This window comes from Canis lupus, chromosome 18 (assembly GCF_011100685.1).
Source record: "Canis lupus familiaris isolate Mischka breed German Shepherd chromosome 18, alternate assembly UU_Cfam_GSD_1.0, whole genome shotgun sequence".
Lineage (NCBI taxonomy): Eukaryota > Metazoa > Chordata > Mammalia > Carnivora > Canidae > Canis > Canis lupus.
The window spans coordinates 52,209,335-52,279,743 of record NC_049239.1 but is presented as its reverse complement, the minus strand read 5'-3'; the positions used below and the strand labels follow the sequence as shown (position 1 = coordinate 52,279,743).

Genomic DNA, 70,409 nt, shown 5'->3' with positions numbered 1-70,409 from the left:
TAGGGAGGTTGAGGAAGTTTGGGGGCTACTGGTAGGACACAGCTGGGGTCAAAAGAAACAAGGCTTATGGGATCAGGTCTCTAGATCCATAGGATTTCCCTCTGCTGGGGGCTGAGGAGTGATGACACAGGTGCTCAGATTTGGGGGGGGTAAGGGGGATGGGGAACCCTTGGGGGCAGTGGCTGCAGAACACAAGGAGGTGACAGTGAGCCAGAGAAAGAGTTGGCAGGAGAAGGGCAGGGCAAGTTCTAGGCAGCAAGTCAGCTTAGGCAAGACTCAGGGAAAGCTGGAAGTGGTCAGCAGGACTGGGCCACCAGGGCCCTGATGCCAGGAGTCTCGGGTGTATGTGGCGGCGTATCCAGGAGCTCCAGAGGCAGGAGACTAAGTCTCATCCTCCAAGTTGTTTCCCCAGAGGCACAGCCAAGGCATAAGTAAAGTCTGGCTCTAGCAGCAGGGAGGCCTCAGGAAAGAGCATCAGGGACTGAGAGCCCACAGGCCCCATGCCCCGACCAGACACAAGGGTCAAGTATGGGGATCCCTGGGTGGCGCAGCGGTTTGGCGCCTGCCTTTGGCCCAGGGCGCGATCCTGGAGACCCGGGATCGAATCCCACGTCGGGCTCCCGGTGCATGGAGCCTGCTTCTCCCTCTGCCTGTGTCTCTGCGCCTCTCTCTCTCTCTCTCTGTGACTATCATAAATAAATAAAAATTAAAAAAAAAAATAAATAAAGCCGAAAAACCTCTTTAAAAAAAAAAAAAAAAAGGGTCAAGTATGTAAGGACTTCTCCCCTAACCCCTCCCCTAACCTCCCTGCTCCCCCCACTGGCTGCCTGCCTTTTGGTCCATGTGGGCTTAGAAAGTTCAAGCATGGGGATGCCTGGGTGGCTCAGTGGTTGAGCATCCGTCTTTGGCTCAGGTCATGATCCTAGGGTCCAGGGCTCCCCAAAGGGAGCCTGCCTCTCCCTATGCTTATGTTTCTGCCTCTCTCTCATGAATAAATAAGTAAAATCTTAGAAAGAAAAACAAAAGAAAAAAAAGGAAAAAGGAAAGGAAAGGAAAGGAAAGGAAAGGAAAGGAAAGGAAAGGAAAGGAAAGGAAAGGAAGGAAGGAAAGGAAAGGAAAGGAAAGGAAAGGAAAGGAAAGGAAAGGAAGAAAAAGTTAGTTCGAGCATGAGATGTAGGTGGGTATGTCCAACTCCTCTCCCTCATGAGCCAGGGTCTGGGGAGTCCGAACCCTGACACTCTCTCCCTCAAATGCCTTCTGCCAGCACCAGCAGACAGGGACCCTCTCAGTTGGGCCCAGGCGTTCAGGGTGAGAAGCTGGGCCCCGCCCACAGGGAGCACCCCTGATGCTTTCTCCTCATCTCCTGACCTGGGCATCCAGGCTGGACAGGCCCCTAAATCTGGGTCTGTCATTGAGTTTGTGGGACTGCTGCTGACCTGGGCACTTGTTTCCTTCCTTCTATCCACCAATATCACAAATATTTGTTGAGAGCCTCACAGTGAACAGTGACCTTTATAAAAACATAGACTGCTTTCTTCAACACACTGAGGTCTGCTGTGTGCCAGGGACCAGGGAGCCAGCGGAGGGCAGAACAAACAGAAACCACCACCCCCTCAAGGAGCCGAAGCCCCAGTGCGGTCCACGACCCACTGTGGACGTGACCTCCAGGCAGAGGCCTGAGCCCCTGAGGGACGGCTGGCCCAGATGGGCACTGGGCGAAGAGCCTTCCAGGCAGAACCGTAATAGGTCAGAATTACCTAAGTGGAAATGAGAAAAGAATGTCTGGGAGGGGTTAAGAGCCGGCCAGGCCCACACTGTGAGATGGGGGCTGCCGTCCTGAGCCCGGGCTGCTGGGGGTGGGGGTGGGGTGTGTGGAGGTTGTTGATTCTGCTTGGGCTGCTGCGAGGCGGGGCCTGGCAGGGCAGTCAGGGCTCCCGGCCAGCACACGGTGACTGTGCAGCTTCCTCCTGGGCTGAGACAAGAGGCCTCATGGCTCAGAGGGTAAAGGGCCCAACTGATAGGTTCTTGTGAGCAGACGGCCAAGGTGACCCAGGAGGCCACAGCCCTGGAACTGGACCTGTGGGGAGTGGGAGCAGAGTCTGGCACATTCTCTGGTCGCCTGCCCGTGGCGTGAACCTGAAGTACAACCCCTTTTTCTCCCCTCTTCTGTTTTCCAGTGGCTCCTGCAGGAAATCTGGGTGCTTTCCTAGGCTGGTGTGTGTTTGGAAGCAGAGCTGAGCTGGCTTCAGAACAAGGTGGGGGGACAGCCATGGGTGTATGAAAGGACTTGGAACCGCGGCCCTGACCCTGAAAAACCCAGATGTTGCCCAATGGGTCCTTTCCTGTTCTCCTTTCCCCTCCAACCCTAAGCTCACAAGTGGGCTCCCGAGGGAGGAAAGAACTTCACTCCGGTTGGGTGGATCCCTCACCAGCCCCACTGAGTTCCTGTTTACGGCTGTTTCCTGGAACAGCTTGTTTTGATCCAAAGAAATCTGCTGACGCACTGCCTGCTCTCTTCCTCCCTCAGGGTGGAGGTATTTTTAGCCTTATTTACAGAAAAAGAGGCAGAACCCAAGCACCACATTTGTCCACCTCATCGTAAGACTATCTTGGCCTTCCCTAAGGCAGGACAGAGATGCCCCTTTGTGGTTTTCTACTGTTAAAAAAACACACACACACAAAATTCAACTGAGTAAATGTAAAGACCTAACTGGCTGTATTCAATGATTCATGAATTGGGTGTTCCATCCGATAAATGGAAAGGAGCTGCAGAAAATAGAAGGTATTTCTATTTGACAAGGAGGTATGACAAGGAGGATCTTAGCAAAAGAAAAATAGTTCTTTTTCAAGGTCACCTTACTTTAGGTGGAAGAGCAGGGGCCTTCTAATGCAGGCTGCCTCACTAGAGTGAATCAGGAAATTCCAGACTGATTGGTCTGACACTGCAATTAAGTTAGGCATTAAGTTTTGGTGGGGTTTAGCACACATGACTCAGTTTTAGATACGTCATTTCTTTTTAACACTATCCTCCACTCCTCTCAGTAAGTACATTCCTTTCCCAAAGAACACCAGCTGTATAGAACTGGAGGCCAGGAGAGCTTCTAAACAAGACCCCCTGAAACTGCCATTTTGTCCTTGCAAATGGAGTCAGTGGCCAGAGCAGCTCCAGACACCAGGGCACACAGGGCTTTAGGGCCTTTTGTGATGGAGAATCCTAAGCTTTGTAGAATCCTAATGTTTTATGTTGCTAATTCCACCTACTACTACTTTTTTGGGGAAAAAAAAATCTAAGGAAGTTTGTTTCTGGAACTTGGGAATGATAACGTTGAAGGACGATTTTTAAACTACAGGTAGAGAAAAGCAAGGTAAGACTTCAAGTGGGCCCAGGAAGCAGCCACAGAGCCATGGAGACTACCGCCTCTCTGGCGCCTTGTAGATAAATATAGGGCTGACTCCACAGCCTGGCACTGTGACGCAGCAGGAAAGGAACTTGCTGAGTATTATACACACCTCAGAGCTTCTAGAACATTCTGATGAATCCCTCTTCTCACATTGTTCTTCCACGCCAAGTCTCACCAACCGACCCCTGGAAACATTGTCAGAACAAGACTGAGGGAGCAGATCTAGATGAGGGTGTGCTGCAGGAATCTTTCTTGGCAGAAGAGCAGCTGCTAGAGGACAAGCCTGGACTTGCCACAAATTCTGTTTTCAGTGCTGAGGGTCACATGAGAGTCATCAGTTTTGTAAGAACCACAAGGAGGGGCCCAGCCCCACCTGCCCACGCCTTGTTGCAGAGGCTGGGGAATAGTTCTCTCCCAGTTTCCTCTCAGTTGCTAAGGGAACCTATTGTCAGGGAACGTTTTGTTTTGGGGCATGGGTGGTTACTTTTGGAGGAGACTTTCTGGCAGAGAGTTGGTCAAGTCCTCCTCACTTCTGGTTAATCTGACCACAGTCCCCCTCCGCCCTATACTTCAGGGGGCCAGGGCTGAATGGAGGCCACATGGTCTCAAGCTGTGGTTCTCCCCTCACCCTGACAAGGAGATGCTAACTGCCCTTTGCAAAAGCCTCACCAAGCACTCAGGCCTGGCCTTGGTGGAGGGGCTGAGTCTGAGGATTTGCTTTTACCACTGCTTTAGAAGATCCACACAGCGGGCACCTGGGTTGCTGAGTCGGTTAAGTCCCACTCCTGGTTTCTGCTTAGGTGGTGCTCTCAGGGTCATGGGATGGAGACCCGAGTCAAGCTCCATGTTCAAGGAGGACCCAGCTTGAGATTCTCTCTCCCTCTCCCTTGATTTGTGCTCTTTCTCAAATAAAAAAAAATTTTGTTAAAAATAAGGATTTTATTTATTTATTCATAGAGACACAGAGTGAGAGGGGCAGAGGCACAGGCAGAGGGAGAAGCAGGCTCCATGCAGGGAGCCCAGCGTGGGACTCTATCCAGGGTCCTCAGGACCACACCCCAGGCTGCAGGCACCCACCAAGGGCCGCCCTCAAATAAAAATCTTAAAGAATAAAAGACCCAGTTTGGAGGCCTGCTGTACGTGAGCAGCCAGCAGGCAGTGCCCCCACGTCCTGTTTGATGACTCAGAGTCCTGAGGCCCAATCACAGGCTGTAAACTGCCCTGGACAAATTCAGTCGTTAATTTTTTGTCTCCCTTTTCCCCCACCTCCCAATGCAAACGTAGAACGAGCTGGTTATCTACACCCTTTTGATCTTACAGCCATGCAGTTCTGCAGTTTTCCCCCATAAACAAGACTTTGATTTCATTATTTTGCCAACTACTTATTTCCACTTAATACATCACGAAAAGTCATTAAGTAGCCTATTCCAGGAGGGGGTTTTGCTATGAAAGACTTCAAACCTTCAGGCCCCCGGCCACGGAGCACAACAAAACCATAAACACATTCCCCAGGAGCCACCAGGCAGCAACGTCACGGGGCTCAACGTTCGGATCAACTTGCCCGCAGCCATTTCTAGCAGCACAAAATGACAGTTTCTGAAGCGGAGGCGCTTCACAGAGGACATCGTGCGGACAGTCCCCTCCTTCCGGGGGACGGTCGTGACTCCCGCCGCGCGGGCCCGCCCCGCCCCCCACGCGCGCCTGGGCGCTGACGTCACCGGCGCTCACGAGGCCGAGCCGCCGCCCGCGGAGTCACGCGGACGCGCCCCGCCCCCACCCGCCGCCGCGGGGAGTGATGCGCCCCCTGCAGAGATCCCTCCGCCGCCGCCTGGAATTTTCCAGACGCCGCGCCGGCCCTTCTTTCGGACTCGCGCGGGGCGGGGTGACCTGAGGCGACCCCGGCGTCTCCTCCGGGCCCCTCGAGAGGGCGAGCCCCAGCCGGCCTCCCCCACGCTGCCCCGCTCCGTCTCGGGGAGCGCTGCTTCCACCCCCTGCCCCTCCCCCGCCCGGAATGAAACCGGTTTCTCGCTCACGGAAATCGCATCCCAAATAGAACTTAGAAATATTTTCCCCGGGTCACGAAGCGCTGCTGAGGGGGAGGCGTGGGTAACCCGGGAATCCGCGGGACGGCCGCCCCGAGACCCGCCCGGGTCGCTCCTAGGAGGGCTGGGGGAGGGACTTTTTTCCCCGGCGGCGGTGGAGGAATCGTCCCGCTGAGCAGTGCCCCAGTGATGCGGCCGTCGGCTATAAAAGCAAAAGTTGTGGCCTGTCCGTCAGGAGTTAGCGACAAGGAGGGCCGCGGCCTTGGGTTCAGTGGCGGGGCGGAAGCGGCCAGTTCAGGGCCTCAGGGGACAGTGGGGGAAATGGCAGAGGAGACTCCAGGGGGTGGGGATGCCAATGCCAGGACGAGGAGGGTTAAAGAGGAGCCTAGGTCTGGGGGGAGCTGTGGTGGGGACAGTTGCCCTGAGGGTTCCCGCGGTGACCCCGGGGAGGACGGCCCTTCAGCCGCTGCCTTCTGGGGAAGGGGAACTTGACCTCTGGGAGGGCGCTGCTCTGCGTGGCCCCCGGGGCCCCAGCGCCTTGGTTTGTGTGGCAGGAGGAAGGCGGGTAGAAGCCAGGGGAGACGGGATCTCGCCGCTCTTCTGTGGAGGAAGCAGCATTGGGCAGTTGATGCCCCGGGAATGAGGAGGAGGAAGGAAGGCAGTGGGGTGCAGGGCTGCAGGTGGGCTGCTGGCATGGCAGACCTTGAACTTGCCAATGCCAGCAGCCACCCCCCCCCCCCTTTTTTTTCAGAGGGTTGCGAACCCGCGAGGGGATGAGGCCTGGTCTTGTGGAAACTGAACTTAGCTTCGCGGGCCGACAGCTCTGGCCTAGGGTAGTGTGTAATGTTGGTTCGGCTTGGGACAGAGTCCAGGCCATGCCCAGCCTGGTGGAACCCAGGTCTGGGTGTGAGGCCAGACCCCTCATTGGAGGGGAGGGTGGTCTCAAGAGTGATTGAGGAGGTAAGGTGCCACCTAAGCGTTATTGATGTGGTGCCGCATGTGACAGGCTGGGGATTGCCGAGGCAGGATGTTGGTGTGTCTGTGGACAAAATTGACCCACGCTTTATTTTCCAGGTGCCAGTGTTCCCATTTGGACTTTTCTCTCTAGCTTCGGTGCTAACTTCTGTGAGCTCACTCTGCCCCTCCTCCTCCCTTTAGCTTTCTCAAGGTTATCCATTCACTTAAAGCATTGCTTCTGGTAACCTGGTAAGCCTGGGAACGTTGCAGAAGGCCCCGAACAACTTGGTTGGTAATCGTGAAGGAGGGAAGGCCCTCCTTGCTGAGACCCAGGGTGGGGTGGGGTGGTGTTGCTTGCCTGCGGAGAGGGTGGGGATCGAATGTATACCTTGGGCGGGCCTGCAGCAGTGGCCCCCGCTGACGGTTACCAAATGCCTCATGGACCATGGTTTGTTACTGTAGTGTTCATCGTGGTGATCAGATGGCACCAGGAGAATTGGAGCCCTTGGCCAGTGTGAGTCGTAGCAGTGCAGGAGGGGAGACCCTGAAGGAGAGATCCCGCCTAAGTGGATGTCTGCAGATTGAATTTCCAGAGTCTTAAGAGGTGGAAGTTCTCCTGTGTCCCGTTTCCAGGCCTTGCTCAGGAAGCCCTATATTCAGGAGGCCATTTAAGGTTTTCAGATGAGCTTATGAGGGGGCAGTCCTTCAAGGTCCAAAGCAGATGTGTCCGGCCACCCGCAGATGTGTTTGATTGATCCAGGAGCATCAACTTCCAGGCTCATGAATGCCAGCAGACACCCCTCCTTTTTTCTGAGGTGGAGGTTTTCAGATGCTGCATCTTCTAAATTGAGCCCCCAGTCATAACTAGTTCTGGGCTACGAAATTTGAGCTTCAAGAAGAATCTTAAAAGCTGTAGGACATTCTAACATGCCTCAACGCAGAGTGATGCCTTGTAGGTGAATCTTGCAGATGGAGCCCAGTGACCCTCTCACCTACCCTGCTTCTCGCCTGCCTACCTGCCCTGCCCGCCTGTGCATTGTTTGGAGGAATTAGTGTTCTAGTCTAACCTGTATTTTGGGAACGTGTTCACATTTGAAATGCTTTAGGCAATACTTATGCATACTGGCAAATTGGGGGAGGGGAATCGTGTTTTGCTGCTACAGTCTTGGGTATAAGTTGGTTGTGGCCAAATTGTTAGAAATGACAGGTCTATTTTGGGCATTCCAATTGCATTGCAGATAATAAGCAAAGGGAATGGTTGGGGTACTACCAGTGATCTTTAGTTCTATGTATTTTGTAATGTGAATTTAATTTCTAGGTAATCTTAATGGAGAACTCCGAGGTGAGGGTTGGGCTGCCATTGGTGCTGGGAGGGGTGGGGGTGAGGAAAGGGAGAGGGTTGGTTTGGTTAGCTGTGCTGCAGAGGGTGGGGGTGGTAGGACATGTGGATTGAAGGGAATTCTTGCGAAAAGGTCAAGTAGAGCTCTGGGCATTTGAATGTAATAGACAACTGGGCAAAGAAAAGTAGTTAATGCTAGTTGTCTCTTGGAAGCATAAAAATTGCTTAGAAACTTAAGTCCTTTGGAAATCTGCTAAATGCAGGTAAAGAAGCAAAGTTGTTTTGCTGTAAAGTAGGGAAGACTGAAAAAAATGTAACCGAACAGGAATGCCAGTCATTAAAGGCGGGGTGCAGAAATTCCCATCAGCTGAGTAATAGCCTTCACTGCTTCGTTAGGTTCTTCAGTGGTTTATGTGAAGGTGTGCAGTACTGGGGAGCAGCTAGAGGTCTTAGGGAAAGACTTCACAATTGGGTATTTAAAGTATTTAAAACAAAAAAATATTTAAAACAGTTCAAATTTTTGGTGTGCACTTGAGATTAGATGTACTTGTGGGTCTGTAACATTTCTATTTACTCAAGATTTTGTGATTGAAAATTCTGAACAACGTGAAAATGCAATGACTTTTAAAGGAATCTTACACATCTCATCTTTGGTCTGTATTGGCAGCAGTAAAAAAAAGTCTTGCTATTCTTGTAATGGTTTCTGTAAAATTACTGTAATATTTGGTAGCAAACCATGTGCCCTTGTGATGGTTGGAGTTAATTATATATTGTGCCTTTTAAATTGATTCAGTGTTTGAGGGGCAACTCAATTTGGGGAATTAGCAAAGTGGAGGGGGACCTGTACTCAGATGTGGTCTGTTAAAAATTCAGAGAAAAACCTGAAAACCATTTATGATGACTTTTATTTCCGAGATGCATCTATTGAATTGGTAAAGTAATACTGGTAACTTTTTTTTTTTTAATAATGTTTATCATTGCAGTGCTGCATTTTTTTTAAGTTTTTATTTATTCATGAGAGACAGAGAGAGGGGGGTGGGCAGAGGGAGAAGCAGGCTCCATGCAGGGAGCCCAACCTGGGACTCCGTCCAGGGTCCCTAGGATCAAACGCCGGGCTGCAGGCGGCGCCAAACCGCTGCGCCATTGGGGCTGCCCCAATACTGGTAGCTTTTAATTCTGTGCCTCTTCCCTTAAATTTAATTTTAAAATCCCCAATACTTGTTGCCTCTGGGATTTGTCTTCTGGGTTATTTTTAATGTTTAAAAACATGTTGGTATTGTCCAGTTTTTAATCAGTGACTTAGTATGATGTAATTGCTGTTACACGAATTTAAAGAGTAGGAGTCCTGCATGTATGGGGCAATGTGTTTGGGTGTGCTGTTGTGAAATTGAAGCTATGGTTAAAGTATTTGTGTTGCTCTGTGGTAAGAACTAGCCCTGTTGCATCATGTACATTACTAATCATTTTTCCTCCCTCTTTACAGCACAAATAAAGGCTTGAGTTCTAAACTCATAATTGTTGTATTGCTATGTTATGATTTCTGACTTTTATTTTTTGTGTAAATGAGGTGTTCTTGATAATGCAATTGGTTACATTACTGTAGATTTAGACTGAGATTTGCTCTTCAGTAGTTTTAAATGATTGAGGTCGTTTAATGGAGCTTGGTGATCTTAAATAGAACTGGTAGGGCCTGAATGGCCTGCAGCCTGGTGGATGGGAATGGGGGCTCTCCTCCCTGTAGTGTCTAATGGTTGTGCAAAATATGATACTGAAACCATCCAGCTGAGGAAGGTCAGTGTCAAGGTACTGGGGGAGTACTTTGTAATATCCTTGAACTTTAACTGGTTAGGTTTCCAAACCGTACTGTCGAAAAGGGGGCGTATCATTCTCTTTGCTTAGAGGAAACCGTCTAAAGCATACAGCACATGTAATCTGTTTTCCGTATTTGTGGTTTTGAGGAGGCTGGAGTGTATCTGGGATTTGGGTCTAACCACATAATTCTCTCCAGTACTAAAGAGTTTGGCTTTATTGGGTGACCAAGAGTTTGGGCTCAGGTGTCTCTGCCGCGAGAACCAGGTCAAGGTTATGCAGAGGGCATGAATCCCGTTTGCCTCATGGCTCTTAAGTTGATCATGTATCCTGGGTGGGGATGTGGCAGTGGCTTCATCCTGGGAGAGAAGCTCTGCTGCTGCTGCTCATAGGCGTTTACTCTTCAGCCCTACAGGAGACAAACTGGGCTCAGAAACTGCTGCCAGCCTCTTAAGGCTTTTGTTTTCAAGGGAGCTGAAAGGGAAGCTTGTCTCTGAAGGAAAGGTTAAGATGTGGAATGGGGATGGATGAGTGCCTTGACCTGAACAAGGGTGTGGGAGAGCCTGGCCTAAGGAATTCCTTCAAGAGCATAGCTGTGGGGCCTCAGGAGCCTTTAATATCTGCTACTGAAAAACTGGTGCCAGGCAGGAGGAGGTGGCCGGTTGGGGGGGGGGGGGAGGTCATGGATCTGCTGTGAGTGGGTGCCACTGCTTGCTCCCCCAGAACAATTCAGACTTTCCTACGTAGTCCTTCTCTACTTTTTTTACCCAAGCCTTCCATCCGCCCTGCCCTTTCCAAACTTATTTTTTATATGGTGATTATAAAACTTACTTCCAGTCTTAAGGGTAACTGCTATAAATGTCTCTCTGAATGTCACTGTTTCCTAACAACTATGTTGGGCTGATAAAGAATTTCCATGAGGGTGTAATGTTTGGTGTGGGCTGAGAGCAGGCAGCTGGGGCTGAGCCCATGCCTCCTAGCCTCCACCCAATCCAAGGGCTCCTGAGATGGTGAAAGAGATTCCTACCTGTTCTGCACCTGCGCCCAAGTGGGGTGGGTTGCAGGTGTTGATGGCAGTGTTGGTGATTTTTGCTAATCAGTTTGCAGTCACCCTTCTCTGAACTCCCACAGGTAGTGGATGATACAATGAAATCCATTAAGTAGAAAATGGTGATGTGCAAATTAAAGGATTGGGGCATAAGGACAGCAAAATGCGCATTTGGAAGTCCCATTCAAAAGGAAAAATAGGGCAGCCCAGGTGGCTCACCGGTTTAGTGCCACTTTTGGCCTGGGGCGTGATCCTGGAAACCTGGGATGAGGGTCCCACACCAGGCTCCCTACATGGAACCTGCTTCTGCCTCTGCCTCTGTCTCTGTGTCTCATGAATAAGTAAAATCTTAAAAAAAAAGAAAGAAAGAAAAAATAGCCTGAGAGTGAGTATGGGTGGAGGCTCCTCTAGGAGCCCAGGTTGGACCTAGAACTGCAGAAGTGGCTGGCCCTACAAAAGGCATCGGACAGTAACGCCCTCCTCCCCCACCATCAGCTGCCCTTGGTTTGTCTCATTGACCCTGAACAATCGCCTTTTATGCTGAACCCAGCATCTCTGTGGCTGTCCCTGGAAGAAATGTTAACTTCTGGTCTTGTACAATACTTTTATTGTGTGGTGCTGATATTAAATGAAATGCGAAACAGGCTTACAGATTCTTGTATGTATTAAGCATTCGTATGTAACAAAAATACGCTGATGCAGCCTGGAAGTGGCAAGAGGAAGGTAGCAAAACAATTAGAAATAAAGCCATGAAGGTGTATGTACCCAGGAGTATGGCCTTGACCTTGCTCTGGTGGGTGTCCCCTGTGGACCCCTCAGCTCTGTACCACCTTCCTTCTCTTTAATTCTTAACTGAGTTCTGCTGTATAAAGGTTTATTGTGGGGTTTACAAGTAAAATTGGGAAAAACCAAAATCCTCTGTTAATAATTGTTATTGACATTTGCGTCTAGAGTTTTTCTTCCTCCTATGCATTGAATATGCTTTTTTTTTTTTTTAAATACACTTAATGTATAATGAAACTCTTCCTGTTTGAAGAGCGTTTGGTGGTGACTGTAATCTATTGTATGGCTGTGTCGATTGAAACAATCTCATTTACATGGCATATTTTCCAGGGTTGTTTTTTTCTCTCTTGGGAAGTTGTGATGACCTGCCCCAAAGCGCACACTTTATCACATCTGATATGTTTTCTTTGGGATATATTAATATATGAAATGCCTATGTCAAACTTAAGACTTTAGGTTCATTAATGTGTTAAATAGCCCTCCCTGGGTGGTATTTTCTAAATTAGTTTTCTCACAATTGATGTAAACCTGGCTCTGTTTCCCTTCTCCACAGAACAATCTTGCCATGTTAAAAACCTTAGATCCTTGGGTGGATCCTTGCTGCTTTATTTACTAGGGCTATGAGCGTTGCTTTGCTGCTACTAAGACTAAACATCTGTGTGGATTGGTCATTTGTAGTGGTGTGTGTGCATGCGCGTGCGTGTGCACGCTTCAACTTCCTATTTTGTGAAAGCACATATGAAGGATATTAATAATCTGATGCAAAAAAAACTGATGCAAATATTTTTCCTGGTTTCTAGATTGCCTTTCATTTTGTTTATTGCTTTGGACATACAAAAGTGACATTGTTCTGAGGTCGTCACTCTTCAGTTTCTATACTTCGTTGTACTTAGATTTCTCCCATCTCAAAGGTATATAAATATTAATCTATATTATGACACTTATGGTTTGATTTTTTTTTTTTTTACACTTAAACATATACCACAGCTGGTGCTTATTGTGCCTCCTGTGGGCAGGGAGTGGGAGCTAATGCCCCCTCAGAGCCCCCAGAGCTTGCTCCCCTCCTGGTTCTGGCCCCCCTGGGGCTCCACAATGGAGTGACAGTCCTGTCAGCCATGAGGATTGTTGTCCCAATGGGACAGTTCACTAGAGAAGACCTTGGGGACAGGCAGGTATTGTCCCTACCAGAGTCCTGGTTGTCGCTCCTCCATGACTCCCCATTCCACCATCCTGTTTTGGACATAGCAACCCCCCCACGAGAGAGAGCATCAAAAGCAGGTACACAAAGATGGATCTGGGTTCTACCAGTGTGGTTCCTGGCAGCTTTATTTGAATTTGAATCAGAACTACCTAGCCCCACCCACCAGGCCTGCTTTCCCTCATCTGTGAGATGGCATAAAGGTATGTGTGTGTTGGGCACTAGCGTTTACAGTGCTACCTTCCTTTATTGCTGGGCCTCAGGTCCAACCCCTTGGTCCTGGTTCCCTCTCTTGCCCCTTAGGCACCTGCTTCCCTTGCTCTGAGCCTTTTATGTAATGACAATCAGTGTGTATATTCTGGTCTTGTTCTGGTTTTGCATTTAATTTTGTTTCCATCCACATCTCCCTGTATCAGCAGAGTCCACAAACACTTTGGAAATCAGTTTTTTTCGGGGTAGTTAATTCTACAGGAATGGCATGGATGGGCTTCTAGAAGTCTGAATGCTCAGAAACTGTATATTTTTCTGTGAAAAGCATAAACTTGCCAAAGAGCTCCAGGACCTCAAAAAAGATCAAACAACTGCATTATTTTATCCCAAAGTACTTATAGTATAAGATATTTAGTCAAGTCTCTTAAGTTGTAAGCAGTGTTTTGACTATTTTCGGTCACGCCTCTGTGAGCATCTCTTTGAATTTGGCGACTGCATTATATTCCCTGGAGGGGTGTTGCTTGGTCAGTGAGCATGCATGGTTTTACAACTTGTATCAGAGACTCAGATACTCTCTGGAAAGCTTACATTTCCTCTTGAGTCTATCCATTTCCCTACATAGTTGCTAATACCAGATTTTTTCAATTTTTATTGTAACTTTTTAAAAATGTAAAATACATGTAAAATGTATCTTCTTAATCATTTTTAGTGCACAGTTCAGTAGAGTTCAGTGTTGTGCAACCAAGCTCCAGAAGTTTTTCATCTTGCAAAACTGAAATTACATACCCAGAAAACTCCCCATTCCCTTATCCCTTTAGCCCATGGTAACCGTTATTGTATTTTTCTGTTTCTATGAGTTTGAGGTACCTCATGTTGAGTAGAATCCTAAAGCATTTGCCTTTTTGTGACTGGCTTATTTTCCTTGGCATTAGATCCTCTGGGTTTGTGTTACAGCATGTGTCAAAATTTTCATCCTCCTTAAAAGTTGAAACAAGTGCACCTGGCTGGCGCAGTCAGTACAACATGTAACTCTTGATTTCGGTGTCCTGAGTTTGAGCCCCATCTTGGGTGTAGAGATCAAGTAAGTGAGTGGAAACATTCCATGTTTGTATGTAACATTTTATTTATCATCTGTCTGTGATAAATGGATGGCTTCCACCTTTTGGTTATTATGAATAATGTTGCTATGAGAGGTGTACAAAAGCCTTTTGAAACCCTGTTTTCATTTCTTTTGGAGATACACCCAGAAGTGGGATTGCTGGATTATATGTATTTCTATTTTTAATTTTTTTGAGGAGCCTCACACTTTTCCAATAGCAGCTGTGCCACTCTAGAGCCTCAGCAGTTTGCAAGAATTCCAGTTTTTGAGGATGCCTGGGTGGCTCAGTGATTGAGTATCTGCCTTTGGCTCAAGGCATGATCCAGGTCTGGGGATTGAGTCCCACATCGGGCTCCTTGCGAGGAACATGCTTCTCCCTCTGTCTCTGCCTCTCTCTGTGTATCTCTCACGAATGAATATTAAATAAATCTCTTTCAAACATTTCAGTTTTCCATATGATCACCAACACTTGTTCTCTGTTGTTTGTTTGAAATAGCAGCCATCCAACTGGGTGTGAAGTGGCATCTCATTGTGGTTTTGATTTGCATTAACATAATAGTGATGTTAAGAAGCATCTTTCCCTAGAATTGCTGGCCATTTGTGTCTTGTTTGGAGAAATAGCTTTTCAAGTCCTTTATTCGTTTTTAAAACTGGGTTATTTTTTATTGCTATTTGTAGTTCTTCAAATATTTTAGATATTAACCATTTATCAGATCTGTGATTTACAAATATTTTCTCCCATTGTATAGGTTGCCTGTTCAGTCTGTTCATGGTGTCCTTTGATGCCCAGAAGTTTTTAATTCTTGTAGTCCAGGTCAGCTTTTTTTTTTTTTTTTTTAAACCTTTATTACTGTGCTTTTGGTGTCCTGTCCAAGAAATCCTTGCCAACTCCAATGTTCATGAAGTATTTGTTGCTACTTTTAAAAGTCCTTTGGTAATCTTAATCCGTGTTTTTGAATTTATTGGTTAGTCTTTTTTGCCACTTGATTTACCATCTGCCTCTTCCTCTGACCACTTACCATATGAAATTCCATATTGGTTTTCATAATGATCATATACTCTTCACTTTGGAAGATCAGCTTTTGCCAGTTATGATTGTCGAATTAACTGTTTTTTTTCCTTTTATTGTTGGTGCAAAAAGTATCTGTTACATGAGGACTTTTTAAAACATTTCGTCTACCAAGTCCAGCGGTAACTACTACTAAGTCTGTTAGGTTTGCTTCTGATTTACTTTTTCTTTGGTATCTAAACTCGTCACCATTTAAGGAGTTATGAATCCACCTTAGGAATGGGTTTAAATTATACTTACAACATTGAAATGTCAAACTTTTATTGAGGAACCCCTCTCTTTACTTTGCTCCAGGTCAGTGTTAGTGTCTGAGGATCATGTCCCTAAATCGCTAGAGTTTTTAGCCTCTAGTTTTTGTTGTTTCTAATCAAATACAGCAAATTTTAATGACTGTCACTGCTTATTATGTTTTAAAACCTAATAAGTGGAGGCTCTGCTACTTCTTAAAGTGCAAATATTCACTCCCTGTTGGAACTGAAGTACACAAAACTAGGTTAATCTTTGGTTGATGACATAACATGGCTCTCTTATTTGCTTCCTTGATGTTTTTAATAATGTGGTAAGCATTTCTGAATCTTCTGTATAGTATGAAAACTAGGGCTTTAGGCAGTAGCTTCCTCTACCCATGTGGTCGTCTTCCCTGCTCTCCCTCTGTTCCCACCACCACCACCCCCATCTCCCTGCCTCACTCTAGGCCAGCATATCTCATCCTGAATACAGGGTTTACCATTACTTGCTTTCTTTTCATAGAACTAAAAAAAAAAGAAAGAAAAATCTAAGTGTGTTTTTTAAGGAAGCTGCAGGCATTCACAGCCCCTCTGGGACAGTACAGCAGAGCAGCTCTACCTCTCTGTGCTATCTGGGTCTGGGACTCTCTGTTTAGCACAAAGCAAGAATGGCCTTAACAAGACTCAGTCTACTTCTGCTGTTCTTTCCCCTAAGCAGGTTGAAAAACAAACTATTCTAGGATAGCAGTTGTGACATTTGCAGAAAGCAGCATTTAATTATATTGTTTGTTTGTCTGGTCTGTTGAAATCTCATTGGGCTTCTGTCTATAGGCATTTCTAATCCTAAGTGGAAAAGGAGTGCGCTTCAGTGGCGCACAGTCCATTCCCTCTCCTGCTGTCCCGCTCAGCACCAGCTTGGCTGATTTAAGTACCTGCTGCCTCTCAGACTCCACCAAGTGCCAAGAGCACAGGTGTGAACCCGGCTCTGTCTCTTACTCACCTAATAGCGTCACAGAACGCTTAACATTGGGAACCCTGAGATTGGTTCTGACACCTCTGTTGATGTAATAGCTGTGTGACCAGCTGTCTGGGTGTCAGAGCAAGGCCCTGCCTCTGCCCTATGCTGACCTGACAGCAAGGCTCTGCTAGTTTTTTTCTAGTTCATTTAAAGGTGTAAAAATGTTCAAAGTGTAATAGCTGCAGATGTTAAAAATTGCCTCGGTTCCTATAGAGGCAACTATTGTGGCCAGTTGCTGGAGTTTTTCTGGAGAATCCTGTGTATATATTTCACTGTGGAGGTCCTGGTACACCACACACCCCGTCATGCACTTTGAATTGTTAAGTTAATGGTACATCAAGGTGCTCACTGCATCTTTTTTTTATGGTCTCCCTTGGGCTTTTCCACATCTGTGTCATAGTCCATGTTTGAATTACTCATTTCCCTTTTGGGGAACAATTTGTTTCTAGCAGCCTTTATTGTATAGGAGGCTATACTGAATATCCGCCTACATGGTTCTTTGTATGTGAGAAGTGACAATAGTATTTCACTGTAGTTTTGACTTCTTTTGGGCTGTGGGCTTATGGATTTTCAAAGAGCTCTTTATATACTGAAGAAATTAACCCTTTGTGATTTGTGCTACAAATACTTTCCTGTTATTGATCTTGATTGTACATTTCATGCTAAAATTTTGCTGGTCAGGATTTTAACCTTACTTATTTTTTATCACTGTTTTCTTTTATGGCTTCCGGGTTTTAAGACTCAAGTTGGAACGTACCCCCCTTAAAGATGGGCACACCTCAACCTTCCCCAACCCACCAGCAGCACAGGTTCCCCCAGCCCAGCCCTTGGCTGTTTTGGGTTTTATCTTTGCTAATAGGAAAATCCAGCTTCCCTGTGTTTCAGTTTGCAAACCTTTTGATCCTGTGAAGCTGAATGAACACTTTGTTGGCTGATGTGTGTGTTGCTTTGTGTTTCACTTACATTTTCACTTCCAGAGAATTCTTTACCCTTTGCCCTTGTATACTGCATTTACCCTTGTATATAACAAAACAGTTTTCAAGTTTATAGTTGCTTTTCTTTTTTCTTTGAGTATAGGGGACACACCACGTGGCACTGGTTTCAGATTGTAGTTTGCCTTTAAATTTACATGTCGGAGGGGTGCCTGGGTGGCTCAGCAGTTTGAGCATCTACCTTCAGCTCAAGGTGTATGTAATCTCATGGTCCCGGGATCGAGTCCCGCATTGGGCTCCCTGCATGGAGCTTGATTCGGTCTCTGTCTCTCATAAATGAATCTTTAAAAAAAATATTTTTAAAAATAAATTTACATGTTGGATCCTGCTGATGTAAGTTTTAAGTTTGGTCATCAAATCTCTTACTGTTATGGTTTCATACTTTGATATTATGCTATATTTTCCACTGGTTTCTTTGTGCTTTAGTTTTTTGACATTTGACATATTTATGGCTCTTTAACCTATCTAGAAGTTTTTTGGGTGTTTGTATAGTAGGAGGTAAGAATCTTAATTATTTCAAGATGGCTAGCTGATTTTCTAAGTACCACTTCCTGAATAATGCTTTCTCTGCTAATCTGAAATGGTGTGCACTTGTAAGTTATGGACTAAATACTTCAATATAATTGAGTCTATTTCTGAACTTTCTAGTCTTCCACCAATTTGTCTTTCCTCTGCTACCAGTGTTTCATTTTGTTAGCTTCATTGTATCTGATTATAATGTGTGTTAATACAAGCCTCTGGCATTCCTTTTTAAGGTATTCTGATTTTTACTGGAATTGCATTACATTTATCAATATATTATGATATTGAGACTTTGCATTTAGGAACTGGCCTCCCTGTTCAGGATAGGATGACTTTTATGTCCATCAGGAATTTCAGACTTCATGTGCAAGTTAGGTGCATTTATGAAGTTTGCTTCTAGAAATGTTATATTCAGTGTTGTGCTTAGAGCTATTTTTCCTATCAAAATTTCTGATGATGGTACCATGTGTTTAAGACTTTGTTTTGTTTATATACTTTCTTAAATTATTCATGAGAGGCACAGGCAGAGGGAAAAGCAGGCTCCTTGCAAGCAGCGTGATGCAGACCTTGATCCCAGATCCTGGGATCATGCTCTGAGCAGAAGGCAGACACTCAACCGCTGAGCCACCCAGACATCCCAGCAGATATTTAAATGTCAACATTTGCATATTTATTTTAACAGGTATTCAAAAATTGGTGATAATTACATATTTCCTCTTAAAAATATTTTTTTCTCTTAATTGAAATATCCCACACATACTATAAAATTCAGGCTTTTGAAGTATATAATTCAGTGGTTTTTAGTATATTTACTGTGTTTGCAACCATCACTACTATCCATTTCCAGAATTTTTCCATCTTCCCAAACAGATGTCTGGTACTTATCAAACAGTAACTTCCCATCCTGCCTTCCCGCTGGTCCCTGGTAACCTTTATTCTAGTCTCTATCTCTATAAATTTGCCTGTTCTTGGTCCCCATTCTAGGTACCTCATGTAAGTGAAATCCTAAGGTATTTGTCTCCATCTTTGTTCAGTTAGCATAATGTTTTCAAGGTTCATTCATGCCAGGGCGCATAACAGTTCCTTTGTGAGGCTGAATAATAGCTCATCGTGTGGCTAGACCACATTTTGTTTATCCAGTCAGCAGTTGGACATTTGGGTTATTTCCACATTTTGTGGGATTATGAATAATGCTGCTATGAACTTTTTATGTGAACATGTTTAAATTGTCTTCGGTATGTACCTAGGAGTGGGACTGCTTGCTGGGTCAAATGATAACTTTAACTTTTTGAGGAACTGCCAAACTGTTCTCCAGTGTAGCTGCACATTTTACATTCCTGCCAGTAACTTTTGAGAGTTCCAGTTTCTCCACATCTTCAACACTTGTTCTTATCTGTCTTTTTTTGTGGTTTTTATGTAAGCTCTAAGCCCATTGTGGGGCTTGACCTCATGACCCAGAGTCGCATACTCTTCCAACTGAGCCAGCGAGGCACCCCTCTGGCTTTTCAATTGTAACCATCCTAATTAGTGTGAAGGAGTATCTCATGTAATTTTGATTTGCTTTTTTCTGATGACTAATGACATGAAACACCTTTTCATGTGCTTGTTGACCCTGTGTAGATCTTTGGAGGAGTATCTACTGATCCATTTGTTCCCTTTTTATTGGGTGTTTATCTTATTGAATTGTAAAATTCTTTGCATATTTGGGATACTAGACCCCAATCAGATGATTTGCAAATAGGTTTTTCCCTTCTGGGGGTTATGTTTCTACTTTCTTGGTAGTGTTCTTTGACATAAATTTATTTTTTATTTTATTTATTTATTTATTTTATTTTATTTTAAAGTAACTTGATTAAGGGGAAAAAATAGGACTGGCCATATTCAGATGTGGCAAAAAATCTCCAGGTATTGTGTGAATGATTGATGTTTGGGAGCAGAGAATAGAGTGTGACCCAATCCTGTAGTGTGATGTGGGATTACTTACTCTGGTGTGACCTTTCACATACAGTGTCCCCAAATGTCGCCTGGTACTTGTGTTGGGATCATCTGTCAGTTTTGTTTTGTCTTTTAAGTCTGTAATAGATATGGAATTTATTCAACTGTCTTTCCTGCATCTTTTTAGATGAGCATCCAGTTTTTCTCTCACTTTCTCATGATTAATTGCATCATGGAATATTAAGCCTTCCTAGGATTTCTGAGACAAACCATTCCAGGCCTGGAACTTTATTCTGTCACCACAGAAATGAATCAGAAGGTCCACTGCAACTTAAGGGTGCTGTCAGGTAGGTGTTGGTATCAGGATGTTCAGAGAGGCATAGACACCATTAAGAGTGGTGGCTAAAAAAAAAAAATGAGTGGTGGCTAATGGGACGCCTGGGTGGCTCAGTGGTTGAGCATCTGCCTTCAGCCCAGGGCATGATCCTGGGGTCATGGGATCAAGTCCCACATCCGGGACTTGCATGGAGCCTGCTTCTCTCTCTGCCTGTGTCTCTGTGTCTCTCATGAATAAACAAATTAAATCTTTTAAAACAAAAAAGAACGGTAGCTAAGAGCAAGCTTTGAGCTGGACCACTGGGTTTCTGGTCCCTGCATTGCCACTTATTAGCACATGACTTTGGCAAATTTCTTAAATCCTTGAAGCCAGTTTCCTCAATAAGATGGGGACAAAAATAGAGCTAGAACATAAGTTGTGGTTTGTGTAAAGCTGGAATGAGGTTGTGTGGCCCAGGTGCTGGGAGTGAGGGGTGCTGCTGTCACTTGTCCTCTACAGGGCAGACTGAGCGAGTTCCCCCTTCACCCAGAACAGTGTTCTGTAACACCACCTGGGGCTATCCCTTCTCTTTGGAGATTCGGTGATCTCTAAAAACTTTCAGATTCTTCTGAGTTACATGCTAGTCCATATTTCATTATAAGTCAGTTTTTCAAAATTAAATTTTCTAAGAAAATTGCCATTCTCATAGGTATTAGTGGAGAGCATTTTTTAAAAAGATTTATTTATTCATTAGACACACAGAGCAAGGGGGGGCCGTGCAGAGACACAGGCAGAGGGAGAAGCAGGTTCCATGCAGGAAGCCCGATGTGGGTCTCAGATCCCAGGCCCCCAGGATCACACCCCGGGCTGAAGGTGGCACTAAACCACTGAGCCACCCGGATTGCCCCACATTTTTTTAATTATTTTTGGCATTTTAATATTTTTATCAAGAATTTCCACTTTTTATACCTGGATTTTATCTGAAACAGACTTTCAAGAAGCAGATTTAGATAGAATAAGCAGTTCTGCTCTCATGTTGTAATTTATCAGTTCTTCAGCTTTGCTTGGACATTGTTTTGTTACACTTTTTTTTTTTTTTTTTTTTGAGTCTTGCATTGCATGCCGAATTTCAGGCAACGTACAGTAATGGATGGAGGCTGTGGCAGGAAGCAGTCATTCCTGCTCCAGTCAGGCCACCACCCGCTGTGATTGTGGACAAGGGCCTCAGATACCAGGGTGTGGACTCTTTCTAAGGGAGACTACTGATACCACCTCAGAGGCTGTACAGGTGCCAGGTAGGAGCTGGAGCCTAGCAGGAGCACGGGAGGGAAGAGCTACCGGGAGTCTAACAGCTATTCCAACAACCTCCTCCATGTTGGCCAGATTCTGAGCTGGTCTCCACATGCACAGGGAAGTGAGATGAATGGCCTTGCCTTCCTCTGGCACCTCTGTTCCATGGAGGACAGGTCTCAGCTGGTGATTATACAGATCATGAGTGAACACAGTGCAGTAACAGCCACAGGGAGTACAGCCTGAGTGAAGAGAGAAAGCCCCAACCCAGGGAGGGGGCCTTTGAGCTCTCACTTGAAGGGTAGGTGAAGCTGTAAGGAAGAGCATTCCCAGCTGAGAGAAGGGCATGAGCAAAGCCTCTGAGCTGTGAAGGGAATTTGGCTCCCTTTCTTCATTGCTTAAGGTATGATTATTTTTATACATGTTCTGTGGCATTTGAGAAGGTATTCTTTGTCACGTTCTGTATTTTGGATCAGTCCCTCTAGATGGCTTTTGGTCCAATCCAAATCCCTACTATATATCCTTGTGTAATGAGAAGAAGGGTGATGACATTCCCCATGCACCCACCCAACTGCTTACCAATTTTGTTCTATGTGTTTTGCTGCAGTGTATTTGGTACTTGGAGATTCCAGGCGGCACAGGCCACCCCTGCTGTGGAGCACTTGATGTTGGCAGTGCCAATGGGAACCTACACCCTACCCTGTCCCCAACCTGTCTTCTCCTTTGCATTTGAATGAAGTGCCTGTGTGTTGGAATTTTCAGCTGGTGAATTTTGAAACTATTTTTACATCTCTTTTCTGTTTCCTGCTCATATACGTGTTTATCTCACAGTTGTGATTGGGAGTTATTTTGCTTCTTTCGCTTCAGCCTCTGTTACGGGCACAGTTCCCCATGCTGAAATAATCCACCTGTTCTAGTTGAGGCCTGCGGAGGGGGGCATTCCAGGTTGTGAGCCTGCCCCTGTCCACTTGTATTTTGTGGCTATAAATTACAGGGTCACAGACATCTTTGGGCAAATTCGACCTCAAGGCTGCTTTTTGTGTGTATTTCCCACCGGCCCAAGGGAAGGGGCAGGCAGTTGCCTGGTTCTCTGCTTACTGCTGTGTCCTCTAGGTGGTTCGAAAGGGCCAATTATGTGTTCTATTTACCCTGCCAACAGTTTTTGACTCTGAGTGTGTCATTTTAACATTTGCCAGCATCATGTTTCCCTGTGTAGACCACTCTGGGTTTTCAAGTACATATCTCGAGCGTTTTGTCACTAACATGTTGAATTCATTCTTTGCTCGTCTTACAGAATATGTTTTGACTACCACCCCTACCCCACCCCACCCCACCCCACCCCCATTTCTGAGGCCTTTTAAGGCCAGAGCCTTGTTGCTTCATCTCAGGTTGGGACTTAGATGGCTGTTTCCTCTCTCCTGCTGCAGTAAGTAAGTGCCTGTGCTCTGTGGTGTGTTTGGGGGCTGAAGCCTGAAGGGAGGCCACTGGGGAAGCTAGGAGGTGTCGGGGGGGGGGCACATAGGGAGATGGGGTGAGGGGGATAGAAGCCTGGCTCTGAGCCCACCCAGTGGCCCCCCAGACCTGGGGGTGTGAGAGAGAGAGAGAGTGTGTGTGTGTGTGTGTGTGTGTGTGTGTGTGTGTGTGTGTGAGAGAGAGAGAGAGAGAGAGAGAGAGAGAGAGAGAGAGAGAAAGGGGTGGTGGGACTGGCTCTGCTCTAGTTCCTTAGGACTGGTCCCAGAGGACCCTGTTCTCAGCCTGACCTGATGCACCTGTGTGACCCTGAGAACAGGTTGCAGGCCTCTCTGAGCCTCTCAGCTTCTCATCTGGACCCTGCTGTGGAGGGGCCACTGAACTCCTCAGGGTCAACAGGAGAGGTCCAGCCGCCTCCATCCCCTCCATGAGAGCCCAGGCCAGGACTCCTGGATGAGGACCGCAGAGCTTGTGAGGGTGCTTCCACTGGACCCGCTGTGGGCCTACTGGGGCAGAGCCTGGCCTGGGAGCGGCAGGTGCTGTGGGCAGCAGACTGGGAGGGTGGCCCGGGACGGGAAACTGACCAAGGGTCTAGGGTGGGCTTCCTGTTCCTCCTGTTCTTTTTTTTTTTTTTTTTTTTTTTCCTCCTGTCTCTTGGGGCCCAGGTGACTTGGACCCGTCCTCTCGGGAACTCGATGCCTCCTCCCCATGAGAGGCGGGTGGGGGTGCTGTGCTTCTAACTTCATTTTCAAGCAGTGGCAGTTCCCAGGAAGGACCCCACAGTGGGCAGTGGTGGAGAGATGGAGGATGGAAGGTGAGACAGGTGAGCTAGTCTGTGTGGCCCCACACAGTAGGGGCACAGCAGACTTGGAGGACCATTGGCATTTGAACTGGACCAGGGTACTTGAACTTTCCCCTAGTTCTTAGATTTCCTCTTCCAATGAAAAACTTGAGATTTTTGCCTTCAAATATAAAAGTGATCTGCATAGAGTTAAAAATTCAAGCCATGGAGAAGGTATAAAGTGGAACTTAAATCCCTCTCGCTTTATCCATCCCAGCACTACTACACAGAGGTGGCCTCTCGAGTTTCTTAGGATCTTTCTGGAAATTTCTATATACATACAAAGGCTTGCCACTGTCCTAGAGTAGGCAGGACCATAATTTGTGGTTCAGTTTTTCCTCTCACTTCCTGATCTGAAGCTGGGATATGCATCCAGCATAACAAGAAATCTGTAGCCATAAAGCCAGGGGATGCTCGTCCCCTTGGCTGCACCTTGAAAGGGCCCTCAGGGTAAGAAAGGCTGAGCCTGGGAGGGAAGGAGGGAGGTGTGGAGCCGCCGCAGGTGTTTCTTTTACTGGATGAGGCTCATGGCCACATTCAGGTTTTGCTTTTCACCTTTGAGTCTGTGCGAAAACAAGGAGGAAAAAGCAAAAGACGCTGGTGGTGGCACGCCCAGCACTGCTGGGCCAGGGTTCAAGTCCCTGTGGCGTCCCTGCTTCCTTCTTGCTCCCCGCTCTGTGGTCCTGAGGGAGGCATGAGGGCCAGGGCACCTGGGCCTCCCTCCACAGTCCCCTCGCTCACCCCTTTGGAGGGCTGGAGCCAACCTTCAGGGGGCTTCCCCTGCTCTCTCCCTGCCCTGAGCCACATGGAAAAGATGGATCAGTCCCTTTGAGAGGAAGTGAGCTTAGGGGCTCTGAACCACAAGGCTGAGGGGCCCACCTGGAGTGACCACATTCCTCAGGGTGTGCTCTCCACCTGGCCTCTTCCATCTGAGGCTCCCAGGACCAACTCACCACTGCCCTCCACCTCCAAGGACCAGGACAGCTCTTCTGGGAGGGCAGAGTGGATGAGGTCAGAGGCAGAGCTCTGGGCAGGCAGGTCAGGGTGTGGACTGGCCTTGGGGAAGCAGAAGGGAGGGGCCAACTACCTGACTCTGGTGCCAGGGTGGGCACTGAGGGGTATTAGACTGCACTCTCCAGGTGCCTGGGACCTGGAAGAGGGTCCCAGGAGACCCCCCCCCCCCCAGATCAGGACCCGGCAAGGGCAGTGTGCTATGATCCTAAGCAAGTTCCATGCAAGCTCACAGGAGCTGCCACCTCTCTGTCTCTGGGATTCCTTTTGCCTCTCTCCCAGCTTTGGCCAGCCTCCCCTATCTCTCCCCTACACCCCCAAAAAGGTCAGAAGATCACAACCCATTTCACTGGCCATGATGCTGATGCTGTCTGCACCATAGAACTGGGCTGCCTTGTCTCCAGCCTGAGCCCGTGTTTCCCGGGAACCCCTGCTGTCACTGAGATAATTTCTTCCTTCCACAGCCCATCTCATCAGGAACACTGGAAGCAGAAGGGGAGGTGAGCAAAGTTGACCTAGGAGGCAAGGCAGGCTGGGGGCTCCCCGACCTCTCAGAGCCGGTTTAGAGTACCACATCCTGGTCTCAGCCCAAACTCAGGTCACATGATAAGATAGGTCCTCTCCAGATATCTTGGATCCTATGAGCTGGAGGGGACACCAAACCTGGACAAGCCTGAGGGAAATACTGTGTGCACGGCAGAGGGAGGAGAATCGGGACCCACGGAAGGGCACGAAGCTGCTCAGCTTTGGTTAAGAGAACCTCTTAAGGGACCTTGCCAGGCACCGGGCTGGTTCAGTCGGTGGGACAGAGGACTCTTGATCTCAGAGTCGTGAGTTCGAGCTCCACACTGAGGGCAGAGTTTACTTTACTTAAAAATCTTAATTTTTTTTTTAATTATCTCTACACCCAGTATGAGGCTCAAACTCACAACCCTGAGATCAAGAGTTGTACCTTCCACCAACTGAGCCAGCTAGGCCCCTCCCAAAACATTTCTTAGAAAAAATAAGGGACCTTGACTTGGGCCCTTCCAAAGGAGAGTGATGGTGGGTTTGTCATCATCTGCAGTCCCGCGGCCCCGTGGCAGGTTTTGGTGGTGGAAAATTGTCCTCTGGATCTGCTGTTTCTGGCAGAGGTGGTGAGAGGAGGCAGCAAGAGGATGAAGTCTTTGTGGGTGGCCTGTTGTGTCCAGCTCAGCATAGCAGCCACGAATGTTTCCCAGGACCTGTGGGCTGGTGCCTGATACAGGGAAGATGAAGAGCAGTTCTGAGGGACCCAGTGCAAGCATGTTCCCCTTTCATAGCAGGAGCTCCACAAACTAGCACTCAGCCACAGACTCCAGCATGTTAGGGTAACTAGGCAGCCCTGGCTCTGTGTCTGAAGCAAAGAAACCACCATCTTCCTCGCAGCCACTGGATTCCAAGGTTGGGCAGAAACTCGACAAGTGAAAGAACATTCCAGGTAGGGAGCAAAGCAGAAGCAAAGACCAGGAGTCTAGACTACTGGGTTACAAGGCTGGAGGAGGGCTGGCTTCTGATGTGTCTGCTTCTATCTGTGAGGCTCAAGTGAGTTGTGTTTGAAGAGTTCATAGAGATTGTAAACCGTGGAGCTGGGCTGGTTCCAAAGTCTGAACCATTATACCAGGACAAGATCAAAAGTTTTCAATATTTAAAAAAGTCTACCTTTCTAATACAGGCTTTTCCTGGTTTTGGTTTTATGCAGACATACCCAACACCATGCTAAGTGAGAGTCCTACATAGTTCCTGCGATCCTGAAAGACAATATTACCAGTTTCACAGAAGAGTCAAGCCCCAAGGATAAATTCTCAGTTGGGATTCAGACAGGATTTTTTCCTACACTCTAGGATATAACTATTCTACCTTAAGGATCCTCTTGAGCCAGCGCCTGGCTGGCTTAGCTCAGCTTCTGCCTTTGGTTCAGAGTCCTGGGATGGAGTCCCATGTCCAGCTCTGCTTCTCCCTCTGCCCTTCCCCACGGTTTGTGTGCTCTCAAATAACTAAAATCTTAAAGAGGATTCTTTTTTTTTTTTTTTTTTTTTTTTTGAGTATTTCTTTCCAACACAACATCCTAGTGCTGGGATGAGGCCTGAGGGTTACAATGGAATAAAGGCTTGCGAACACAGGGTAGGATGGCAGTCCCATTCGGTCTGCACCCTGCCCCCAGTCTAAGAAAAGAGGGTGTCCAGCTGAACATGCAGTTCCTTATAGCTGAGGCCACTTGGGACCTCCCAGCCTCATCCTCTCTGAGTGGGACCTCTACATCCTGGCCACGCATGAAGCCCCAGAGTCGTGTGGTCCCTCTCTCCCATCTTTTTAAAAAGATTTTAAGTGATCTCTACACCCAACTTGGGGCTCAAACTCACACCCCAGAGATCAAGAGTCGCAGGCTCCTCTCACTGAAGCAGCCAGGCACCCCTGTCTTGCGCTCTTTACCACCTCCCCTCTTGTTCTGCACCCTAACACTGTGCTTAAACAGATGTCCACCTCTAATGAGAAAACGAAGTTCTGGCGGGGACGCCTAGCTCAGAGGTCGTCCCGACAAATAGCTGGACTTCTGAGTGTCAGGCTAAGGGGCTGCCATCATCTGCCCCGTCCCCCAGGGTGCAGAGAGCCCGCGTCTCAGCATCGCGAAAGGTGCCTTCAGCACTGGACACCGCTTTCTGGCCTGCAGCCTCCAGAGGAGGGGGAGAGGAGGCGGGGGGAGGAGGGGGAGAGGAGGCGGGGGAGGAGGGGGGAGGAGGCGAGGGGAGGAGGGGGGAGAAGGCTGGAGGAGGAGGGGGAGAGGAGGTGAGGGGAGGAGGGGGAGAGGAGGGGAGGGGAGGAGGGGGAGAGGAGGCGGGGGAGGAGGGGGGAGGAGGCGGGGTGGGGGGGAGAGGAGGCGGGGGGAGGAGGGGGGAGCAGGCGGGGGCGGGCAGTGGCGCCAGGCGCCCTGGGTAGCGGGGGAGGTAGTGCGTGGGTGCGTAGCCTCCGCTTCCGTTTCCACGGTCCGGCGGCGCGAGGCGGTGTCGCAGGTAGCACAGGTGGGGAGCGGCAGCTGATGCCTGAGGGGCGGGCGCAGCGCGGCTCAGGGGGCCTGGGAAGCAGGGCGTGGGCCGGGCACGTCCTCACGGTGGGCTCCGGCTAGCTCTGCCCGCACGCGTTCCCCTGGGATGCTGTCCCGGCACAAGTGCTCTTGGCGCCGCGAACTGCCCTGGACCGCACAGCCCTCCCCTGCGCCTCCCATCGGCTGACTTCGCTCTTCTCTGCCCGCGAGTCACTGACGTGCAGCTCCTCGTCCGCGCCTGGGAGCTGCACACTCTTGAAGTGACTGGTCTGGAGGCCTTTGCTCACATCAAGGCGAAGGCAATAGTGTATCCCTGAGCTTCCCTACCCCACGTGCCTTTGCCTGGCTTCCTGTGATTTCCTCAGACAACACTCTTGACTCTCCTTTTCTTCCCTAGACCCATGTAGCCTCCCTGGAGGGCCACACCACTGAGGATAAAGTCGTGCTTCTGGCAGGTTCTCCCCTGCCGGGTGAAGCCATCCTGGGTCAGTGTGGGGTAGAAGCTCTGGCCACCCTGGAGATGGTTGGCCGCATGCTAGGAGGTGACTGGGGCCACAGAGGCCAAACTGCTGCCACGGGGCTGTTTACGATCCTTAGACTTGTTTGCCTTTCACAATATCTAATATTTTTTGCTTTAATTTACAATATCTAAAAACAGGCTGATTTTGTATTTAAAGTACAGTATCTGCTTTTGCTTCAAAAATTGGGAAGATCTGGTGACAGTGGGCCTGCGTTCCCACATAGCAAGAGTCCACCCCAGCTGAGTAATGGCTGCTCCCTTTGGAAGGTTTTACAGTTTGCTGCAGTTTCCACTCCTCCCTCCTCCACTCCTCCAAACCAGTATCAGTTACCATTTATCATCAGCTTGAGCTGTTGTTTCTCTTATAGTAAAGAGACGTGAACTCTCTTTTTGTACCTATGTCTCTGTCAAAGTGGGAAAACGAAAAATGGATCAAGAGCGCTGCATGTTTCAAGAAAAGTGGGAACCAGCATATTTCTTTGTGGAAGTTAAGAATAGTCCTGTGTTTAGTATGTAACCAGACTTTGTATCAAAAGAAAACAACTTAAGACACCATTATGAAACAAGCCATAAAAAAAAAAAAAAAGAAACAAACCATAGTCAGAATCTTGATTGGTATATGGAAAAGATGCGTAATGAAAAACTAAAGGGACGCGTGGATGGCTGAGTGGTTGAGCATCTGCCTTCGGCTCAGGTCATGATCCCGGGGTCCTGGGATCGAGTCCCACATCGGGTTTTCTGCATGGAGCCTGCTTCTCCCTCTGCCTATGTCTCTGCCCCTCTCTCTCTTTCATGAATAAATAAATAAAATCTTTTTTAAAAAAACCTTAATGAACTAAAAAGAGGACTAAACTTTCTTCTGCATTTATCATTAAATACAAATAAGGTAAACGATGCTGCTGTGAAATGCAGTTATGTCATAAATGAAAAAATTGCCTGGGCATCAAAACCTTTTATAGATGATGAGTTTATCAAAGACTGTCTGTTGAGTGCAGCAGAAATCATGTGTCCAGAGCAGAAACAAGCATTTTCAGACATAAAAATCTAAGTGGAAACACTGTTGCTCATTGAGTAAAAGATATGGCTGAGAACCTACAGGATAAGTTGCAAGAAAAAGTGAAATCATTTGTGACATTTTCTATTGCAGTTGATGACAGCACATACATAAATAATACAAGCCAGTTAATTATATTTATCTGGGGTGTTGATGAGAATTTTGACATCACTGAAGAACTTTTGGACATGGTGCCCATGACAGACCCAACATCTGAAAATGACTTATTTTTATATATCGAGAAAAGTCTTGAAAAGTTTAATGTTGACTGGTCAAACTAGTAAGTGTAACCACAGATCCTACTCCCGCAGTGGTCTGTGATAACACTGGACGTGTTGCAAAACTTAAATCCAAGGTCAAAAAGTTTTTCAAAGATGCAGAACTTAAGTCTATTCACTGCATTACTCACCAAGAATTGTTTTGTACTAAAAAGTTAAAATTAGAACATGTCATGGATATGATTAACACAGTGAACTGGATACGCACTCGTGGCTCCAACCACAGGCAGTTCAGTGCTTCGCTTGAGGAACTGGATGCACGATCTGGTAATCTTTTATATAAAGGGTAAGGTGGCTTTCTCATGGCATGGTACTGAAGACATTTTTGGAATTAATAAAAGATATAAATTTATTCATGTCTTCCAAGGGAAAACCCCTTTCCCAGCTCACTAGCGAAGACTGGATCAGAGACCTGGCCTTTTTGGCTGACATTACAAACCACCTAGACACTTTAAATATTTCTCTGCAAAAAAAAAAACAAAAAAAAAAACAAAAAATAAAAATAAAAAAAAAATTAAAAAAAAAATAAATAAATATTTCTCTGCAAAGACGTTCACAAGTGCTGACACAAATGTTATGATTCAGTTTGCTCTTTCCCAGCAAAATTGAGTGTTTGGGAAACTCATTTGGCTGTAAATAATCTGGCTCACTTTCCTACACTGAAATCAATTTTAAGAAATGAGAGTGATGGCTTAATCTATGTCCCCAAAATTGTGGAGCCAAAAATTGAATTCCAAAAAAGGTTCTTTGACTTCAAACATTATGAAAATGAACTCATATCGTTTAGCTCACCTTTCTCAATTAACATTAACGGTGTTAATGAAGAATTACAAATGGAAGTTATTGAACTACAGTGTAATACCGTATTAAAAACTAAATATGGGGACACCTCAGTGGCTCAGCGGTTGAGCATCTGCCTTCGGCTCAGGGCGAGATCCTGGGGTCCGGGATTGAGTCCCGCATCAGGTTCCTTGTGGGGAGCCTGCTTCTCCCTCTGCCTGTATCTCTGCCTTTCTTTCTCTCTGTGTCTCTCATGAATAAATAAATAAAATCTTAAAAAAAAAAAACCTAAATATGATGACATTGGAATACCAGAATTCTACAAATACCTCAGCAAAAGTTACCCTAGATATAGAAACCATTGTGCAAAGATTCTGTCCATGCTTGGAAGCACCTATGTTTGTGAACAACTGTTTTCTGTTATGAAATTGAGTAAAACTAAATTTTGCTCCCACTTAAAGGATGCAAGATTACATTCAGTTCTACACATTGCAACTCGGAATATGAGACCAGACATTGACATCTTGGTACAGGTGTCAGGTTTCTGGTTCTAGGTCAAAGAAATAACAGATTATGAACAAAAATTTTAATAATTAAAGATTTCTATTTTTCAGTGTGTATTTTAAATTTTTTATCTTTGAAATATCCAACATCATAAAGTTTATATGTTACATGCCTGCACTGTGGTTCAATTAAAAAAAAAAAAAAAAAGTTTAGGGACGCCTGGGTAGCTCAGTGGTTAAGTGTCTGCCTTCAGCTCAGGGTGTGATCCTGGGATCCGGGATTGAGTCCCCCATCAGGCTCCTTACAGGGAGCCTGCTTCTCCCTCTGCCTGTGTCTCTGCCTCTCTCTCTGTGTCTCTCATGAATAATTTTTTTTTTTTTAAGTTTAGATTTTTTTTTTTTTTAAGTTTAGATGTTTTTTTCCCCCTCCTGGCATTTGACTTTTTATGTACCAAGCCTATTTTACTTGCTTTTGTATCTCCCTTGGCTACCCAACTTTAGTTTGAGACTTCTGCCTAATGGAGCTGGTTACCATAATTAGTTTTTGTTTTTCTGTTTTTCTCAAGCCATGGAAAAACTGTCATTTGCTGCCTTGAGCAAAATGTCTGAGCTGTAGAATTTCTGTGGATAATGTTTGAGCCAGGTTGTGCTAGTTATCAATTTCTTGCTTCTCAGCTCCAAATTCATTCTTCATTGTCTGCTCTTCAAAAATGGATCTGGGCCCTTTAAATATCTTTCCTTTGACAGCAGGCATGATGTGAAGCTTAGTCAGTGGAGGGCACTGGAGACACACTGCAAAAAGAAGGAGGTTTCCTTCCTGGTTTGCTCATTTGCCGACTCCTGCAGTGCAGATGGCTTCTCTAGCACCAATCCCCTGCAGTGCCCAGCAGTCAGCAGCACCCAGAGCCAGCAGCTTTCCCTGGCTTACTTCTATAGGCAGTTTTATAATGAAATCCTTCTGGTGAGACACTTTCCCATGAAGAGCTTTCCCCAGTATCCTAAAGGGGTGATTTCCAGCAAATTCTGCCATTCGGCAATAATTTCTCGATATTTATTCTGTATGTATTTCATAAATCTGAACCATGCTCTGAAATCCAAACCACGTTCTTTAAAAAAAATTTTTTTTATTCATTTATTCATGAGAGACAGAGAGAGAGAGCAGAGAAAGACAGGCAGAGGGAGAAGCAGGCTCTATGGAGGGAGCCTGATGTGGGACTTGATCCCAGGTCTCCAGGATCACACCCTGGGCTGAAGGCGGTGCTAAATCGCTGAGCCACCCGGGCTGCCCTCCCCCCACAAAAGAATTCTTACCAGACAGTTCATAATTTTTATATTAAATCACTGTTTAAATTCTTGTATGGTTTCTTCTGATTGGACCCTGACTGATACAGGTCCTATTTCTTATCTCTCTTGGGATTCCCCTCAAATAAGCATATTTGGATTCTGGGCTACAAAGAGAACAAATGTCCACATACACAGGCCTTTGCCTTTCCTTGGGTCAGCAAGTCACTTAATGGAAAGGAGAGGCCTCTGGGACCCACAGCATTTAATTAGTCATAAGATTGTCATTATGTGTATAATAATTGGTTATAACTCATCACTATTGTACTTCAACTATAACCTAACTTGACAACAGAAAAAAATAATTGGGCCCATTCAACAAATACTTGTCAACAACATGTCATGTGCAAGATCCTACTCTTGAGTGTAGGCTGGTTCTGTCATTTGTTCATTCCATGACCTTGAGCTGGTCATCTTGTCCCTCTGATCTTCACCTTCACCCATGAAATGAGGCTATTACCACATGTATTAGTTGTTACCACATTCAAGTCACCACAAAGTATAGTGGCTTAAAACAACAAATATTTATTATCTCACTGGTTTCTTAGGAATCTGGCAGTGGCTTAGCTGGGTGGTTTCAGCTCAATGTCTCTTAAGAGGTTGCAGTCAAATTATCAGGTATACCTGCAGTCATCTGAAGGCTTTAGTGGGGCTTTATCAGATCCCCATCTCTCACGACTTCTCTGAGAGAGTCAGCTACCGTGTTGTGAGAAGTCCTGTGGAGAGGCCCATGTGGTTGTAGTCAGATGTTTGCTGAGGCTGAAGTCAACCTGAAGGCTCAGCGAGGCTGCAAGTTCATGATGGCCCTTTCACAGGGCAGCCACTGGTCCTGGGTCCTGTTGAAGCCGGAGGCCCTGGAGGCCGTCGATAACTTCTCCAGCACAGGAGTCTCAAGGTAGTTAAGAACAGAATCCAACACAGGCCATGTCTCCCTCCCCTGACATTTCCTTTGCTTTTGTCTCACCACACTGGCAACCCTCTTAGCCTTCTTTATGGTTCTGGTTCACCTTCCAAATTCTAAATGTTTAAGCTGCTCAGGGTTCTGCACTTTTCCATTTATATTTCTTCCATTGGTGCACATGCCCTGGTCTCCTGGCTTTAAATTAGTATTAATATGCTACTAATTCCCAAATTTTTATCTCCAGCTAGACCCCTCTTCCCTAACTCCAAAATGGAGCTGCTGGTCTTTACTCAAAATCTACTCCTACTGTAGTTGATGGCAATTCTCATTCTGCTGCTCAGGCTGGAAACTTTGGAGGTTTCCATAGCCTTTGAAAATTGCCCACTGGAATCCCTGGTGACACTGGGGAGAGCCCTTTGATGGCGTGACTGGGGGCATATCAAAACCACTTGGCCATTTATTTAGTAGGTACTGACTGTGACACAGCTGTTGGTGAGATTGCATTGCTGGGACTGGGCAAGTCGGCAGGGTACTACATAACCAGTAGCTAGCCTTCCACATCCCAGAAGGGAGCTCTGAAGGCCTCTGAGCAGTTAAAATCAGAAGCATGAGATGGAAGAACATAGCTCCTGGAATCTCCACCTCAGAGCTACTGATTGCTGTTTTATATACATTGGTATCAAGTGGAGTCTGATTTCTAGGATCAGAGCCACTAAAACAAGAAGTTACCATGCTGTAGCAGAACTGTTACAGGTGGGCAGTTCATTGCGATCCAAAACAGGAAAATTATTAAAAAAACAGAGTTCAAGGGGCACCTGAGTGGCTCAGTCGGTTAAGTGTCTGACTCTTGATTTCAGCTCAGGTCATGATCTCAGGGTTGTATGATCAAGCCCCAAGTCGGGCTCTGCACTGGGTGTGGAGCCTGCTTAAGACTCTCTTCCTCTCTCTCTCTCAAAACAAAACAACAAAAAACCTGCCCAGAGTTCAAAAGTCACAATTGCAGTGACTTTTGTCACTTTTAATGTAGGACAGGCAACCTGGTACATTTCACCAGTTGGTGATGAGGTCAAATGCAGAGAAGTCAGGCAGCCCAGGTGGCTCAGTGGTTTAGTGCCGCCTTCAGCCCAGGGCGTGATCCTGGAGTCCCGGGATGGAGTCCCACGTCGGGCTCCCTACATGGGGCCTGCTTCTCCCTCTGCCTGTGTCTCTCATGAATAAATAAAAATATTTTAAAAAATCAGTTTAAAAAAAATGCAGAGAAGTCACAAACACCCTAAGAAAGATCTGGCCTGCCTCCTACCTTTGTCCAGCCTCACTGTGTGGTCTTCAGCAACCACACAACTGGCCTTGTCCTCAGTTTTTCTTTCAGTTTGCAAATTGGAAATACTAACCTCTGCCATGCCTTTTAATTAGAAAAAAATATATGAAAAAAAGATTGTATAAATACAGTTAAAATGTGGCATAAATATAGAGGTTATTATAAGATACTGGACAAGATATAGTCTATGAGAAAACTGAAATAGCCTAATGTTTATTGATCACCTTTTATTAAAAAATCTGTTTGTTTATTTGAAAGAGAGAGAGTGTGCACACGTGCATGCATGCCAGCAGCAGAGAATGATGGAAGAGAGAGAGAGAATCTCAAGCACACTCCCTGCTGAGTGTGGAGCCAGACATGGGGCTTGATCCCAGGACCCTGAGATCATGACTATATTTATTATTATTATTATTATTATTTAGATTTTTATTTATTTATTCATGAGAGACACAGAGAGAGAGAGAGAGCGGGGCAGAGACAAAGGCAGAAGGAGAAGCAGGCTCCACGCAGGGAGCCCGACATGGGACTCAATCCCGGGTCTCCAGGATCACGCCCTGGGCCAAAGGCAGGTGCCAAACTGCTGAGCCACCCGGGCTGCCCTATTATTAAGTGCTGTTTTATGATGAAAAAACACAGAGTACAGAGAAATTAACTAGCTTTCCACCATTAGGATATGGCAACACTAGGTCTTCTCAAAAGACCTGAGGTAGTCTCCATCTTCAGGCCCAGCTGGATCCAGCAACAAATGATAAAACCAATGGAACTTTATATCCTTGTTTTGGTTTGCTAGGACTGCCATAAAAAAACATCACAGACTGAGTGGCTTAAACAACAAAAATTTATTTTCTCACAGTTCTAGAGAGTGGAAGTCCAAGATCACAGTATTGGCTGGTATATATTGGTATATATCTGAGGGCTCTCTTCTTATCTTGGTTGCCCTCTTGCTGCCTTTTTAAAAAAATTTTTTTTAATTTAATTTTATTTATTTCAGGGAGAAAGCAAGCACAAGTATGAGTGAGGAAAGGGGCAGAGGAAGAAACAGACTCCCTGCTGAGAGAAGCCTAACATGGGGCTTAATCCCAGGACACTGGGATCATGATCTGAACCAAAGGCAGATGCTTAACCAACTGAGCCACCCAGACACCCTGGTTGTTTTTTTGTTTTGTTTTGTTTTGTTTTGTTTTAAGATTTTATTTATTCAGTTGAGAGAAGAGAGAGAACATACAAGTGGGGGTGGGGGGGCAGAGAGAGAGGCAGAAGCAGACTGCCCACTGATCAGGGAGCCCAACCCAGAGCTTAATGCCAGGACCCCTGGGATGATGACCTGAGCTGAAGGCAGACATTAATGGACTGAGCTACCCAAGCACCCCTTGCTGCCCCTTTAATTGTGTTAAATTAGGGCCTCATCCTAATGGCTTCATGTTAATTTAATAACCCCTATCTCCAAATACAGGACATTCTTAGGTATGGAGGATTTAGACTTCAACCTATGAATGTGGGGTGGGGAGGCACAATTCAGCCTGTAAAAAGTACCCAACAGAAAGGATCTTAGATATTTTATTCCCTTAAACCGTGAATTCTTTACAGACTTATGTCATAGTTCTCCTTGTTCTTTTGAACAATATAGTAACTTCCTTTCCTCTCAAATGTAAATCTAATTCAGCGTTCACTTTCATTTTACCTTATGTATTCTGACTCTTCATTTTCAAAACATGCTTTTAAATTATCATTCTAAAAAAAAATAAAAAAAAAATTATCATTCTAGGGATCCCTGGGTGGCTCAGTGATTTAGTGCCTGCCTTCTGTCCCAGGGCGTGATCCTGGAGTCCCAGGATCAAGTCCCAGGATCAAGTCCCACATCGGGCTCCCTGCATGGAGCCTGCTTCTCCTTCTGCCTGTGTCTCTGCCTCTGTGTGTGTGTGTGTGTGTGTGTGTGTCTATTATGAATAAATAAATAAATAAATCTTAAAAAAAAAAGATTAAAAAAGAGGGAAAGCCTAAAGTGAATGCCATCAGCTTCCACTTTAAGAAATGAGTTTAGGGGCACCTGAGTGACTCAGTTGGTTAAGTGTCCAACTCTTGATTTCGGCTCAGATCACGATCTCAGGGTCATAAGATTGAGCCCTGCGTCAGCTCCACACTGGGCATAGAGCCTGCTTTGGATTCTCTCTCTCTCCCTCTCCCTCTGCCCATTCCTATCATACCCCTACTATGGGTTCACACTCTCTCTCTCTCTCTCTCTCAAAAAATAATAATAATAATAATTTTAAAAAGAACTGAGTTAAAAAAAAAAAAAGAACTGAGTTAAAAGGCATCAATGAAACACCTACAAATAACATTACAATTAACCCTAAAAAAATGGGCAGCCCCAGTGGCCCAGCAGTTTAGTGCCGCCTTCAGTCCAGGGTGAGATCCTGGAGTCCCGGATGGAGTCCTGCGACGGGCTCCCTGCATGGAGCCTGCTTCCCCCTCTGCCTCTGTCTCTGCCTCTCTCTCTCTCTGTGTCTTTCATGAATAAATAAACAAAATCTTAAAAAAAAAATCCTAAAATATGGTTTCTCCCCAAGATAAGAAAATAAGCAATGATGTCCGCTCTTATCACTTCTAATCAATACTGTACTATTGTGATATTGTTCTACCTAGTGCAATAGGAAAAAAGAAAAAGAAGAAAAAGGCATCAAGATTGGAAAGGAGGAAGTAAAACTAGAATCTACAAAAAGACTTCTAGACCTAAGTCAGGGTTGTAGGATATAAAATCATTATACAAAATTCATATTATATATTAAAAAATCATATTATATCTATATACTGGCAATGAACTATTGGAAATTTTATTTTATTATTTTTTAAAGTTCATTTATTTAAGTAATCTCTACACCCAACTCAGGGCTCAAATTCACAATCCTGAGATCAAGAGTCGCATGCTCTTCTGACCAAACCAGCCAGGCACCCTGGAAACTGAAATTTAGGGGATCCCTGGGTGGTGCAGCGGTTTAGCGCCTGCCTTTGGCCCAGGGCGCGATCCTGGAGACCCGGGATCGAATCCCACGTCGGGCTCCTGGTACATGGAGCCTGCTTCTCCCTCTGCCTGTGTCTCTGCCTCTCTCTCTCACTGTGCCTATCATAAATAAATAAATAAAAAAGAAACTGAAATTTATATATTTGTATATTTATTTATTTAAGATTTTATTTATTTATTTATGAGAGACACAAAAAGAGAGGCAGAGACACAGGCAGAGGGAGAAGCAGGATCCATGCAGGGAACGCCACTCGGGACTCAATCCCAGGACTCCAGGATCATGCCCTGGGGCCAAAGGCAGGCACTAAACCACTGAGCCACCCAGGGATCCCATTATTTTATTTTTTTTAAGATTTTATTTATTTATTTATTTATTTATGAGAAACCCAGAGAGAAAGGCAGAGACACAGGCAGAGGGAGAAGCAGGCTCCAGGGAGCCTGATGTGGGACCTGATCCTGCGATTGCGGGATCATTCCCTGAGCCAAAGTCAGATGCTCAACCACTAAGCCACCCAGGCGTCCCATCATTTTAAAATGTTATTGCACATGCTATTGCATTTTTAAAATTTCAGTTTCCAGGGACACCTACGTGGCTCAGCGGTTGAGCATCTGCCTTTGGCTCAGGGCGTGATCCCGGGATCCCGGAATCGAGTTCCACATCCGGCTCCTTGCGTGGAAGCTGCTTCTCCTCCCTCTGCTTATGTCTCTGCCTCTCTCTGTGTTTCTCACAAATAAACAAATAAATAAATAATCTTTTTAAAAATTAAAACATATATATAAATGGGTGTAGAGTTTACTTAAAAATAAATAAACTTTAAAAACTAAAAAAAGAGGGACGCATGGGTGGCTCAGCAGCTGAGCGTCTGCCTTCAGCTCTGGGTGTGATCCTGGGCTCCAGGGATTAGGTCCAGCATCAGGCATCAGGTCCAGCATTGGGCTCCCTGTGGGGAGCCTGCTTCTCCCTCTGCCTATGTCACTGCCTCTCTCTCTGTGTTTCTCACGAATAAATAAATAAAATAAAATAATAAATAAAAATGAAATAGTTACTGATGAATTTGAAAAATGATTGGTAAGACCTTTCCTCTGGAAATAATAAAAAATTGAGAGAAATTAAGGAACTTAAATAATGGGGATATATCATCTCAATATTGAGACGAGAGGGATGCCTGGGTGGTGCAGCGGTTGAGCGTCTGCCTTTGGCTCAGGGCATGATCCCGGGGACTGGGATAGAGTCCTACATCAGGCTCCCTGCGGGTAGCCTGCTTCCCCCTCTGCCTATGTCTCTGCCTCTCTCTCTCTGTGTCTGTCGTGAATAAATAAATAAAATCTTAAAAAAAAAAAAAGGAAATGCAAAGGACCTAGAAATAGTCAAAAACAACTTTGTAAAATGATAATGCTGGAAGACTTGAACTACCTGACAAAACCAAGACTTAAAAGATTAGAGCAATCAAGACAGTGTGGTATCAGCATAAAGAGAGACAAATATATCAATGGAACAGAATAGGGAGTCTAGAAAATATACCGACACATACAGAGTTCATTGATATTTGACAAAAGTGCAAAGAAGCAGCAGTCTTTTTGTTTTGTTTTGTCTTGTTTAACTTTTAAAAAATGATTTTATTTATTTATTCATGAGAGACAGAGAGAGAGAGGCAGAGACAGAGGCAGAGGGAGAAGCAGGCTCCATGCAGGGAGCCCGACTTGGGACTAGATCCCAGGACTCCAGGATCACACCCTGGGCTGAAGGCAGCGCTAAACCACTGAGCCACCAGGGCTGCCTACAGCAGTCTTTTCAACAAATAGTTCTGGAACAATTAGACACCCAGATGCAAAAAATACATACTTCATTCCATATATCTGATCATATACCGCAGTAACTCAGAATGGATCATAGACTGAAGTATATAACTTAAAGCTATAAAACTCCTAGAAGAAAAGGCAGAGGGGCGCCTGGGTTGCTCAGTGGTTGAGCATCTGCCTTCGGCCCGGGGCCTGATCCTGGAGACCCGGGATCAAATCCCATGTCAGGCTCCCTGCATGGAGCCTGCTTCTCCCTCTGCCTGTGTCTGTGCCTCTCTCTCTCTCTGTCTCTCATGAATAAAAAAATCTTAAAAAAAATTTTTTTTTAATTTACTTGACAGGGAGAGCAAGCACAAGCAGAGGGAGGAGCAGAGGCAGAGGAAGAAGCTGACTCCCCACTGAGCAGGGAACCTGATGAGGGGTTCAATCCCAGGACCCTGGGATCAAGACCTGAGCTGAAGGCAGATGCTTAATCGACTGAGCCACCCAGGCGCCCCCCTCTATGCCTACATCTTACTTAAGAGTGTATCAGTTTAAGTGTTGCTGTAAGCTTCTGGTGGTAGACAGCAGAATTAGAGCCTGTGTGTTCCTAGTATCCAGAAGGGGCTCAGCAACCACTCCCTTCTTGGACTTATGGAATCACTGACCCTACAACCTTAAATAGAATTAATTTTGTCTTTCAGAATTATAGGTGGTCTCCTGTTCTGATCTCTATTATTAGAGGTGATAGGTGATGGTCTCAGCTCATATTCCTTCTAGCTATTCTTTCTTTCTTTTTTTTTTTTTTTTTTAAAGATTTTATTTATTTATTCATGATAGTCACACAGAGAGAGACAGAGAGGCAGAGACACAGGCAGAGGGAGAAGCAGGCTCCATGCACCGGGAGCCCGATGTGGGATTCGATCCCGGGTCTCCAGGATCAGCCCCGGGCCAAAGGCAGGCGCCAAACCGCTGCGCCACCCAGGGATCCCTAGCTATTCTTTCAAGCCCTGGAGGATGTGTTGCTGGCCCCATCAAAGACTTCCTTCTCTTCCAAGTGGCTCTTCACTTATCCTGAGTTTGGGGCAGCCAGGTCAATAGTGGACTCTGTACCAATGCCTCACTCTAGCCAGACCCTGGGTCTAGGAAGGAAATCTAGAGAAAGACCTACTTCCCACCAAGGACTAGGTCCTGTGAAATATCCTTGACCATCTCTCATGGATACCTGCCCCTCATTTCAAGTCAATCTTGTACAACCTGCCAGATATCCATGGACAATACTCTATAGATCAATACAAGATGAGTCTAACCCTCTACAAACCACACATGCCTCTTGAAATTCTGAAAGCCAGAAGAGAACCCCTAAGTGTATACCACCGTGTGGTAACATTAGCTAGAAGGTAAAGAGCAAAGAACACAACAGACATTTCAGAGGAATTGCATGAAGACATGGGATGATGACCTCAGGAGGCTGGGGATAGGGATGGACTGAAAGGAAATTGCTGTTTTTCAGCCTGCTGAAAGGAAGGGCCTACTTGCATGCTTCTTTCTGTGTCCCATTAATATGAGTGTCTCATACAGGGATAGTGACCAGTTCTGACACTTGTCAGGCTCATTATGTCCTAATGAAGAGAGACAAATAGATGTATAATCTGTCTGTGGAGGAGTGTGTGATGAGAGAAACCAACACTAGTGCTTTGTTGGTGGAAATGTAAATGGTACAGCTGCTCTGGAAAACCATTTGGCAGTTTCTCTTAAAACTAAACATATACCTACCATACAACCCAGCAATCACACTCCTGGGCACACATTCCAGAGAAATGAAAACATATATCCACTCAATAATATGTGCATTGGGGATGCCTGGGTAGCTCAGTGGTTGAGCATCTGCCTTTGGCTCAGGGCATGATCCCAAGGTCCCTGGATTGAGTCCTGCATCGAGCTTCCTGCATGGAGCCTGCTTCTCCCTCTGCCTGTATCTCTGCCTCTCTCTGTGTCTCTCATGAATAAATAAATAAAATCTTAAAAAAATATATGTGCATGAGGGCCGCCCGGAGGCTCGGCGATTTGGTGCCACCTTCAGCCCAGGGCCCGATCCTGGAGACCTGGGATTGAGTCCCACATCAGGCTCCCTGCATGGAGCCTGCTTCTCCCTCTCCTGTGTCTCTGCCCCCCCCCCTCTGTGTGCCTCTCACGAATAAATTAGTAAAATATTTAATATATATATATGCATGAATGTTCATAGCAGCTTATTTATAATAGCCAAGTGGAAACAATACAGATATCTTTCAGTGAGTGAATGGTAAGTATGTCCACACCATGGACAATTACTCGGCAATGAAAAGGAACAAAACATCCTTTTTTTTTTTTTTTTTTTTAAGATTTTATTTATTTATCATGAGAGACACAGAGAGAGAAGAGAGGCAGAGACACCGGCAGAGGGAGAAGCAGGCTCCATGCAGGGATCCTGATGTGGGACTCGATCCTGGGTCTCCAGGACCACATCCTGGGCCAAAGGCAGGCGCTAAACCGCTGAGCCACCCAGGGATCCCAGGAACAAAATATCTTAAATGGATCTCAAGGCAGTTCTGCTTGGGCAGTTCTTCCCAGGTGGCTCAGCAGTTTGGCACTGCCTTCAGAGGCATTTTAAAAAATCTTCTTTAGGTCCAAGTCCCTGCTCCACTGTGTCAGGTATACTTGGACCCAAGCTCGAGCTTGTAAATAAACCCTTGTGTGTTTGCATCGGTGTCGGCTCCTTGGTGGTTTCTCGGATTCGCAGTCTTGGGCACAACATTTGGGGGCTCGTCCGGGATCCAAGAAACCTCCAGGACCCCATCCGGAGGGTTTCATGCATGGTGAGTGCACTCAACTTTTTCCACCTTTTGTGCGCATATTTCTGAGAGCTCTAACCTGAAGGAATTCCAATCTGTATTAGGTCGGCATTGGCTTAAGTGGATGCGCTGGTGGGCCGTCAACGGGGGGTCTTGAGGAGACGTCCCTTGCCGCCACCCCGGGAGGATGGGGTCCTCACCTGTAAGGAGGATGGGGGTCCTAATCTGTAAAAAAAAAAAAATCCTCTTTAAAAAAAGTTGCATACTTTATGATTCCATTTGTACATCATTCATGACAACAAAATTATAGAGCTGAAGAACAAATTTAGTTAAGTGCCAGGGGTTGAGGACAAGGGTGCATAAGATAGGATCTCTATAGTGATGGAATAATTCTGTATTTTCATTGGTGTAGTTGTTACACAAATCTACATATGACATGAATTACACAGTGTTCTACAACACACATAGATGAGTGTGTGTAAAACCATTAAAATCTGAATAAGTTCACTGAATTGTACTATGGCACATTTCTCAGTTTTCAAAATACACTTGTTATGGACTGAATTTTTGTTTCCTCTCAAATTTATATTTTGAGATCGTACTCCCCACCCCATGTGATGGTGCTAGGAAATGGAGTCTTTGGGAGATCATTACCTCAGAAGAGTGAAGCCCTCATGAATGGGATTAGTGCCCTTATAAAGAGATTGCAAAAAGCTCTCCTGCTCCCTTTCTGCCACATGAGGACACAGTGAAAAGCTGGCAGGCTGCAGCCCGGAAAAGGGTTCCCACCAGAATCCCACCGTACTGGCACCCAGATCTTGCTTGGGCTTCATCTCCAAAACTGTGGGGAATAAATTTTTGCTGTTTGAGCCATGCAGTCTATGAGATTCTATTGTAGCAGCCTGTGAAATGATAGAAAATATATATATTGGTCTCTGCCCCAGTTCCCCACACAGAGCTCCTAAAACCCTTGTAATTTCCCAAGTGATAAGAGCATCAGGAGCATCCTTTGTTCTTTCTTTCTTTTTTTTTTTTATTTTTTTTTTATTTATGATAGTCACAGAGAGAGAGAGAGAGAGAGAGGAGAGAGAGGCAGAGACACAGGCAGAGGGAGAAGCAGGCTCCATGCACCGGGAGCCTGACGTGGGATCCGATCCCGGGTCTCCAGGATCGCGCCCTGGGCCAAAGGCAGGCGCCAAACCGCTGCGCCACCCAGGGATCCCGCATCCTTTGTTCTAATGTTTAGTCTGGGACCTGTTTCTGACACAGAGCTCTGAAATTCCTTGGAACTCCCTGGGTGATAGGAGTGGCTTTTGTTCTATTAGAGTGACTCTTGATGGATATCTTCAGGTTGGGGGCTCTTCATTAAAAGCTTGAGGAATGGGCAGCCCCGGTGGCTCAGCGGTTTAGCCAGGGCCTGATCCTGGAGACCTGGGATCAAGTCCCACATGGGGCTCCCTGCATGGAGCCTGCTTCTCCCTCTGCCTGTGTCTCTGCCTCTCTCTCTCTGTGTATCTCTCATGAATAAATAAATAAATAAAATCTAAATAAATAGATAGATAGATAGATAGATAGATAGATAGATAGATAGATAGAGGGGATCCCTGGGCGGCGCAGCGGTTTAGCGCCTGCCTTTGGCCCAGGGCACGATCCTGGAGACCCGGGATTGAATCCCACGTCAGGCTCTCGGTGCATGGAGCCTGCTTCTCCCTCTGCCTGTGTCTCTGCCTCTCTCTCTCACTGTGTGCCTATCATAAATAAATAAATAAAAATTAAAAAAAAAAAAAAGATAGATAGATAGATAGATAAATAAAAGCTTGAGGAAGCCTGGCAATTCCACAGGCTCATCTTGCTGCCTTATTTCTTCCCACCTTTTTATAGAGTTCATGTTTTGCTTGACACCTCCTGAGACAGGGGTACAGGAATGGCCAGGAGAGAGACGTTCACAGGCTGCAGAGGTTCCTGTGATTAGGAAGCGGGCCTAGCAGAGAAATGGAGGCGTGCATGTTCCAAGATCTCACAGGAGGCCATGAAATACATAGAGAACCTCTGTTTGGAAATGCCCCAACTCCTGGCCTTTCCTGCCCACGGGTGATTCTCTCCCAACAACATGTACCAGAAGAATCTGAGATCACAGGAAGAACTCAGCAGGGCTCAGCAGGAAAATGGAAGAGTGTTAGACCTAGAGACACCATGCAAAAATGATGCACACAGAACAGAGCAAGCTGCAGAAAGGGCCCCTGTTAGCTACATACTGGGTCTGTGCACTGCAAGCCCTCCAGTTACAGAGCATGGGAAATGAATCTGTCACACTGTCCTCATCTTTGAGTTAGTGCTGAGCTGGGCGGAGAAACTGCTTGTCCTTCTTTTGCCCTTCAGCCTCTGCAGATCTCGTCTCCTGAACTCACACTGAACCTCAACACCCAGACTTCCTGGCATCTGTTTCTCTCCCTGTGTTGTGATCCCTTGACTGTCACATCCCCCTCTGAATTTCTTTTGGCCAGGTCTGACTGTTTTGCTTTGACCCTGACACTGCCATTACCCTTCTGGTTTCATGGTAGTCCGATGAATCTAGTATTTGGATAACTTGGAAATAGCTCCCTGGAACCTCTTCCAGCTCTGGAGTTCCACAGCATGAGTACACTCACAGTCAACTGTCAATTTTTTTTAAAAAAGATTTTATTGGGCAGCCCGGGTGGCTCAGCAGTTTAGCGCCACCTTCAGCCCAGGGCGTGATCCTGGAGACCCGGGATTAGATCCCACATCAGGCTTCCTGCATGGAGTCTGCTTCTCCCTCTGCCTGTTTCTCTACCTCTCTCTGTGTGTCTCTCATGAATAAACAAAATAAAATCTTTTTTAAAAAGATTTTATTTACTTAATTTATTTTTGAAATTTTGAGAGAGAGACACAGGTAGGAGGCAGGCAGAGGGAGAAGCAGGCTCCCTGTTTAGCAGGGAGCCTGATGGGATTCTGAACAGAAGGCAGAGGCTTAACCTATTAAGCCACCCAGGTGCCCCTGTACTGTCAATTTTTAAATACTTGTTAAAGTCAGTTTAACAAGTATTTCCTATTTATTACATACGATATAAACCACTTTGAGAAGGCCTGTCTGGGAAGGAAGGCATGTCAGAGTGTAGCAGAGCCTCAAGGTAGGAAGCCATGGAGAACACCTGGCCCAGCCATGCCAGAGAAGAGACCGCCTGAGTTTTTTAGTTACATGTTACAATGGATACCTATTTTTACTTAGGTTCTTTTGAGGTGGGGTAGGAGTTTCAGGTGAAACTGAAGATTTGCTAGACCTAGACATTGGCCTAGCACATGAATGCTGACATGCCTTAGCTGGGTGACTTTGGGCAAGTAATAAAGGGATCTGGGTGAGATTCTGGAGGGGGAATAAAAACCAGCTATAGACCTGACCTAACTCTGAGGGGTAGGAAATCTGAATTCTAGACCTGCTGCTTTTATTTCCTTTGAGGGGCTTGGGAGCCAGGCCCTGCTCTCTTGGTTTCCCCCGCCAAGCACTCTGCTGAGGGGATGAAGGTCCTGCCTCACACTGGGTAGCAGGTGTCACCCTCCCCACACTGTGTGCCTGCAGCAGAGGCACTGGATCCTTAGAGAGTGTGCGCTACTCAAAGGGATTCCCGGGGGTCCCAGAACTGGAACTCATGATGCTGGATGAACACATCCACTTGCCAACTGATGCGAAGAGAAATAGACCAAGGAGGCAAATCTACCTCCCCAGCTTCCACTGTGTTCTGGTGGCTGCCTGCAGGGTACCCTGGTGTGGTCAGGGTTTGTAGCATGAGTACTTCCCATTCCTGCACCAAGCATGTTCCCAGCTCCAGCATTCTGGAAAGACCCTTTCTGGGTACAGAACTCCTCTCTGCAGCAAAGAGATGCTCCTCCATGGCCCCGATTCTGTGGGGGCACAGGAAGTTCACCGCCTGTACCCTTCCGTTTGATGGAACTGGAACTTGAGCCACAGGTCTGGGTGTGTCCCCCGACCCCCTCACCTTGGCTCTCCACAAGGCTGGAGCCAAGACACCAGCCATGCCTGCCCTTGCCTGGCTCAACCACACATTCTTCTCCCTGGGCCTTCAGTCTCACCCTAGTCAGGGTTCTACATGCAGAAACATCATCCCACCTCCAGACTAAGTCTTCTGCCTGCAATGCCCTGTCCAATTTATCAGCCTCCTCATCCTTCCAGGCCTAATTAAAGCCCCACCCCTGTGCTCATGACTGTCTCCCTGACGCAAGTTTCCAGAGCACCGGCTGGCTCAGCTGTAGCACTTGGCGCAGCCCACGCTGCGTCAGGGATATTTATGGATGTGTTTGATTCTTCGGAAGGAGGCATCATAACTCAAGCCCCAAGCGCAAATTGCAGAAATATGTTTAGAAAGGTAGAGAAGAAAAAAAAAAAAAAAAAGAAAGGTAGAGAAGCCACCTGGAAAAACACAATGCTGCTGCCTTGGAAACATGCATGTGTATTTCTACTTTTTCCTTTATGCATTTCATTGCTTATAGAATGTATACATATTACAGGGCTGTAAATATTACCACCTTTTAATTTTTTATAACAAAATATTTTTGTAAATAGATTTTATTTATTTATTCATGAGAGACACACACACACACAGAGAGGCAGAGACATAGGCGGAGGGAGAAGCAGGCTCCATGCAGGGAGCCCAATGTGGGATTCGATCCCGGGTCTCCAGGATCACCCCCTGAGCTGAAGGCAGATGCTTAATTGCTGAGCCACCCAGGTGTCCCTATAACAAAATCTTTAATAACTTTCTGTGTAAAGTCTCACATATTTCTTAATTTTATTCCTAGGTATTTTATAGTTTGTGTTGTCATGTGAGCAATTAGAGTAAGGTAGGTCTCATGTACCAAAATAGATCTCCGGGATCCCTGGGTGGTTCAGTGCCTGTCTTTGGCCCAGGGCGTGATCCTGGAGTCCCGGGATCGAGTCCCACGTTGGGCTCCCAGCATGGAGCCTGCTTCTCCCTCTGCCTCTCCTCTCTCTCTATGTTTATCATGAATAAATAAATAAAATCTAAAACAAAAACAAAAAAAACCCACCAAAATAGATCTCCAATCCTATTTCTGAATGAGAAATAGCAAGCAAAACAATATATCTAGTATAATATGTTTTATGGAAAAAAAATCCCATAACTACTAAAATAATACATTTCGGGGCAGCCCCGGTGGCGCAGCGGTTTAGCGTTGCCTGCAGCCCAGGGCATGATCCTGGAGACCTGGGATCGAGTCCCGCATCGGGCTCTCTGTATGGAGCCTGCTTCTTCCTCTGCCTGTGTCTCTGCCTCTCTCTCGCGCTCTGTATCTCTCATGAGTAAATAAAATAAAATCTTAAAAAAAAAAATAATACATTTCTATATATGTATATACTATATATACACATATATTAAATAGAGTATGTATATAGAGACATATTAAGTCTATATGTGTGGTATGTATACATAAATGCGCATTAACATATCTATGTATCTATACAGACGTATAAACTAGAGTCTTTGTATTTTGCACATGGATATATATAAGACAGAAAACCAGTAGTCAGCTTGGGGGCAGACCTAGGATGGGAAGTGATGGTCCACAGGACTTTAACAGTACTGTTTAATTTTACAAGACAGTATCTGTGTACTTAATTTTTTAAAAAGATGTTATTTATTTATTCATGAGAGACATACAGAGAGAGAGAGGCAGAGACCTAGGCAGAAGGAGAAGCAGGCTCCATGCAAGGAGCCCAATGTGGGACTCAATCCCTGGAATCCGGGATCACACCCTGAGCCAAAGGCAGATACTCAACTGCTGAGCCACCTAGGTGTCCCTACTTAATATTTTTTTAAGATTATTTATTTGAGGGATCCCTGGGTGGCGCAGCGGTTTAGCGCCTGCCTTTGGCCCAGGGCGTGATCCTGGAGACCCGGGATCGAATCCCACATCGGGCTCCGGTGCAGGGAGCCTGCTTTTCCCTCTGCCTATGTCTCTGCCTCTCTCTCTCTCTCTCTGTGTGTGACTATCATAAATAAATAAAAATAAATTAAAAATCTTTAAAAAAAAAAAAAGATTATTTATTTGAGAGAGATAGAGAGCAAGGGCATGAGCAGGGAGGAGGAGCAGAGGCAGAGGGAGCAGCAGACTCCCTGCTGAGCAGGGACCCCCCCACCCCCCCATGCGGAACTCCATCCCAGGACCCCAGAACCATGACCTGAGCCAAAGGCAGCCACTTAACCACTGAGCCACCCAAGCGCCCCTGTGTACTTAACATTTCTAAATAGATAAAACAATAATAAATCATAGATTGGAGCCAGGAAGCCTGAGGTAGGAAAGGCAGTTTTAGCTGAACCTATGAGACACATTTTTCCTGCAACAAAGCTTTTAATTGGCTCTGGCTGCTGAATCCAATTGGACATCTTGATAGAACAGTTTCCAAAAGTGTCACAGTGCACAATTTCCAAAGCTAAAACCATAACCCTGGGATCCCTGGGTGGCGCAGCGGTTTGGCGCCTGCCTTTGGCCCAGGGCGCGATCCTGGAGACCCAGGATCGAATCCCACGTCAGGCTCCCAGTGTATGGAGCCTGCTTCTCCCTCTGCCTGTGTCTCTGCCTCTCTCTCTCTCTCTGTGTGACTATCATAAATAAATAAAAATTAAAAAATAAAATAAAAATAAAAAATAAAACCATAACCCTTGTTAATATAGACTATGTGTGAGAGACTACTTAATGCCTTAAGGAGGGTAGCAGTAAGGTGGAAGTACAAGTTCAAAGAGAGCCAAAGGAAACAAAAAAAAAAAAAAAAAAAAGAGAGAGAGAGCCAGAGCGACAGAAGTATTTAGAGGCATTAAAAACGTGTTGCAGTGAGACTGCTGAGCTACATACTCAACTGGCTAATGCCTATAGGGAAATAAAACCACTATGTTCTGAGCCAGCTTTTCTACCTGATAGAAATTATTTACATCTTATCAATCTGCTTGTCATCAAATTGGGGCTGGCAGTCATCATTTTGCCTTATTTCCAAATTTTAAATAATTATTTCTTAATAGAGGAGCATGTTACTTAACCCCTTCTCTAGATTTTCTCCTTGATCCTGACCTTTCCCAAATTAGGAGTGTCAACTGATTGGAAAGTGGACTGACCATACTTAGTGGCAGCACTCTGAGCTCTGAGGACACAATCCTGGGGCCTGGTACCATCAGCGTCCTTGTCTTGAGTCCGGAGCTGGACTCCAGGAAGCAGGAATGAATCAGCCCTCTTCCTCAGGTCAGGGAGCCCTGGGGCAGGACCCTTACACCCCTGTCTTCCAGAAGACTGCAGGGCTGAGCTGAGATCTAAGGACAAAGGAAGGGCGGCCCCGGTGGCGCAGCGCAGCGGTTTAGCGCCGCCTGCCGCCTGGGCTGTGATCCTGGAGACCTGGGATGGAGTCCCACATCTGGCTCCCTGCATGGAGCCTGCTTCTCCCTCTGCCCCTCTCTCTCTCTCTCTCTCTCTGTCTCTCGGTCTCTCTCTCTCTCTGCCTCTGAATAAATTAAAAAAAAAATAAGGACAAAGTAATTCACCATGATAGGGGGAGGGGAGGACTGAAGTGAGCCAGGAGCAAAGGCTGAGGCCCACACAGACCCCAGATACCCTCCCGCAGGGTTCCTTGTCTCCCAGCCCTGCAGATGCCACCTGGGCCTGCAGGCCACCCATCCCAAGTATCACTCGTTGGGGAGGAGGAGGGAATCTCACTGAGGAGAGGCGGCCGCCAGCCTGCAGCCTGTTGGGGTGCGGGGATCAGTTCAGTGACTCTGAAAGCGTTTGTTTACTAGAACAGTCACATGAGGCGCCGCTGACTGAGTCAGGCCGGAAGAATTGGTGGGGCGCCCAGGTCGGAGCAGGGTTAACCCGCGGAAGGTCTCTCCCAGCTCAGGGTCCCGCGGGGGCGGAGGGATTAGGACTCCCGGGCCTTGCTTCTCCCTTTCCCAGGGTCTCTGCCCTGGCCTTACACACGGGGACATATGGGGAGTTCCAGGCGGGGGAGGGGAGTCCAGGGCTTTCTGCCCTGGAAGGAGCAACCTGGGGTCACGGCTGGGCTTCTGGACGGATGGGGGCTGGGTTGTCAGGAGTGACTGCGGGAGAAGAGTGTCCCAGGGTTTGGCCAGAGGATGGGGGCAGAGATGGGGGAAAGTGGGTCTTCGGAAACGTCTGTGCTTTGTCCTCCCAGCCCCTCCCAACAGCTTCCAAGCCCTGGCTCCCGGTGCCTCCCGCGTGCTCCCGCGGCCCTCTGCCCGGTTCTCACGCTCACACCGGGCCAGCGGCCTTCCCTGCGCCCAAGTCCACACCGCCTCGCCCCAGCCCTTCCTCTGGGCCCTCTCCTCGTTCCTGCTCCGCACACAGCCCCGCCGTCCGCCCCGCTTGCTCGCTCTGCTCCCTGCACCCGGACCCCGACTTCCCGAGCCCCCTACCCTGCCCCGGAGCAGCCCCTTTCGGGAAGCCTTCTCTGGGGCGTCTGCCAGCCACGCTCCCCAGACCCGGAACCAAGGCGTGTGCGAACGCCGCTGGCACAGGGCCTGGCCCGGGGCTGGGACCGCAAAGGGATGGGAGCTGAGGGGGGCGGGTCACTCGGCCACTGTGGGGCTCGGGCGGCCGGGGACGCTCGGAGGGCGTGTGCGGAGGGCGGGGCGGCGGGGTAGGGAACCGCTCGCAAGGAAGGAGGGGCGCGGTGCCTGCGGGCTCCGGCCCGCCCCGCGCTGGGGCTGGGGTGGGGTCCGCTCTCGGCCTCCCCCTCCGCCTCCCCCTCCAGTCGCGGGAGCGCGGCCGCGCGGGCTGAGCTCACCTGGCGGTGCGGCGCGGGCTCCAATTACGGCGGCGGCGCGTCGCTCCTGAGAGCGGAGCCTGCCCGGGACGCCGGCAGCCGCGTCAGCTCCCGCGAGCCTCCGGCTGCGCCCCCGGCCAGAGCGGCGCGACGGGGAGGCGCGGGCCCGGCCTTGCGGGTGCGGGGAGTGCGGCGGCGCGGGGGCGTGAACTAAGCCCGCGGCCTATCGCCCCCGCCCTCGGGGACCGTTCCGAGTTAGCCTCACACGCCCTGGCCCGGCCGCGCAAGGTTCTCCTAGGCCCCGGCACTCCCTGAGAGGAGACCCCACGCGAACGGCCGTCCAGCAGCTCCTTGGTTCCTCCCACTAATAGCAGCTCACTATCGCCGCTTTGAAAGTTCTTAATGCCCCCTTATTCATTCACTAAACAAATGTTCGTTTACCCAGCACCTACTCTATGGCAAAGACTGGGCACACCCTGGGCCGGAGAGGAAGCAGGGCCAACGCACTGGTTTAGCTAAAGACTGGTTTTGCCATGACGAAACCAAGCCCCAAGGCTTGATGTTCTAGGATTCTTTCTCTGGGAGCCTTCCTACCTCTGCCTGCTGAGGTAAGCCCAAAATCGGAGGGTGGAGCCTCTTCTGGTTTGAACTTGACCCAAGTATTTGTTGGTGGCTAATGCACCAACGCCTAGTGAAAGCTGACATCCGGGCTTTGAAAACCTCTCCAGCTACCAGCTCTGTTCCCTGGGGGCCAGGGGGGATGGCTCCCCTGGAGCTGGTCTGGTCCAGGGGAAATCTGGCTCCTGCCCCGCAGCACAGCCCCTAGAACAGACATCAAGGACAGAACACGTGTGGTATAAGAAGGCAGGGCTTCAGGAGCTGCCTGTTAAGGTTAAGTCCAAGGGTCAGAAGGCCTGGGGTCTTCACCCTCAGACTGCCGTGGGCATGGTTCAGCGCAGGTGGTGCCCACAATCTGTGGGGGAGGAACAGCTGCATAGTTCAGTCTCCAGCCAAGGGCAGATGGCCTGGTACTGGGAGACTTCCTGCAGGGCTTGGGGAGAGGAAACTCCCTCTTCTTGCCTAGGCGCAGCCCACCTCCAGAGGGAAGTATCTACAGCCCTGACCTCATCTGTCCACCTTTGTTCTTCCTTTTCTTCCTTCCGTCTAGAATTCCCCCTCTCTTCTCAGAGTTGGTTCTTTCTCATCCTCCAAACCTTTGTTCAAATGTCACCCTCCTTGTCGACCCTATCTAAAATGGGTTCCCTCCTCTGGTTCCCTGCATCCCGTGGCCATACTCGCTTCAGAACACTTAACACTCCCCAGCTAGAAGGAACATTAACTCCAGGAAAGCCTGGCCTTGCCTTTCTCTTGTCTTTTCACTAGCTGTGACTTGTGTGGAGGGCCTTTGCTGAATAATTAAGGTTCTCTCCCAAGATTAAAGAGTTGAAAGCTGGGATCCCTGGGTGGCTCAGTGGTTTAGCGCCTGCCTTTGGCCCAGGGTGTGATCCTGGAGTCCCGGAATTGGTCCTGCATCGGGCTCCTTGCATGGAGCCTGCTTCCCCCTCTGCCTGTGTCTTTGCCTCTCTCTCTCTCTCTGTGTCTCTCTCATGAATAAAGAAATAAAATCTTAAAAAAGAAAAAAGTAAGAAATAAAGAATTGAAAGCTAGAAGTCAATATAACTAGGTCCTGTTCTGCTACTAATTTTTTAAAAAATTTATCTTTTTATATCCTTTTACACAAAGGACTGCCATCAGCTTTTGGGGGGGGGGGGGGTTGGAGTCAGCTTTTTAAACATACAGTAAGGGGCGCCTGAGAGTCTCAATGAGTTAAGCATCTGCCTGTGGCTAAGGTCATGATCCCAGGCTCCTGGGATTGAGCCACATTGGGCTCCTTGCTCAGCAGGGGGCCTGCCTCTCCCTCTGCCTGCAGCTCCCCTGCTTGTGCTCTCCCCCTCTATGTCAAATAAATAGTCTTTAAAATAACATTTAAAAAAAATCTAAACATACAGTGAGAGTGAACTAGCTTGCTAGATATTTCAAAGCTCAAACAGGCTTATAAGCTTGGGGAAAAGGCATGGAGTTCTGGATCACCACCAAAGTTGTGCTTCAGTTGTGGCTTTGAGCTCCCGGGAGCCTTACAAAAACAGGAACAAAATCTGTTATATGATTTGTCATATCCATAAGGAAAAAGAAATTTTCCCAATTCCTCAGGGTAGGTCAATTTTTTGCTGGTACTTTAAACAGAAGAACTTTCTCACACAGGCCTTCCTATGGGGATGCGGTAGCTTTTTCAGCTGAGGTGTTGTTCCCAGAGCCTTGCAGCATCCATAGGGAGCAGGGCTCCGGGAGCTCAGCATGTGCTGCTCTGCAGGCCCAGGAAGGAGTTCAGGAGTTTGGGGCTCTGGCTAGACCCAGAGTGTGGCCTGAAAATAAAGATTTCTCTTCTGAGCAGCGTGGCTTCCAGCTTTTAGGTTTACATGACTAACAATTATATTTTATTATTTAAATTTATTTATTTTATTTTATTTTTTAAAATATTTTATTTATTTATTCATGAGAGACAGAGAGAGAGAGAGAGGCAGAGACACAGGCAGAGGAAGAAGCAGTCCCCATGCAGGGAGCCCAATGTGGGACTTGATCCCAGACTCCAGGATCATGCCCTGGGCCTAAGGCAGGTGCCAAACCACTGAGCCACCCAGGGATCCCCTTAAATTTATTTTAAATTGGGTATTTTCAATATCATCTGTAAAATGTCTTGAAAGAAAGAAAGAAAGAAAGAAAGAAAGAAAGAAAGAAAGAAAGAAAGAAAGAAAGAAAGAACCCAAATTGCATTCCAGCCTTTAGATCTAACCACCTGTTTACAAGAAATGCAGAGGGGATGGAAGAATATGTTATCAGAAATGGGCCCACAACTCTATGATCAACTAATATTCAACAAAGCAGGAAAGACTAATCACTGGAAAAAGGACAGTCTCTTCAATAAATGGTGCTGGGAAAATTGGACAGCCATGTGCAGAAGAATGAAACTAGACCATTCTCTTATAGCACACACAAAGATAAACTCAAAATGGATGAAAGATCTAAACGTGAGACAAGAATCCATCAAAATCCTAGAGGAGAACACACCCAACACCCTTTTTGAACTTGGCCACAGCAACTTCTTGCAAGATACCTCTATGAAGGCAAGGGAAACAAAAGCAAAAATGAACTATTGGGACTTCATCAAGATAAGAAGCTTCTGGGATCCCTGGGTGGCGCAGCGGTTTGGCGCCTGCCTTTGGCCCAGGGCGCGATCCTGGAGACCCGGGATCGAATCCCACATCGGGCTCCCGGTGCATGGAGCCTGCTTCTCCCTCTGCCTGTGTCTCTGCCTCTCTCTCTTTCTCTCTCTCTGTGTGACTATCATAAAAAAAAAAAAAAAAAAGATAAGAAGCTTCTGCACAGCAAAAGAAACAGTCAACAAAACTAAAAGACAACCTACAGAATGGGAGAAGATATTTGCAAATAACATATCAGATAAAGTATCCAAGATCTATAAAGAACTTATTAAACTTAACAGCAAAGAAACAAACAATCCAATTATGAAATGGGCAAAAGACATGAACAGAAATTTCACCAAAGAAGACATAGATATGGCCAAGAAGCACATGAGAAAATGTTCCGCATCCCTTGCCATCAGGGAAATACAGATCAAAACCATAATGAGATACCACCTCACACCAGTGAGAATGGTGAAAATTAACAAGACAGGAAACAATAAATGTTGGAGAGGATATGGAGAAAGGGGAACCCTCTTGCACTGTTGGTGGGCATGTGAACTGGTACAGCCACTCTGGAAAATTGTGTGGAGGTTCCTCAAAGAGTTAAAAATAGACCTTCCCTACAACCCAGCAATTGCACTACTGGGTACTTACCCCAAAGATACAGATGCAGTGGAAGACCAAGACACCTGCACCCCAATATTTATAGCAGCAATGTCCACAATTGCCAAACTGTGGAAGGAGCCTCGGTGTCCATTGAAAGATGAATGGATAAAAATGTGGTCTATATATACAATGGAATATTAGCCATTAGAAACAACGAATACCCACCATTTGCTTCAACATGGATAGAACTGGAGGGTATTATGCCGAATGAAGTAAGTCAATGGGAGAAGGACAAACATTATATGGTTTCGGGAAATATAAAAAATATGAAAGGGATTATAGGGGAAAGGAGAGAAAATGAGTGGGAAATATCAGAGAGGGTGACATGAGAGACACCTAACTCTGGGAAACGGACAAGGGGTAGTGCAAGGGGAGGTGGGCAGGGGGATGGGGTGACTGGGTGATGGCTACTGAGGGGGGCACTTGACGGGATGAGCAGTGGGTGTTATATGTTGGCAAATCAAACTCCAATAAAAAAGATATACAGGGATCCCTGGGTGGTGCAGCGGTTTGGCACCTGCCTTTGGCCCAGGGCGCGATCCTGGAGACCCGAGATCGAATCCCACATCGGGCTCCCGGTGCATGGAGCCTGCTTCTCCCTCTGCCTGTGTCTCTGCCTCTCTCTCTCTCTGTGACTATCATAAATAAATAAAAATTAAAAAAAAAAAGATATACAAATATTGGGGATCCCTGGGTGGCTCAGCGGTTTGGCGCCTGCCTTTGGCCCAGGGCGCGATCCTGGAGTCCCGGGATGGAGTCCCGCATCGGACTCCCGGCGTGGAGCCTGCTTCTCCCTCTGCCTGTGTCTCTGCCTCTCTCTCTCTATCTGTGTCTATCATAAATAAATAAATCTTTAAAAAAAAAAGATATACGGGGCAGCCCCGGTGGCGCAGCGGTTTAGCACCGCAGTTTAGCGCCGCCTGCAGCCCAGGGCGTGATCCTGGAGACCCTGGATTGAGTCCCACGTCAGGCCCTTTGTATGATGCTTGCTTCTCCCTCTGCCTGTGTCTCTGCCTCTCTCTCTCTCTGTTTCTATCATGAATAAATAAATAAAAATAAAATAATATAAAATAAAAATAAAAAAATATATACAAATATATATATATGAAGAAGAAAGGAGAAGGAGGGGGAGGGGAGGAGAGAAGGAGGAGAAGGAGAAAGAAGGAGAAAGAAGGAGGAGAAGGAAGGAGGAGAAGGAGAAGGAGAAGGAGAAAGAAGGAGAAGGAGAGCAGCCCCTGTGGCGTAGCAGTTTAGTGCCTCCTGCAGCCCAGGGCGTGATCCGGAAGACCAGGGATCGAGTCCTACGTCGGGTTCCCTGCATGGAGCCTGCTTCTCCATCTGCCTGTGTCTCTGCCACTCTCTGTGTGTCTCTATAAATAAATAAATAAATCAATCAATCAATCAATCAATCAATCAATCAATCAATCTTTAAAAAAATCTCAGTTTATTAAAAGAAGAAGAAGAGGGCAGCCCCACCTTCGGCCAGGGCCTGATCCTGGAGACCGGGGATTGAGTCCCAAGTCTGGCTTCCCTGCGTGGAGCCTGCTTCTCCCTCTGCCTGTGTCTCTTGCTTCTCTCTGTGTGTCTCTCCTGAATAAATAAACAAAATCTTTAAAAAAATAAAAATAAAAAAATAGAAGAAGAAGAAAGAAGAAGAAGAAGAAATTATACCACAGGGATGTGATCAGCAAAATCCACAGTGTGGAAAATTTTAAGGGCAAACCTAGATTCTTCAGCAAATAACTTACAGGGAAGAAATAGTGGGGAGCCAAAACTTCTGAGGTCAAGAGAGTTTTTTTTTTTTTTTTTTTGAGGTCAAGAGAGTTTTAAGAGACATATAATCAAAGCAAATGTGTGGACTCTGTATACATCTTGACTAAGCAATCCAACTGCGAAAAACTGTATATTTGAGACAGTTTGAGACAAACTGTATATTTGAAGATTAGTCTGAAAGAAGTATTGTTAACTTTTTTAGTGTGAAAATGCTAATGTGGTTATGTTAAAAAAACTTTTTACAGATGGATTTATATGATGTCTGTGATTTACTTTTTTAAAAAGATTTTATTCATTTATTCATGAGAGACACACACAGAGAGAGACAGAGACACGGGCAGAGGAAGAAGCAGGTTCCACACAGGGAGCCCTATGGGGGACTCGATCCCAGGTCTCCAGGATCACGCCCTGAGCCAAAAGCGGCGCTAAACTGCTGAGCCACCCAGGCTGCCATATGATTTGCTTTAGAATAATTCAGGGGGGGACACCTGGGTGGCTCAGTGGTTGAGCGTCAGCCTTCAGCCCAGGGCATGATCCTGGAGTCCCAGGATCAAGTTCTACATTGGGCTCCCTGCATGGAGCCTTCTGTCCCTTTGCCTGTATCTCTGCCTCTGTCTCTCTCTCTCTCTCTGTGTCTCTCATGAATAAATAAATAAATAAAATCTTAAAAAAAAATAATTCAGGGCATGGAGATATTGGACCATTGGGAAAAAACAGTGGCCAGGATTAGTAATTGGTGAAGGGTAACAAGGGTAACATGGGGATTCATTAAACTATTCTCATTACTTTTTTATATGTTTGAAATTTTCCATAATTGGGCCACCTGGCTAGCTCAGTCAGTAGAACAGTGACTTAAACAATCTCGGGGTCATAAATTCAAGTCCCATGTTGGGCATAGAGTTTACTTAAAAATTAAAAAAATAAAATAAATCTTGAAATTTTCCATAATATATTGACATAAGGTTAGTCATCTTTCTCCAATTAGCCAACATTTCCCAGGTCAGAACATTGCAACAAAATAGCTACCAACCAGTATCACCATCATTTCACAAGAAAAAGGATTTTATAACATGAAAAATACAGGAAAGGGGCAGCCCAAGTGGCTCAGCGGTTTGGCGCTGCCTTAGGCCCAGGGCGTGATCCTGGAGACCGGGGATCGAGTCCCGCGTCGGGCTCCCTGCATGTGCCTCTGCCTCTCTCTCTCTCTCTCTCTGTCTCTCATGATTAAATAAGGGGAATCTTAAAAAAAAAAAAAAAAAAAAAAAAAGATACAGGAAGGGCTTAATCTCTGAAAAAAAGGCCAGTCTTGTGACGCTTGGGTGGCTCAGTGGTTAAATGTCTGCCTTTGGCTCAGGGCATGATCCCAGAGTCCTGGAATTGAGTCCCACATCGGGCTCCTCGCAGGAAGCAGGAAGCCTGCTTCTCCCTCTGCTTGTGTCTCTGCCTCTCTCTCTCTCTCTCTCTCATGAATAAATAAAAATCTTTAAAAGAAAAATTAAGGGGATCCCTGGGTGGCGCAGCAGTTTGGCGCCTGCCTTTGGCCCAGGGCACGATCCTGGAGACCCGGGATCGAATCCCACATCAGGCTCCCCGTGCATGGAGCCTGCTTCTCCCTCTGCCTATGTCTCTGCCTCTCTCTCTCTCTCTCTCTCTGTGACTATCATAAATAAATAAACATTTAAAAAGAAAAGAAAAATTAAGATTTTGTTTATTTATTTGAGGGCAGGGGAGAGCACAGAGCAAGAGGGAGAGAGAAGCAGGCTCCCCAGTGAGCAGAGAGCCCATGTGGCGCTCCATCCTAGGCCCCTGAAATCATGATCTGAGCCAAAGGCAGATGTTTGACCAACTGAGCCACCCAGGCACTCCTAAACTCTTATTTTTATAGATGGGAAAACTAAGGCCAAGACAGGAAAAATGACTTTCTGGAAATAACATTGTGGTACTCAATGGCAGGACCTAGAGTAGAACCCAGGCTTGTTGGGGATCCCTGGGTGGTGCAGCGGTTTGGCGCCTGCCTTTGGCCCAGGGCGCGATCCTGGAGACACGGGATCGAATCCCACGTCGGGCTCCCTGCATGGAGCCTGCTTCTCCCTCTGCCTCTCTCTCTCTCTCTCTCTGTGTGACTATCATAAATAAATTTTAAAAATTAAAAAAAAAAAAGAACCCAGGCTTGTAAATCCTAGTCCAGGGTTTGCTCCACCCAATGTTCTGTCTACTTTGAATTGGCCCATGTTGTTTTATCTTCATTTCAGTTGGTACCTGGAAAGAGAGCTTCCCGGACTTGCTGCCAGACACCAGACTTTAAATCCTGACCTCACCACTTGCTGGCTATCTGACCTTGGGCAAATTATTCGAATTTTTTGGGGCCTCATTTTCCTTATCTGTAAAATGAGTAGGTGCTATAATAATGATATTAATCTTATAAGGTTGTTGTGAAGATTGAGCTAATAATGCATGTGCAGCACCTACCACATAGAAAGTGCTCGGTGTGGGGCAGTTGCCTGTATTTTTGCCTCCTACAAGATGATGAGTTCCACAGCTTAGTTATGGAAAGCAGGCAGGCCTTTAACAGGATTGTGGAATGTCAGAGCTAGAAAGGACCTCTGGAGATCTTCTACAGAAGAATCCTTTTAGAGAAAGAGAAAATTAGTCCCTGGGGGACTAGGTGAACTGCTGATGGTTCCAGAAGGCAATCAGTGACAGAAGAAATAGAATCCTGAGGGGTCCCTGGGTCTCAGGACTCTAAGCTTTGCTAAACAAGTCTGTGGGGCTGCCAACCCTCATTGGGTCATTCCACACTAACCTGATGTCAATAACTGTCAATTACAGACACAAGGTGACTGTACTGAGGTTTACAGTTTATAATGAGCATTTGCAAACTTGGTCCAGTGGGAGCCTTACTCCAGGCCTGGAACTAGTGAGTCCTGGAATGAAATCCCATTTCATGAAGAGAAACAAAGGCCCCCAAGGGTGGATTGGTACCAAGGTCCTAAGTAGGGGTTCAGAAGTTCCTTGACTACTCTGGAAGATGAGGGAGTTCCTGTTCAAAATAAGATTAAGACAGTGTAAAATGGCTGCCTTTGGAAAAGTTCTTGAGCTGCAGACAAGTCAACTACTAACTCCAAGGAGGGCAGAAAGGAAACCGGTTGCTGTGGCAACATCTCTGCCGGCCTATTTTCTTCTCCCTCTAGTTCAAAATAACAGCTTCCAGCAGGTTCGGGGAACAGCGGAGAGGGAGGAATGTCTAACTCCAACCCAGCAACTGCACTTAGCCAATCTCCAGCCAGATTAAGTGGCAAGAGGAAGGTGTCAGCCAATGAAGAGGCTTGGAGCTTGTGTCATCCTCCCGGAACCAGGTTGGAATAACCAGAAGGTGGAGCACATGACTGTTTCCATGGTGACCTCCCTTAGCAACCTGACTGGTCCTATTTATGAGCACTGGAAAATTCCATTTGGCTAAGACCTGATTTTGTTACCTTCTCTGCCTCCTTCCTGTTCCAAAGCCCAATGAAGTCACTGCGGATATTTAACCCTTTCCCTAGATGTGCCTGGGTCCTGTCAGATCTGAGGGCCTGGCAGGTGGGCTGTGTGCCCTGCTCTGGGCTTAGTGCTGCAGGGGAGGGAAGGTGCTGTCTGGTAGTGACAGCCACCCTTTATAGGGCACGACGTTTGAGCCGGGCACTGTAGTAAGGTGCTGACAACCTCACAATCATGACAACGGGTACCATACAGATCATTCCCATTTCACTGAGGAAAAAACTTGATCCAGAGAGGTTAAGTAACTTCCCAATGTCACACAGAGTACAGACAGCAAGTGGAAGAACAAGGCTCGGACCAAGTGTGTGGGACTCTTGGGGCCACTCTCTTCGTGACTCCTCTGTGTAATGCTTTCAGTGTTGAAGGACCCGATGGGGTAGAGGATGGGAGGGAGACATCCATGGTCTTCAAGGGACTTCAGGGGAGCTTCAGCGAGGAGGGTGACATTTAGGCTGTGTGGAAGAACGGGGGGAAAAAAAAGCAGGTTCAGGACACTCCAGGTGCCAGGCTGGAGCTGAGGGTCGGTGAGTGAGACCAGACAGACCCCAGAGGGACGGCTTTGGCCAGGGCCCAAGACTCTCAGCCTCTAGAACTGGCTATGCCTGGCATTCTGGCTGGGAACAAGGAGGGAGTCGAGCCTATACACATTTCCTGCCCGAATTCTACTGGGGTCGTGCTGGCTTGGGCTGGGGGCAGATCTGGGGAACCAGCAGCTGGAAAGTAGAGGCCCCCCTATGCCAGCCCAAGCCAGAGGCCACACAGGATCAACTGCGTGGATGCTGCAGAACCCACATGTAGAGCTGCTCTCAGCTGGGGCAGGGCTACAGGAAGACTGGGACTCTGTTTTCAAGGATATAAAGTAAAAAGGATAAACAAATATGCCATAGTTTAAGATAACAACAGATGAGTCCCTGGGAAAAGGGTGTGGTCACAGGAGTGCTGCTGAGGTCACTGGACCATTATGTCTGCAGGACAGACTGACCATTCAGGTATGAAGGCCTCCTGTAGCAGGAAAAGGACCCCACCTGGGCTCTAAAGCGGGTGGGGTGGGGGGTTCTGACTGGCAGGGTGAATGGGGGGAGAGGTGGCAGATGTCCATGAACCAGGGAGCTGACAGTAAAAAGGGCTGGATGTGGGGACACAGAGGGGACACAACTGATTGAGCTCTATGACCCAGATTCAGGGTGGGGCAGTAGGTGATTAAGATCTGGGAGAATGAGGAAGGGTGACCCTTTGTAACCTTTCCACAGCCTCTGTCTACACCTTGGGCATCAGCTGGTCTTCGCCCAAGCAGAACAGTCATGGAAATTTCCACCTAGGTCATTTTCCCTAAGCTGTTCTCAGCCCCACCTTCTTCCCAGGCCTTTCTGTGTCCACAGTTCTTTTGCTTATGCAGGCTGTGGTGGAGGCCTGGGGCAGCCCTGGAGACTTGGTGACAGCCGAAGAAAACCTGTCTGGCCCAAAACTGTCAGAACTTCAGGCACCTGGCATGGTGCTGCTATGGAACATGGGAACACCAGGCTGTCCCTTCACTGCTAGTCTCAGAGGCCCCAGAGTTCCTGTTCCTGGGAAGGCATAGGGGAGGACTGGCAGCTTCTACCATCACTGCAGTATATTTTAGCCAAGTCAGCTCCACATGGGTGTCTCTTCACCAGAGTACAGGGTAGCAGGGCTGGAATAGGCCCCGGGGCACCTGAGTGTTCACGGTACACCATTTCTGCTCCCAAGAAGTTATGCAGGTGCTCTATTTTCTTGGAGGGGGTAGTATTTTGTACATTTATTTCTAGAAGTTCCTAAGTGGAAGAGTGACTTCTGTGGAGAGAGTGGGGCTGGGAAGACACTGAAGTCCTCTCTTCCCTCCCTCCTGCCCCCACTTTCTGCACAAGTGGCTCCCAGCTCCGCCCCAGCTTCAGTTAGGGGGTTGGGCTCTTCCCAAATAGCAACAGCTGGGAATGCAGAGGCCAGACAGAACGGAGCCGGGTGCTGGATCTGGGGTGTCTGCACCCTTTGCCCACACCTGGGGAGGGCCTCTCCATCAAAGAGGTTGAGACAGATGCATTTCTCCCATGTCTGTATGTGAGTGAGCCTGAGGCTCCTCTGGCCCCACTTTCAGGCTCCAGAAGGGGTACCTTATCCTCCCTGCCAACCTGCTGTAAACCCTGGAGTACCCCGACCTTCAGAGGAGCAAGGGTAACATGTCAACACCCATTGGTATCCAGGAAAATATAGGCTGTGCTGTGATAGAGACTAACTATGGGCTGGTGATATGAGACAATTTGGATATGCTGGTCAAAGAGGCCTTTCTCGGGGAGTGACCTCTAGACAGGGTAATGAGTGTCATGTGAAGAGGCGGGAAGGTACCTTCCAAACAGATGTGTCATGGAGAGTAAAGAACATGAATCGGAGGGATCCCTGGGTGGCTCAGCTGTTTAGCACCTGCCTTCGGCCCAGGGCATGATCCAGGAGTCCCAGGATCGAGTCCCACATCGGGCAACCTGGTGGGAGCCTGCTTCTCCCTCTGCCTGTGTCTCTGCCTCTCTCTCTGTCTCTCATGAATAAATAAAATCTTAAAAAAAAAAGAAAAAAAAGAAAAAAAAGAACATGAGTTGGGAAAGGGCCATGGGTACTGAAGACCCAGAGAGGAGGAAACCAGTGTGGGGAGCCCAGAGAGCCTCAGGTAGACTGCTCTTTCTTTCTTTCTTTCTTTCTTTCTTTCTTTCTTTCTTTCTTTCTTTCTTTCTCTCTTTTCTTTCTTTCTTTCTTTTCTTTCTTTCTTTCTTTTTTTAAGATTTTATTTATTTATTCATAGACACACAGAGAGAGGCAGAGACATAGGCAGAGGGAGAAGCAGGCTCCATGCAGGGAGCCTGACGTGGGACTCGATCCGGGGTCTCCAGTATCACACCCCAGGCTGCAGGGGGTGCCAAACCGCTGCGCCACCAGGGCTGCCCTGTCTTCTTTCTTTTGTCCTGTGGCCACCACCCACCCCAGTCCAGGCCTCCATGACCTCTGACTTGGGCTGTGACAATGGACTCCAGTGTCTTCACATCTGCCATCTCTCCCAGCTCAGCTACCTTGTGAAGAGCAGCCACACAACACTTTTCAGTTCAGAGAGGCTCAGAGTCCAAACTTCTCCAGATAACCGAAGGCCTGCCAGCTCTGACCCCAGTCCTCCCTTCGTGCCTCCCCTCCTTTCTAGTGAGTTCCCATCATCTCAGGAGCTTTAAGGTCTATTCCACCACAATCACTGTATGGCTCTCCGTTTATTAGCTCTGGAGAAGGACCTGTAATGCCACGGGCTTCTGTTTATACCTGGCCTGTGTTGAAAAATATACCTTGGAAAAGTTCCTAGAACCAGATGACCTCTGCCCCCTTTTTCCACAAGACTTGTCTGTGTTAAAGGTGGGCCACAGCTCTGTGGAGGCTGAATGGGCACACCCAGTGCACGTGTGCATGAGCATGTGCAGAGGGCGTGATATGTTTAATAAGCATCATGCTGGGTATGTGGTGCTAACACAAACATCTGCCAGGGTCAGTGGGTGACCGAATAGATCAAGGATACAAGAATGTGGATAGACTCATCGTTCCTTCAGGCTGTTTCTGAAGGTCCACTGGACAGTCCCCAGATGCTAAGTAAGCAGAGGCCAGGCCCCAGCTCTGGTGAGGCTTGCCTTCAGCCTCCCGCAGTGGATCACACAGGGCAATGACTGCAAGGCCTGAGTCTTCAGCCCTCCCCTCCCTCTGGAGGCTGAGTGTTTAATGGGAGCTCCCTGGAGAGAGACCCAAGGTGGTCTTCGGGTTTCTTCCCCATGGATCAGTGTGTCCAGAACATGTCAGGAGAGGGAAGTGGTTCCCGGTCTGTCAGTCTGTCAGAGTACAGCTCCCTGCCATAGCTCTGCCCCCAGCTGGGCAGGCTCATCTCTGCCAAATCCAGGTGTGTCAGGTTGTGTCTAATCACTTCCTTCTTTCTAACACCCTTCAATACACAATTTTTTTTAAAGATTTTATTTATTCGTGAGAGATACAGAAAGAGAGAGAGAGAGAGAGAAGCATAGACACAGGCAGAGGGAGAAGCAGGCTCCAAGCAGGGAGCCCGATGTGGGACTCGATCCCGGGACATCACACCCTGGGCCGAAGGCAGGCGCTAAACCGCTGAGCCACTCAGGGATCCCCAGTACACAATATTAATACACAAGCAGCGAAGCAAACTACTGAAAACCTCCATGGTGACTGAGCTTATTTTCCCCAGGTGACTCTGGCTGGGACATTCCAGGTCAGGGACCCCTTTGTCCTTCATGGCCCCCGCCACGCTCTGCTAGCAGTTGATCTCCACTGCAGGCTGAGCATGAACCGCATATGCCCCTTCTCTATTCTGCTTGGGGTTTTGACTCCAAAAGAGATGCTTTTCCAACGTATTTATTTAGTCATTATTCAATAGACACATACGGAGCTTCTATTGTGTGCCAGGCACTAATGGTGCTGAGACCTCTTAGGCCTTAATTTGCTCATTAGTCTTGGGGACAGCAGCAGCATCATCTCCCTTATAAGGAACCAGGGAGAGAAGTGCCTGGAAGGTGTGCAGCTCAGAGCTCAATAGAAGTCACAGAAAATAGGGCAGGCTGGGTGGTTCAGCGGTTTAGCGCTACCTTCAGTCCAGGGAGTGATCCTGGGGTCCCTGCATGGAGCCTGCTTCTCCCTCTGCCTATGTCTCTGCCTCTCTCTCTCCTCTCTGTGTATTCCCATGAGTAAATAAATAAAATCTTAAAAAAAAAAAAAGTCACAGAAAATAGGGGCACTTGGGGGGCTAACTGGTTGAGCATTTGCCTTCGGCTCAGGTCGTGATCTTGGGGTCCTGGGATGGAGTTCCGCATCGGGGGCCCTGCAGGGAGCCTGCTTCTCCCTCTGCCTATGTCTCTACCTCTCTGTGTCTCTCATGACTAAATAAATAAAATCTTTAAAAAAGTCATAGAAAATAAAGCTGCATGCTGTATTTCCTGTCCTGCAGACACATCAGAGACCATGGAGGGGCCAAGGAAAGCACAGCAGACTGTTCTCAGCCTGGGAGAGGAGGTGCGTAGACAGTCTCCACTAAGGACTGGCTGTGGCCAGAGGGAAGAGGACAGCAGAGCAGGTGGAAAGGTCTAGAAAATGCTGGGGGGAAGCCTGTGAGAGGCCTCTTGCAAAGCTCTTTTTTTTAAATCTTTTTAACTTTTATTTATTTTTATTTATTTATGATAGTCACAGAGAGAGGGGCAGAGACACAGGCAGAGGGAGAAGCAGGCTCCACGCACCAGGAGCCCAACGTGGGATTCAATCCCGGGTCTCCAGGATCACACCCTGGACCAAAGGCAGGTGCCAAACCGCTGCGCCACCCAGGGATCCTCTTGCAGAGCTCTTAAATTGCAAAGATGAAGCTAAAACAGCTCCCCCCAAGGCATGTCCAGCCCTTTGTTGTCAGTCTGTCCTCTAACAGCCCGTGGCCCTCCAGAAAGATCCACAAACAGGCTGCAAGGCCTAGCACCAAGGACATTATGTGGTGAATAAACTAAAAAAGGAACTAGCAGCAGGGAGCTCATGGGCTGGGGGTGGGGGACTGTTCTAAGATGCCTTCTCCTTCATTCCCCCTTCAAACCGAATCCTCTGTGTTTCAGAGGAGGGTAGTGAGAAGATGGATGCTTCTCGCAGAAAGACACTTCAGTGGCATTTTCCTGCTGCCAGAGCTGGCTGCTGTGCAAAGACAGGGAGCCAAATGTTTGCACCATTTTTGTTCCGGAGATGAGTTCTGGGTAGGTGGGTAGCAGTAGGGGGCTGGGAACTGCAAATTCCTAGAGTCTTTAAAAAACAAAAAAGTTGATTTATCAGGGCTCTCCTTTTCTTTCTTTTCTTTTTTTTTTAATTTTTATTTATTTATGATAGTCACAGAGAGAGAGAGAGAGAGAGGCAGAGACACAGGCAGAGGGAGAAGCAGGCTCCACACAGGGAGCCCGACATGGGACTTGATCCCAGGTCTCCAGGATCGCGCCCTGGGCCAAAGGCAGGCGCTAAACCGCTGCGCCACCCAGGGATCCCCCTTTTCTTTTCTTTTAAGATTTTATTTATTCATGAGAGACAGAGAGAGAAAGAGGCAGAGGGAGAAGCAGGCTCCACACAAGGAGCCAGATGTGGACTTGATCTCAGGTCTCCAGGATCACGACCTGAGCCGAAGGCAGACGCCCAACCTCTGAGCCCACCCAGGTGTCCCTCCCCTTGCCTTTTCTTCTTGATCTGCATTTCCAGAACAATCTTTGGTAATAATGCTGTATTAGATAATAATCATAGGATTAGATAAACATCAAACAAAGTGTAGCTGGAGTCTTACCCAGATTGAACTCTGGACCCCAGACCCAGAAATGAAGGCCATCAATAGCTTCTTTCTTGAGGAAGCCTGACTGGCCTTGTTTAAAAGGGGAGGAGGTGGAGTGGATTCTGGCATTCTCTGGAGGTTTCTGCCCTGACGTAAGTCTGGAGTAATAGGTCGGGCCTTGCCGACAAAAGGCCTGGAGACCTGACCTTAAATTTTTGTTTCTTTAGTCCTTTCTTTGTCCCACTTCCTTGAAACCACAGCCAGGAGGCCTCAAATCTTTCATTCTCCTTTCCCATCTTTGTTTACTGCATTTTATGGAATTAGCATCATCACTCCTTTCATCTCATGTCCTCATTTTACACAGAAGGAAACATCCAGTGAGAAGTTTTTTGGGTTAGTGCCCAAGATCACATGGGTGTTTGTCAGTGAGTGACTGCCACAAACAGACCAAGGGCCACCTATATTTAGCCAAGGCTTTTTTGAAGGTTGGGGGGGGGGGGGGGGTTGAGGAAGGGCATAAAACCACTGGCTAAAATGGATTTGTCCTGTTTTACCGGAGTCATTAGGCCCAGATGAAAACTAGGTTTCAGACTGAAGTGATGCAGGATATGGAGGCAGCAGTGTAGGGAGCAACTGTCATCAGACATTCTGAAATTAAAGGGAACAGAGATATAGGCCAGAGAAGATGTGCCTTGAAAAAAGTTTTATGTAAAAGGGATCCTTCAAGGAGTTGAGGAGAGGGCACATAATCAAATGTATTATTAATGTGCCTTGAAAAAAGTTTTTTTTTTTTAAGACTTTATTTATTTATTTATTTATTTATTTATTTATTTGCCAATTTTACATTTTTTAATTTTTTTTTTTAATTTTTATTTATTTATGATAGTCACATAGAGAGAGAGAGAGGCAGAGACATATGCAGAGGGAGAAGCAGGCTCCATGCACCGGGAGCCCGACGTGGGATTCGATCCCGGGTCTCCAGGATCGCGCCCTGGGCCAAAGGCAGGCGCTAAACCGCTGCGCCACCCAGGGATCCCAAGACTTTATTTATTTATTCATGAGAGACACAGAGAGAGAGACAGAGACACAGGCAGAGGAAGAAGCAGCCTCCATGCAGGGAGCCTGATGTGGGACTTGATCCCAGGTCTCCAGGATCATGCCCTGGGCTGAAGGCGGTGCTAAACCACTGAGCCACCAGAGCTGCCCCCAAAAAAACAGTTTTTAAGGGATCATTCAAGGAGTTGAGGAAAGGGCACATAATCAAATGTATTATTAATATTCTCACCAAAGACCATGGTGATTTGGGGCCCACTTGTTTAAATAAACATTGAGAAAAGAAGGGACTTGGGACGCCTGTCTGGCTCAGTGGTTCAGCATCTGCCTTCGGCTCAGGTTGTGATCCTGGGGACCTGGGATGGAGTTCCACATTGGGCTCCCTGCAGGGAGCCTGCTTCACCTTCTGCCAGTGTCTCTGCCTCTCTCGGGTGTCTCTCATGAATAAATAAATAAAATCTTAAAAAAAAAAAAAAAGAACAGGTTTACTATATAAAGAGAAGGAATGAGAATATTTTAGAGACAGCAAAGCTCTCTTTGTCAAACAAAACCTCGCAGAGATGAAATCATAAATGTTTGGGCCTACACAGTAATAAAAACAGGACTTAGCACCCATAATCTCCTTCAAAGTATCATTCACTTACTGTTAAAAAAATTACTCTCTGATCTTGGCAAGTCACCTTTCCGCACAACAGATTCCTGAGTGCTGACCTTCTTTCAATTCTTTCTTTCCCCAAACCCATAGAGAATTAATTAAACAATACACAGCCATTTTAACCCTATGGGGAAAATGCTATCTGTAAGAGAATGGAGATGACTAGCTTTACAACACTGACAGTTATTTAAAGCACTTTAAAGCTCTTCATGTCATGAGCTCCAGAGTGGGAGAGCATGGATGGCAGAGGAGGTCCCCCAGTCCTCCCTCAGCCCTGGAGAAAACTGTAGAAGAGATTGCCAGAGAGGGGGCCTGGGGGCGGGGAGGAGGAAGGGAGGGAGCTCCAGGTCAGTTTCTGGGATTCAAGAATTGGTTCTGAGAAAGAAAAAAAAAAACAACAAAAGAATAGCTTCTGGTACTAATTAGCTGTCAGATCACAAACTCCCCAGGTTCCCAGGTCCCTGTTTGAAAAATGAGGTGACCCGACTCATTTCTCCTCTTTCCAGCGCTAAAATCTCACTAAAAATTTTCCAACCCAGAGCAAAACATCAAGCCTGTGTCTGAAGGTTACCGTCTGCATCGCAGTAATATTCCACCCTTAAAGAGAAAGTGGGAAAGAACAATAAACTCCAACACCTTTGCCAGGGGTCACAGGGGTGGGCAAAGGTGGGAGGGTGTCAGTACCTTGGTCCCCCACGCCCCCTTCTGCTCCCCGACACCTTCATGATAACTACTGTCATTTACGGGAGCCAAAGCGGTTTCACAAACAGAAACTGTATCAAGTTCCTGCAATTCCCCGTCACTACTCAGATGCCACTCTACCCTACACCTTGTCCCCGAACTCCATCTTTCCCTCTCGGCATTCCCTGCCTAGAGACCCGCCATCCTGCAGGTTCCACAGTAAAGGCCCTGAGGTAAGAGGTCGGGTGTCAGCCCCTGTCCAGGGCTCCAGGCTTTAAACCCGAGTCCTGGAGTCCCGGGATTTAGTCCCACATCAGGCTCCCCGCATGGATGGAGCCTGCTTCTCCCTCTGCCCGTGTCTCTGCCTCTCTCTCCGTCTCTCATGAATCAAATCTTCAAAACAAAACAAAACCTGAGTCCCACAGCTCCCCTTTCTCTCTGCTTCAGTTTCTTTTCCTAAACACAAGGCAGCTGCCAAGTCAGCTTCTGAGACTCTTCCACCTCGGGCATTATGCACTAATAAGACCCGGTGACAGGCAAACACCCAAAGTGTGTTACAATAAACAGCATTTGGTAATTCCAAGGGGATCCTGTGCGAATTTTCAATTAACTGATGCCTTCGATACAACATGGAGGAATGACAAAGGGCAGGAAAAGGGAAGGAAGGGCAGACCCCGGTAGCAAACAGGAAGGAAGGAGGGAGGGAGGCACAACAGCTGCCCCAGGGGAGTAAGAGCGGCCTGAGGGTGGTGAAAGAGCGGAGGGTCGGCCGCAGAGCCCCCACCTCCCCAACCCTGCGCCCCTCCCCCGCCCCGCCAACCTCTGGCACAAACACAGGGTCTGGGGGCGGGGCGCGCATGCGCACTGGCGCCCTGCGACAACCGCCACCGCTCCCGGAGGCGGCCAGGACCGGCTGGAGCCGGTTAGAGCCGGCGGTGCCCGCCCGCGAGCCGGCGCCTCACAAGGGGAGGCGGCGGCTCACGGCTCGCGTATCCCTGCGCCGGGCGGGTGCGGGGTGCGCGCCGTGCCGTGCCCTTCCCCCCAGCCTTTGTCTCCAGCCTGCAGCTGCGGCGGCCCAGGTCTCCGGGCCAGTCCCTGCCCCCAGCCCTCCCCGCGGCCCCTGCAGCCCCCCGAGGGGTCTGGACGTGGGGCAGAGCTTGGCCGAGGGGAGCCGGAGAACACGCGCCCTCTCGCCCCCCACACGTCCCACCTCGCCGGGTTCTCCGCGCAGCCGCATGGCCCCGTGGAAACCTGTGTACGGGAAGCCCCTGGCGCCGTTGCTCCCAATTTGTCCGGCCTCGCTCGCGGTTCACAATCTTGCCGCCCCGGGAAACGAGATTTTTCTCAGAATCTTTGGCACGCGGTGCTTAGTCAGCTTCGCCTTTAGTTGGGAAATTCCAGGGGGTGCTTTGAAAGCAAAACTGCTCAAATTGTACAGAAAGGACGGGCTTTGGGTTTGGTGAAGAGCTTTTGTTTCCCTTTTAGCTCCCGTTGTAAAAACCTCGGAAGTGGAGCCAAGCCAGAGAGAATACGGATTCCAAAGCACAGACTTAGAAAAGCACACTCCTAAGCAGTTTCGCGAAAGTCTGAGAACGTTCCCGGACGGGCTGCCCGAGGTCGTTTCCTCAGAAAAGCCTTCTGGCGTTTGGGGATCAAAGAGG

The 70,409-nt window shown here is 47.3% G+C and overlaps 5 long non-coding RNA genes and 1 other non-coding gene across 10 annotated transcripts in view; 3 read left to right on the top strand and 3 right to left on the bottom strand.

Moving 5' to 3' along the window:
• Positions 1–5,592, bottom strand: part of LOC102152134 — a 9,356-nt gene extending 3,764 nt beyond the window's left edge. Inside the window, exons 1-3 of one of the 5 annotated variants that reach the window (XR_005373631.1) lie at positions 5,435–5,592; positions 4,126–4,300; positions 3,511–3,714 (exon numbers count right to left, since the gene is read on the bottom strand). This is a non-coding gene — a long non-coding RNA (uncharacterized LOC102152134). Of the gene's footprint in view, positions 1–3,510; positions 3,715–4,125; positions 4,305–4,862; positions 5,095–5,434 lie in introns of those variants that run through there. The other 4 variants (XR_005373632.1, XR_005373630.1, XR_005373634.1 and 1 more) reach the window with 4 other exon arrangements.
• A 62-nt stretch (positions 5,593–5,654) lies between these two features.
• On the top strand, positions 5,655–22,535 carry LOC119877247. The gene is made up of 2 exons (XR_005373635.1): positions 5,655–21,260; positions 21,863–22,535. It is a non-coding gene; the product is annotated as an uncharacterized LOC119877247 (long non-coding RNA).
• A 5,039-nt stretch (positions 22,536–27,574) lies between these two features.
• Positions 27,575–28,787, top strand: LOC111090828. The gene is made up of 2 exons (XR_005372973.1): positions 27,575–27,615; positions 28,036–28,787. It is a non-coding gene; the product is annotated as an uncharacterized LOC111090828 (long non-coding RNA).
• Positions 28,788–41,495: 12,708 nt separating this feature from the next.
• On the bottom strand, positions 41,496–51,368 carry LOC102152016. The gene is made up of 3 exons (XR_005373627.1): positions 50,802–51,368; positions 42,617–42,864; positions 41,496–42,187 (listed from the first exon to the last, which is right to left on the bottom strand). It is a non-coding gene; the product is annotated as an uncharacterized LOC102152016 (transcript).
• On the top strand, positions 50,925–65,880 carry LOC111091003. The gene is made up of 4 exons (XR_005373629.1): positions 50,925–51,388; positions 58,732–61,005; positions 65,022–65,155; positions 65,255–65,880. It is a non-coding gene; the product is annotated as an uncharacterized LOC111091003 (long non-coding RNA).
• LOC111091002 lies at positions 56,236–62,795 on the bottom strand. The gene is made up of 3 exons (XR_005373628.1): positions 59,283–62,795; positions 58,949–59,106; positions 56,236–56,296 (listed from the first exon to the last, which is right to left on the bottom strand). It is a non-coding gene; the product is annotated as an uncharacterized LOC111091002 (long non-coding RNA).
• Positions 65,881–70,409: the final 4,529 nt, after the last annotated feature.